This window comes from Pelobates fuscus, chromosome 11 (assembly GCF_036172605.1).
Source record: "Pelobates fuscus isolate aPelFus1 chromosome 11, aPelFus1.pri, whole genome shotgun sequence".
In the NCBI taxonomy this organism is placed as follows: domain Eukaryota; kingdom Metazoa; phylum Chordata; class Amphibia; order Anura; family Pelobatidae; genus Pelobates; species Pelobates fuscus.
The window spans coordinates 135,580,590-135,652,678 of record NC_086327.1 but is presented as its reverse complement, the minus strand read 5'-3'; the positions used below and the strand labels follow the sequence as shown (position 1 = coordinate 135,652,678).

Here is a 72,089-nt window from a genome sequence, read left to right as displayed (position 1 = left end):
GCTTTATATACAGACAGCAGCCATATTACAACAGCTATCATTTTACACACTGCCAGAATCACTTATCTCATACACCCCCAACATCGGACGCGGTGGGCTTCACTGCTGCCTCCCAAAGAGGATGGCCCTGGCCAGATAGGAGATGAGTCCTCCCAAAGAACTGACAGGTCAGCCGGCGTGAGTGCATGACAGACTACCTCCCAATCAAGCAGGTCAGCCCACCAAGGGTGGACCATTCAGAGAGCACAGTTTCTAGTGCCCTAGGCATAGCACGAGAGCATCTAATGACACATTAGCGCTATGTCTTCCTGGAGACAGCTCACTGGTGTCCCCAAAGTTTGGATGGTGGGAGAGGACCCTAAAATAGGAACTGTCCCAATACAGTCAGACAGTTTGGTGGCCTGGGAAATAGGCATCAATCGGCAGAACAACAGTCCACACATGTGCTCTCTGTCGCTTGGCTCTCTTACATGGGCCTGGGTTAGTCACACCAATGACCACACATTCACCCAAACCACCTAAATTAACGTTTCCATTTTTGGCCATTCAAAATATTGGCAGCGATGGATGATGATATCCGAGAATCCAATAATTCAGCTCATCTCTACCTTCTATAGCTCGAAAAATCATTTTCTCTCAACTATTGACAGAACGGCTGAGAGAAAAATGGCACACGACAGAATTAACCGGGAATATTATAATGCAATCAACAAAACTCGTGCCAACGGCTGTGATACGTTTGATTTAGGAAGTGAATCCGACTACTAAATAAATCCAAAAGAATATGTTTTCCACCAAGTTTTAAATTTTTATGTTCTTCCAAAAAAGGGTTAAGTCATATTACCACCTCACTAAAGTGTCCATTGTCAGGAGTTCAAAAGAAATTTCAAATGTTAAGCCAGAGTAACTGAACACAGGGAATAAATCAGCTATAATAACAAAACAAAAAGTCTATATACAACACATGTGCTCCCCAATAGGTAAAAAATATATAAAATAGATTTACCACATGTATGATTGTAAGAAGAACCTTCTAATCTTCTTGATACAAGTATAAAAAAATACAATCTACAAAACAAAATAAACACAGAAGAACATAGTGTAGTGAATTAAAACACCAGATGTGCGCTGAGTTAAATTGCACTCACAGAATAATAGTGCAGTATAGGCGTGTAACAATCTTGAAGACTTGACGGATATCAGTTATCTTCTTTTAAGACCTTATCAGAGAAGGAGAGACACACAGGACATAGTGCACCAGTATAATATAAAATAGTATTATTTATTTGATTGCACTTACAAGAAAATAGTTGAAATCCAGCATATCAATCACTTTTAGGAATCACAGTGTCGACTTCCTTCCTCCCAAAATGAATGTGGAAAAAATAGCCAGATAAAAACCATAAAAACAACAAAAATAAAACTAAATAAATATAACAATGAATAAAATGAATGTTCAATTCAGTATTGTCGTGGTACCTCCGCCCTACGCGTTTCGTCCGAAACCGGACTTCCTCAGGGGCAAAAATAAAGGTCTGTGGTTAAAATGTTCTCCGTCTGTCTTTTAAACAGGGTGTTGGATATCCCGCCTTCCGAATAGCCAATCCCGATGTATTATGCTGTCATATCGCCTGTGTTCCAATCTTGCGTTCCAAGCCTCTTTTTCATGTTAGTTATGCGCATCGGTACTTCCGGTATCTCGTGGAAAGCAAATATGCGTTCCACGATCGCATACCCGGAAGTATCCAAAACGCATACAGAGCAACAAGAGAAGGGGGAAAAAAAAGTAGCGATCAAATCTTATTCGAAAACCAAAATAAAAATATAATATAAATATAAGAAAAAACTATCAATTTGGAATTAATACAAAATAATAAATTAAAAATGAATAGAAATCCGTAAATTAATACTTCAAATTATTTTGGACTTTTAAATCATTAGAATTCACATAAAAAATGTGCTGGCTCTGCATGTGTACTGTATGCTGGCTCTGCTCGGGCACGGAATACGGAGTTGCAGTGGTGGACGCGTGTTAGTCTAACAACCTGAAGCTCGCCCAAGAAGAAAGTGGGAGCTAGAACCGCTGGAAAAACGTTTATTGGCGGGGCTACAGCCGATAGCTGGATGTTGATTTGAAAGTGAAATCTATGCAGTCTTTTTCGTGCAGGACACCGAGCAACCACAACGGTCAGTAACTTTATTCATATAAGTACTCTAATCTATATATGGTTCATGGTGATTAAAAGTAAAATAGGCAAAGAAAGTTACATAATACAAAAAAAGTAAAATAAATCTGAGGTGGACAAGTGAGCGGGAAGAGGAGAGAGGGAACACAGAGGAAGGAGGAAAGAAAGGGGTAAGAGGAAAACATGGCGTCAAAAAAAACGCAAGCAAACAAAATGATATTAAAATCGGATAAAAAAAGGACAAAAAAATGAAAAAAGACTATCTAACAGTCAAGAAAGCACAGATAACTCTGTTCTAGAGCTTTCTCTCTCAGCAGCCACGGTCCCAACTAAAATACCACCAGAAAAAGAGACTGTCTCCCTCTCAGAACTAAAGGCTTGCTTGGAAGAGGTTTCAAATGATATAAAAAAGGAGCTTAAGGAGAAATTCGCAGATATTAAGACAGACCTTGCTATGCTTGATAATAGAATTCAAAAAATGGAAAATATAGAAGAATCGAGAGAATTTCAAATGAAAGAGCTGAAAGACTCACACAATAAGATATCAATAAAACTCAAAGAAATGGAAGACAAGGTCTGTGTAATAGAAGACAGATCAAGAAGAGCTAACTTGAGAGTTAGAAATATCCCTGAAGAAATTGCGGACAATCAACTAAGGGATTTTTTAGGAGAGTTCCTAGAACATCTAGGAATACAGAAGGCACAACAAGATTCACAGATTATTAGAGCTTGCAGATTGTCCCAAAAGAAACAGGGTCAGAAATACCCCAGAGATGTCACTATTGCGTTCCAGTCATACGAACTAAGAACTCAGATACTTTTCACTGCAAAAAATACACCCATAGCGGAAGAAAAATTTAAATCTCTGAAAGTCCTAAACGATCTGTCAGCTACCACAAGGACAAGAAGACTAGCGTTTGGTCCTATTTTTCCTGCTTTGAAAAAACACAACTTGAAGTTTAGATGGAACCCACAATCAACTTTGTCTATTCTCTTTAAGGACACATGGACACCTTTTGGCACATTTGAACAAGCAGCAGAATGGTTAAACACTAACGATCTATCATAAAGATTTTTTTATTTTTTCTCTATATTTATATTTTTTTATTTTTTTTTTTTCCTTATGGAAAATAGGATTTTCACAAATTTAACTTCACTCATGTTTAAATTAGAGGTTAAAGTATACTATTGTAAAAGGTTAAAAAAGGTTCTCTGTGCGCAGGTATATTGTCACTAAGCTGGAACACGGGAAAATTTCTCGTTAAAATAAGGATTAGAAAATCACAACAGCTTGGAAAGAGGGGGAAAAGGAGATAACAATAGAAGTAATTTATAGGGAAAAATGTGATTCTTTATATTCTGTTTTTTTTTTTTTGCTTAACACTATATATTATTAGAGAGGAATGGTAGCAACTAGATAGCAATGGAGTGTAAATACTGGTCATGGGAGCAATTATGCTATAGTAAGTCACTAAAGGAACAAGGAGACACCACACATGGTTTAAGAATGTATAAGGTCACAAATTAAAGATGAGAAATAATTCAGAATTCCAATGGGGAAATGCACTATGTCACTAGATATGAGAGTCTGAAGATAATTTTTAACACTTAATATAGTGATATGAAATATGAAATAGAGGGAATTAAATGTAAAGGAAAGGGAAATGAGAAAAAGCTCAAACACACAAATGACACTCAAGTATACAAAGGGGCTATATATTAATTATTTGTTATATATATATACAAACAATGTGTGTATTTTTTTTTCCCTTACGAATAATAGGATTCTCACAAACTTAACTTTAAAAGAAGAGAGTCAGCTCACTTCTAAATCAGAGGATAAAATATATTAGAGCAAAAGGTTAAAATTTTTCTCTGCGCACAAGTATATTGTCACTAAGCTGGAACATGGGTAACTCCATGTTAAAAAAAAAAAGGATTAGAAAATCATAAAGTTGGGAAAGAGGGGAAAAAGAGATAATAATTGAAGTGAAATAGAGGAAAAGAAAATGTGATTCTCTACATTCTGTCTTCTGAATGTTTAAAAATGGTGTTTATAGAAAAGAGAGATGTAAAGGAAAATTTAATATATAAGAATGATCAAATACTAATAACACTTATGAAACAGTCAAGACTGGTGATATGGAAAGTTAAAAAACACAAAAAAGGGGCTATATTTATAAGTAATTAATATGTACATAATGTCTTTTTTTTTCCTCTCCCCCTCTCTCTCTTTCTCCACAAAGAGAGATTACGAAGAAACTAATTGAGGCGATTTGGAGCAGTCCCCACTAAGGGAAGCTGTGTTCCCCCCCTAGGGTCCCTGAAAGGTACCCAGACCTTGGATTACAAGAGGTCATCCAAGAATAGGTTTTAGTATGAAAGAGTATGTTGTGAGTGTATGTCTGAAGTTTGTACTACGGATAAGGGTTTTGCTCTCAGAATGGTTAACAAGAAGAAAGGGATATGGTTAGATTGATTTCTATTAACGCGCAAGGTTTAAACTCTCATGTGAAAAGAGGGTTTTTATATGATACTTTGATTAGTGAGAATATCAAGGTGGGATTCGTCCAAGATACTCACTGGCTACTCAATGACAAACAGCTATGGCACTACAAAAAGTTCCCGCTTCTATATGCGGCCTCCCTTTCGGGGAAGAAAAAATGTGGTGTAGCAATTATTTTTTCGAAAGAGGTGAACTTTGAGTGCCAATATCAGTTTTTAGACCCCGAGGGAAGATTTATTATTCTGGTCGGTCTGTTAAATGGGACAATATACACATTGGTAAATGTGTATTTGCCAAATGTACGTCCAACTAAGTTGCTGACAAAGATTTTAAGGCTAATAGAACAGGTGAAAAAAGGGAAACTGATAATAGCAGGAGATTTTAACTGCATACTGGATCCTATAATGGATAAGCAGCTGGGCCCCAACCAACCAATGGATAAAAAGTTAGTAAAACAGGCTGCAGAAATGAATAGAGTGCTCAAAAAATATGAGGTATATGATTGCTGGAGGCTAGTCCATTCAAATGACAAAGAGGTAACTCATCGATCTATTCCTCATAAATCAGCAGCAAGAATCGACATGATTATGGGAGATACTAACCTCTCTAAGGCCATACATTCAATAATAATTAAAAAAATACCTGGTCTGATCATGATTTAGTAATCGCTGATGTACTAGATGTGAATAATAAGTGTCCACCAATATGGAGACTGGATGATATGCTATTAGAAAAAAAGACGAATATAGAACATATAGCTAAACTTATGGACTTATTTTTTAGAGAAAACTCAATGGAAGAAATATCTAAAGAGTGCTTATGGTGCTCTTTTAAAACAGTCATAAGAGGCTATTGGATAAAGCTATCCAGACAGCAAAAAAGCAGCAATTCTAAATTATCAGACCTTTACATCGAGTTCTATAACCTATCTAGTTTAAACAAGAATAATATTTCTACGGAAAGAACAGAGAAAATTAAGATTTGTCAAAATAAAATAAATAACCATATTGAGGATAGAATACAACGGAATTTAAAGAAACTACAAATCAAACTTTACTATAAGAATAATAAAGTAGACACCATGTTAACAAATAGACTGAAAAAACAAAACATGGATAGGAAAATCTCTAAACTAATAGAGAACGGTAAAAATATTATAAATCCCGAAGTTATTGCGGAGACGTTTAAAAGTTTCTATGAAAAATTATATAACTTAAAATTAAACCCCTCATCAAATGCTCTGGAAAGATACTTTTCAAAGATAAAGCTGCCAAAAATTTCGCAGGAATAAAGAAATGAATTAAATAAGACCTTCACCACGATAGAAGTAGAACGGGTAATAAATAAGCTGGTAAATAAAAAAGCCCCAGGGCCGGATGGATATTCCAACCAGTTCTATAAAACTTTTAAAACACAGATTATCCCTGTTCTAACAGATACATTTAATGAAATTTCTATAAAAGGACATGCATCGATGGATTTCTTAAGAGCGCACATTAGCCCAATTTTAAAGCCAGATAAACCCACAACAGATATCGCTAACTATCGTCCAATATCGCTCATAAATGTAGACGTTAAACTATACTCGGCTATATTGGCGGATAGGCTACAAAGGGTGCTTCCATCTATTATTCATATAGATCAGATAGGCTTCGTGAAAGGGAGACACTCAAGTAACAATACCCGGAGAATATTAGAGATACTAGACTGGGCAAAGTCAACGGGCACGCCCCTGCTAACCCTGTCGGTTGATGCTGAGAAAGCCTTCGACAGGGTTGGCTGGGACTTTCTAAAGAGATCTTTGACGCACTTCGGTTTTGAAGGCTGGTTCATGGGAGCAATGGGAGCACTCTACTCGAATCCATCTGCTAGAATAGTGGGAAGAGACATTCGATCAGAATGGTTTAATATACAAAATGGAACCCGACAGGGCTGTCCGCTCTCCCCTTTATTATATGTTCTATCCATTGAACCTCTAGCATGCAAAATAAGACAAAACCCATTAATAAGAGGAGTATGTATTCCCAAGGACGATTTAAAAATATGTCTATATGCAGATGACATACTATTGACCATCACTGAACCCAAATTATCCTTACCCACACTAATGCTAGAGTTTGAACAGTATAGTGATGTCTCTAACTATAAATTAAACATAAGCAAAACAATGTCATTGTTCCATATTTATGCAGTTCCCCTTGCAAGGGGTTTCCTTACAGATGTTACAGGGGATTTCTCCCATCAGGCATTGTAATTATCCCAACAGGCATTGCTGCACGAGAGGGATACTCCCACTAAAATGGACGATTAAGTGGATTATCCCCTCGTGGAGCAAAACCGACAATTTACACAGAAATCCATATTTTATACATTTTTACTCGCTTTTAGACGAATGACCGTTCGGTAGATAGCTGGGGTCGGCAGGCACATTTAGTGAGAATACCGCTCCGATCCCAGCTAAACTAACCGAACGCCGCACAAAATACATTAAAACCTTGAGTTCGGTTTAAAGGTACCGAACATCTATGGGGAACATAATGTGCCGAACGCGGAACTCCCGAACGCTCTGGAAGCCCAGCGGTGTTCGGATCATTGGTAGCCGTTTTTGGTTCCAGGCTCTCGAGGACCGAACACCGCTGCAGAGACAAAGGATCCAAGATGGCCGACCGCCGCATGGTCGGTAGCCGAACGACGGCCACCTAGGAGAGCCCTTAATTACCGATTGCAACATTGTTGCAATCGGTTAATTGGTGCCACACGACTGGTGAGTGGGTGGTCTACCTGGGGAGCCCACATTCGTATGGCGAACGGCCTGGATAGCCGGGTTTCGTCAAACGAAAGGGATTTGTTTGCTGGCAGCGTGCGGCTGCCAGCATGCGAACGGCCATGATACGGTACATACACAGTTTAAAATATACAATATATATTCAGCCTACGGCCAACCTTTAATAATTACAGTCCAGAAGTGGCTAGGTTTGCCACAATGCTCCCCCAGAACCAAGCCGGCATACACAGTCTGATCCCAACGGATCGGCTTGGGGATGTCCGGGGAAGTACTCACAGATCACTTCTCGAGTTCAGTCTGTCTGGATAACCCGTCAGCGTTACCGTTTTGCTTTCCTGGGCGGTAATGGATGGTGAAGTCAAAGGGCTGCAGCGCCAAACTCCAGCGCAGCAGCCTGGCATTGTCCCCAGACACACGGTTCAGCCACACCAACGGGTTGTGATCTGTGAGTAATGAAAAAGGTTGTCCATACAAATATGGCTGTAACTTTTTAAGGGCCCACACCACGGCCAGGCATTCTTTCTCAATGGCGGCGTAGCTCACTTCACGGGGCAACAACTTGCGGCTTAAGTAGGCTACGGGATGCTCTCCGCCATCGGCTCCCACTTGGCTCAGCACTGCCCCCAATCCAAACATTGAAGCGTCTGTGTGGACAAGAAATCTTTTAGTTGGATCAGGAGCAGTTAACACAGGAGCATTAGTCAGAGCTGTCTTGAGTTGTTGGAATGCCTGCTCACACTCTGGGGCCCAGACAACCAGTCGGGGAAGGTTCTTTTTGGTCAGATCCGTCAGGGGTTTGGCCAGGGCGCTGTAGTCGGGGACAAATTTTCTATAATACCCGGCAGTCCCTAGGAAAGCTAGTACTTGAGTCTTAGTCCTTGGGGTAGGCCACTTAGCTACGGCCTCAATTTTGGCTGGCTCGGGTCTCTGCTGCCCACACCCTACTCGGTGGCCCAGATACTGCACCTCGGCCATACCTATGTGGCACTTACTAGGTTTTAAAGTTAACCCGGCTTCCCCAATACGGTCTAAGATCGCCCCTATATGGCGTAGGTGGTCTTCCCAGGTCTGGCTAAAGATGGCTATGTCATCTAAATAGGCACAGGCATACTCCTGGAAGCCGTCCAGTAGCCGATCTACCATCTGCTGAAAAGTAGCCGGAGCGTTTTTCATTCCGAAGGGCATGACCTTGAACTGGTACAGGCCAAACGGAGTGACAAACGCCGACTTGGGGATGGCTTCATCGGCTAGAGGAATTTGCCAGTATCCCTTACACAAGTCAATGGTAGTGAGATACTGACCCCGTGCCATCTTATCTAGCAGCTCGTCTATCCGAGGCATCGGGTAGGCATCAGACACTGTTTTGTCATTCAGCCTCCGGTAGTCAACGCAGAATCGGGTAGTGCCGTCCTTTTTAGGCACCAGGACTACCGGCGATGCCCAGGGGCTATCTGAGGGTTCGATAACCCCTAGCTGTAACATTTCATCCAACTCGGCCTTCATATGGGTCTGGACTGATTCCGGAACCCTATATGGAGCCTGTCGCATAGGTAGCTGTCCCGGGGTTTCGACTCGGTGGGTGGCTAGCGGAGTGTACCCAGGTAAATTGGAGAAGGTAGCCCCTTTAGCTACGATCAGCGCCTGTACCTGGGCACGCTCGTGAGGGCTTAGCCGCTCCCCCAGCTGAACTCCCCGGGAGGGCTCTATCGGTTCTTCCGGTTCTAGTAGGTCAGGTAGGGGCAAGTTAGGTACAGCTGAAAATGAAGGAAAGGGACCTCTGTTAAAAAAAAAAGGATAAATGAGTCATTTATTACACGTGAGTTTACAGAAGAAGAGGTTCTATTTCAACTGTCAAAATTAAAGACAAATAAGTCAATGGGACCTGATGGAATACACCCAAAGCTATTAAAAGAGCTTAGTGGTGTACTAGCAAAACCATTAACAGATTTATTTAACCAATCATTGTTAACAGGAGTAGTCCCAGAAGATTGGAAGTTAGCGAATGTTGTGCCCATTCACAAGAAAGGTCATAGGGAGGAGTCGGGCAACTATAGGCCAGTAAGCCTTACTTCAGTAGTGGGGAAAGTGATGGAAACCATGTTAAAGGATAGGATTGTTGAACATCTAAAAACACATGAATTTCAAGATCAGAGACAACATGGGTTTACTTCAGGGAGATCATGCCAAACTAATCTTATTGATTTTTTTGATTGGGTAACTAAAATTATAGATAAGGGTGGTGCAGTAGACATTGCTTACCTAGATTTCAGTAAGGCTTTTGACACTGTTGCACATAGAAGGCTTATCAATAAACTGCAATCTTTGAGTTTGGATTCCAATATTGTTGAATGGGTAAGGCAGTGGCTGAGTGACAGGCAACAGAGGGTTGTAGTCAATGGAGTATATTCGAAGCTTGGGCTTGTCACCAGTGGGGTACCTCAGGGATCTGTACTTGGACCCATTATCTTTAATATTTTTATTAGTGATATTGCAGAAGGTCTTGATGGTAAGGTGTGTCTTTTTGCGGATGATACTAAGATATGTAACAGGGTTGATGTTCCAGGAGGGATAAGCCAAATGGCAAATGATTTAGGTAAACTAGAAAAATGGTCAGACTTGTGGCAACTGACATTTAATGTGGATAAGTGCAAGATAATGCATCTTGGACGTAAAAACCCAAGGGCAGAGTACAGAATATTTGATAGAGTCCTAACCTCAACATCTGAGGAAAGGGATTTAGGGGTGATTATTTCTGAGGACTTAAAGGTAGGCAGACAATGTAATAGAGCAGCAGGAAATGCTAGCAGAATGCTTGGTTGTATAGGGAGAGGTATTAGCAGTAGAAAGAGGGAAGTGCTCATGCCATTGTACAGAACACTGGTGAGACCTCACTTGGAGTACTGTACACAGTACTGGAGACCATATCTTCAGAAGGATATTGATACCTTAGAGAGAGTTCAAAGAAGGGCTACTAAACTTGTTCATGGATTACAGGATAAAACTTACCAGGAAAGGTTAAAGGATCTTAACATGTATAGCTTGGAGGAAAGACGAGACAGGGGGGATATGATAGAAACATTTAAATACATAAAGGGAATCAACACAGTAAAGGAGGAGACTATATTTAAAAGAAGAAAAACTACCACAACCAGAGGACATAGTCTAAAATTAGAAGGACAAAGGTTTAAAAATAATATCAGGAAGTATTACTTTACTGAGAGGGTAGTTGATGCATGGAATAGCCTTCCAGCTGAAGTGGTAGAGGTTAACACAGTAAAGGAGATTAAGCATGCGTGGGATAGGCATAAGGCTATCCAGGGCCGGCGCTACCTGTAAGGCGGACTAGGCAGCCGCCTAGGGCACCCCTTGGGAAGGGGCGCCGCCAGGAGCGCCGGCCCCCCTAATGCTGCAGCCGCCCGAGCGCTCTGTAGAGAGCCTCAGGCAGCTGCAGCTTCGCCCGGGCTGGTGCGTCCATGAGGGCGCACCGCCCGGGCGCAGCATGAAGAGAGGAGCTGACAGGAGGGAAGCGCTCAGCGCTCCCTCCTGTCACTCCCTCACTGTAGCGTGACCGAGCGCAGTATAGTCCGCCGGTACAGGGAGCATCTGTCTCCTTTACTCGGACGGACTAACAGGAAGTGAACACTGGTGTTCACTTCCTGTTAGTCCGCCGGGTACAGGAAACAAAAGCTCCCTGTACCCGCGGACCATGATACAGAGCTCGGCCACGCTACTATAGAGGTAGGGGAGGGTGGGGGGAATAAATAGAGAGGGGGGGGAGGGAGATAAATAAATGGAGAGGGAGGGGAGGAGGAGAAATCAATGAAGAGGGAGGGGGGGGGAGAAATAAATGGAGAGGGAGCGGGGGAGAAATCAATGAAGAGGGGGGGGGGGAGAAATAAATGGACAGGGAGGGGGAGAAATAAATGGACAGGGAAGGGAGGAGGAGAAATCAATGAAGAGGGAGGGGGGGAGAAATAAATGGACAGGGAGGGGGGAGAAATAAATGGACAGGGAGGGGGGAGAAATAAATGGACAGGGAGGGGGAGAAATAAATGGACAGGGAGGGGGGGAAATAAATGGACAGGGAGGGGGGGAAATAAATGGACGGGGGGGATAAATGGACAGGGAGGGGGGAATAAATGGACAGGCAGGGTGGGGGTAATAAATGGACAGACAGGGAGGGGGGAATAAATGGACAGACAGGGAAGGGGGAATAAATGGACAGGGAGGGGGGGGGATAAATGGACAGGGGGGGAAATAAATGGACAGGGAGGGGGGGGGGAAATAAATGGACAGGGAGGGGGTAAATAAATGGACAGGGAGGGGGAGGGAATAAATGGACAGGAGGGGGAGGGAATAAATGGACAGGGAGGGGGGGGGATAAATTGACGGGGGGGATAAATGGACAGGGGGGGGAATGGACAGGCAGGGTGGGGGAATAAATGGACAGGCAGGGTGGGGGGAATAAATTGAAAGGGGGAGGATAAATTGACAGGGAGGGGAATTGACGGGATTAGGAGGGGGAATGAGAGTGGGGAGGGGAGAAGAGAGTGACAACGGGGGAGACGAGAGTGACAAGGGAGGGGGAGAAGAGAGGGACACGCAGGGGAGAAGAGAGTGACAAGGGAGGAGGGGGGAGAAGAGAGGGACAAGAGGGGGGATAAGAGAGGGACATGGGGGGAAGAAGAGAGGGACAAGGGGGGTTGAGAAGAGAGTGACGAGGGAGGGAGAGGGGGAGAAGAGAGTGACAAGGGAGGGGGGAGAGATTGACATCCATCACACACACACAATGCACCCCTTGCACACAGAAAAACACACAATGCATTACACACAGACACACACACAAGCAATTCAACCCTTACACACAATGCATCCCTTACACACACAGAAGCACACAATGCATTCCTTACACACACTCAATGCACCCCTTACAGACGCACACACTGCATCCCGTACATACACAGAAACACTCATTGCAGCCCTTACACATACAAACACAGATTCACACAATGCATTCCTTACACACATATCAGGACATCCCCTACTCCTGTGAACAAACTAATTGGTGGAACATGAAGGTGGACCCTGGGGCCCAGACCTTGAGCTGTGCAAAGGGCCTTAAAAAAATGGAGCCTTATTCCTGTTCTCCCAGAACACAAACAGCCTCCAGAGAGCCTGTTCTACACCAGACCAGTTGAGCCAGACTGCAGGTAGAGCCCATCACCATCCTCATCTGATTGTAAGTAGGCAATCTAGTATATTATTCGTGGCACTAATCTCTAATTTACGTCACATTAAAGGGACACTTTAGTCCCCAGAACCACTGCAGCTTAATGTAGTGGTTCTGGTGTCTATAGCCTGTCCCTGCAGGCCTTTTAATGTAAACACGGTGGCACTGCAGCACTTGCGTTAGTTAACATGGGGCATTGTGATGTCATATCGGGGGGGGGATGGGGGGCGGCAAACTTTACTTTTGCCTAGGGCGGCAAAAATCCTTGCACCGGCCCTGAGGCTATCCTAACTATAAGATAATGCCAGGGACTAATGAAAGTATTTAGAAAACTGGGCAGACTAGATGGGCCGAATGGTTCTTATCTGCCGTCACATTCTATGTTTCTATGTTTCTATCTTCTACGGCGGAGGCACAGATTGCCGTCACATCCTCTATCCTCTCATGGTAGGGTTTGAGCATGTTCACGTGGAGCATGCGTCTCTTCCCTACCCCTGAGCAGGGGCCAATCACATAGGTAGTGTCGCATCGCTGCTCTACTACCTGGTATGGGCCTTGCCAGATGGCCTGCAGCTTGTCTGTGCGGACGGGTTTTAAAATTAAAACCTTCTGTCCCACCTGAAAGCTGCGGTCTCTGGCTCCTCTATCGTACCAGCGTCGCTGGCGTTGCTGAGCCGCCTGGAGGTTGGTGTGCACAGCCTGAGTTAGCGCCTCCAGACGGTCTCTGAACTCCAGGACATATGATACGATAGGGGTTTCGTTAGTCGTACTCTCTCCCTCCCAGTGTTCTCTAATCAAGTTCAAGGGTCCCCGCACCCTTCTTCCAAACAATAGTTCAAATGGGGAGAATCCGGTCGACTCTTGGGGAACCTCTCTATACGCAAAGAGTAGGTGAGGCAGGAACCTCTCCCAGTCTTTGTGGGTTTCCCCGAACGTCCGAAGCATCTGCTTCAGCGTCCCATTGAATCTCTCACATAGTCCATTGGACTGGGGGTGGTAGGCGGAATTGACTATTGGCTTAATGCCACATACCTTCCACATATGTTGGGTGACCTCGGCAGTAAATTGGGTGCCCCGGTCCGATATTATTTCTTGGGGGAACCCTACCCTGGAAAACACTTTCATTAAGGCTTCAGCTACGGTTTCAGCATGAATGTTAGTGAGGGCCACAGCCTCGGGGTACCTGGTGGCGTAGTCCACTACGGTTAAAATGTACTTTTTGCCAGAGGGGCTGGGTTTTGGCAGGGGCCCTACTATGTCTACAGCTACCCTGCTGAAGGGCTCGGCAATAATGGGTAGGGGGCATAACTTGGCCTTGTGGTGATCCCCTCGTTTACCTACTCGCTGGCAAACGTCGCAGGAGGTGCAATACTGTCGCACATCCTGAGAGATTCCGGGCCAGAAAAATGCATGCGTCAGGCGGTATCGGGTGCGGGTCATCCCTAGGTGTCCTGACAAGGGGATATCATGAGCAATTCTAAGCAGCTCCTGCCTATATTTCTGCGGTACCACTAACTGTTTGTTAGTCAAGGTGACAGACCCCCCCACGTCCTTGGCCGTGACACGGTATAGCAACCCTTTCTCCCATGTGTATCGCTCCCCCTCTAGCCCTGTCTGGTCAGCTTGTGCCCGATCCCTATATACTTGTAAGGTGGGGTCGGTCTGTACTTCGGTCGCAAAGGTGGTCGGGGTATCCCAGGACATGGGAGTCGGGTGGGGGTCATGGTCTCTTACCTGAGCCTCAGAGTGTATCGGTGTAGCCGTGGTGCGAGCCTGTTGCCATGTAGTTACGGGATGGGCCTCCTGGTATGGAGCCTGGGGAATAAAAGCGGAAGTCATCTGGCCCAAGTCATTCCCTAATACAACATCTGCGGGTAAATTTTGCATAAGCCCCACTTCCACAGTCCCCTCTCCCACACCCCAGTCCAAATGTACCTTGGCAGTGGGTAGCCGGTATACTGCTCCCCCTGCCACCCGCACTGCCACTGATCCGCCAGTGTGGGTTGCGCCTGGTACCAAATGCGGTGCAACCAAAGTTAGGGTGGCTCCCGAATCCCGGAGCCCTTGTACCTCCTTCCCCTCTAGGGTCACTAGCTGCCGATGATGTTGTCGGTTGTCGGTGGCTCGGACGGACATTACTTTGTGGAGCACCCCTAGAGGCTCCTCGATTTGAGTGCTCAGCATTTCCTGGGTGGCTGGCGCTACCTGGTAGTGATGCGCAGCAGCCCTTGGTGTTAAATTTTGTCGCACCTGGTTCCAAGCTTGTCGGCTCCGGTTTTGCGTACACTCACGAGAAATATGTCCCCACTGCTTGCATTCAGACACTGAATGTTAGCCCGGCCATTGTATCGGGAAGGGGGTGGTGGAGTATTCAGTGCTGGCCTGGATAGGGGTACTGTGGGGCCGGTAGGAGAAAAAGTATTGTGTGGCCCGGTAATCCGAGGGAGAGTCTTACTTTGGAGTCCGTGATGCCTCCTGGCATCAAAATGCTGATCCGCCAATCTAGCGGCTTTGGGTAGGGTGAGTGGTTTTCGATCCCTCACCCATTCTTGTGCTTCTGGAGACAAACCATTAAAGAACTGCTCCAGCAGCATTAACTGCCGCAATTCTTCCATATTAGTAGCGTACTTTGGGTTTTACCTGTCCGTATGTGGAGGCAGTAACAGACTCTGCCCTAGGCGGTGTCTCTGGTGTGCGGGTTGCCATCAGATAATCCTGCACATCTGACATCAGCACGGTCAATATCTCCAAGGGTACTGGCTGTGGCAGAAACGCCAACCTGGTTCTTAGCTCTTTCTGGTATGGGGTCTCTTCCATGGCTGGTGGAGGTGTAGCGCTGCGAGCTCCGTCTCCCTCCATCAGTTCAGCGATCAGCACAGCTTTAGATTTGTTGCTGGCTATCTTACCCCTGGCTTCCAGTAGCTCTTTTAAAGTCTGTCGTTTCAGTATGGTATAATCAATCTCCATACGAATTGCTTTCTTTGTTCGGTAGTTCCAGTTTACACGAACACTGCTTTTCGGCTGTAAGGTTCGGATCCCTGTCGCTTGCCACCAATTGTAACGGAATGCAGTATATTAGTCCACGATATCCGTTGGTATATTCAGGTAATCCACAGTCAGAGCAGAAAGCACGGCAATATTCCCCAATCCTCCCAATAACCGGACGAAACACAGTTTGGGAGTCAACTAACTCGCTTTATTCACAGACTTCCATATTTATGCAGTTCCCCTTGCAAGGGGTTTCCTTACAGATGTTACAGGGGATTTCTCCCATCAGGCATTGTAATTATCCCAACAGGCATTGCTGCACGAGAGGGATACTCCCACTAAAATGGACGATTAAGTGGATTATCCCCTCGTGGAGCAAAACCGACAATTTACACAGAAATCCATATTTTATACATTTTTACTCGCTTTTAGACGAATGACCGTTCGGTAGATAGCTGGGGTCGGCGGGCACATTTAGTGAGAATACCGCTCCGATCCCAGCTAAACTAACCGAACGCCGCACAAAATACATTAAAACCTTGAGTTCGGTTTAAAGGTACCGAACATCTATGGGGAACATAATGTGCCGAACGCGGAACTCCCGAACGCTCTGGAAGCCCAGCGATGTTCGGATCATTGGTAGCCGTTTTTGGTTCCAGGCTCTCGAGGACCGAACACCGCTGCAGAGACAAAGGATCCAAGATGGCCGACCGCCGCATGGTCGGTAGCCGAACGACGGCCACCTAGGAGAGCCCTTAATTACCGATTGCAACATTGTTGCAATCGGTTATTGGTGCCACACGACTGGTGAGTGGGTGGTCTACCTGGGGAGCCCACATTCGTATGGCGAACGGCCTGGATAGCCGGGTTTCGTCAAACGAAAGGGATTTGTATGCTGGCAGCGTGCGGCTGCCAGCATGCGAACGGCCATGATACGGTACATACACAGTTTAAAATATACAATATATATTCAGCCTACGGACAACCTTTAATAATTACAGTCCAGAAGTGGCTAGGTTTGCCACAGTTTTCAACAAAAATTTGAAATTCAATCAAATTTTCTTTGAATTACCAAAACTTTGAATTACCAAAAAAATAAAACAGCCAGGTTTAGGTTAAAAAAATGTGAAACTAATCATGCTATTTGTGAGCGTATCTCATCGAATCACATCACAACATAGAAACATAGAATGTGACGGCAGATGAAAACCATTCGGCCCATCTAGTCTGCCCAGTTTTCTAAATATTTTCATTAGTCCCTGGCTTTATCTTATCGTTAGGATAGCCTTATGCCTATCCCACGCATGCTTAAACTCCCTCACTGTGTTAACCTCTACCACTTCAGCTGGAAGGCTATTCCATGCATCCACTACCCTCTCAGTAAAGTAATTCTTCATGATATTATTTTTAAACCTTTGTCCCTCTAATTTAAGACTATGTCCTCTTGTTGTGGTAGTTTTTCTTCTTTTAAATATAGTCTCCTCCTTTACTGTGTTGATTCCCTTTATGTATTTAAATGTTTCTATCATATCCCCCCTGTCTCGTCTTTCCTCCAAGCTATACATGTTAAGATCCTTTAACCTTTCCTGGTAAGTTTTATCCTGCAATCCTTTAGCTTTCTACTGCTAATACCTCTCCCTATACAACCAAGCATTCTGCTAGCATTTCCTGCTGCTCTATTACATTGTCTGCCTACCTTTAAGTCATCAGAAATAATCACCCCTAAATCCCTTTCCTCAGATGTTGAGGTTAGGACTCTTATCAAATATTCTGTACTCTGCCCTTGGGTTTTTACGCCTAAGATGCATGATCTTGCACTTATCCACATTAAATGCCAGTTGCCACAACTCTGACCATTTTTCTAGTTTACCTAAATCATTAGCCATTTGGCTTATCCCTCCTGGAACATCAACCCTGTTACATATCTTAGTATCATCAGCAAAAAGACATACCTTACCATCAAGACCTTCTGCAATATCACTAATAAAAATATTAAAGAGAATGGGTCCAAGTACAGATCCCTGAGGTACCCCACTGGTGACAAGCCCAAGCTTCGAATATACTCCATTGACTACAACCCTCTGTTGCCTGTCACTCAGCCACTGCCTTACCCATTCAACAATATTGGAATCCAAACTTAAAGATTGCAGTTTATTGATAAGCCTTCTATGTGGACATGTTTCCAGATTCCCTGTGTTTACCTAACTATACATTAACTGTACCACATACTCTTGGACGGTACACGAAGAGCTCTGACCTTCGATGTGTAAAATCCATATGCTGCAGAAAGGGAACGTATTCATTAAAAAGAGGAACACCTGAAGTAGATGCCTTAATTAGTCCACTGGTTCCTTTCCTGCAGTATGCGAAAGCTATAATATGGGGCAAAACCTTTCACGCCTTGCCCATCAGCAAGAGATGATTTGTGTCCTGAACAGCATGATGATTCTGCACATCCCTGTTGAACCCAAAGGTAAAACGCGTGGGTATAGCACTGTCTTTGCTGTTGTTTACCTCCTGTCTTGTTTCATGAACATTTGCAGATTTGTGCTGTCACATTGTAACAACATTCACATCTGTAACAACAAAGCTGTGTCTGTGTCACTTGCTCGGGCCCACGTTCTTCCTATGTGAGGTCTGAGAAGCTGTCAGCATAGTTCTAAGTGATCTACAAACCTCACTCCTGACAGAGCTGAGTAACCAAGCCAAAAACATGGAGGATTATTCACTAAACTGGAAATTGTATCGTACTGAAATCAGCATCGGATAGTTTTAGCCAAAATATCTAGGCTGGAAACATATCGTGCTAGGAGAATAATTTTTTCAGAGTTGGCTATTTTGTTATTTTGTTTAAAATGTGAAATGATTTTTGTCATAACCAGAAATACTTCATTTTTTTTGTTCATTTATTGCAACGTATTTAATATTCTTGAGTTTTATTAATTTACATATAACATTGGAAGATATGTAATCTTGACCGGTGAGTTGGAATTCTGGGGGGCTATATCAGGGGCTAATAGTTGGCATGCCCACCTACTGAAGGGGGAGTGTCAGTATGGCCGGCCCCCTACTTGCAGGACCAGGCAGAGAGTGCTGCTGAAACGCTCTCTGCACGGTCCTAGTGCAAACTGTCTAATGCTGCATTCGATGTGGTACACCAGGGAACTAAATGGCGACATTGGACGGGACACTGGAATCTAGACTGTTCTGTTGTAATCTGGGCTGTTGGGAGGCCTGAAACTATGACAATATCTGAATGTTTCCAGGAATTTTCTGGTGGCATACTGTCATACTTACCAATCGGCGAACTCCTTCGAAGACACTTCCGGGTTTTGCCGATCGACTCCACTCATGCATCTAACGTCAGACGCAGCCACGCTATAGGGAAGCAGTGGCAACTTGGATATCACTCAGTTAATTTGTTACTAAGCAAAACAAAGTTGCCTTCTGAGCTCCCTCCTGTGAAAGTAAGTGTACCGAACCTCTGCTATTCTTACCTGACTCTACTGGTTTCTCCAACCCCTGATTCGGACTAGACTTTGAAAACTTTGCAGCCTGCAATCTCACGGTAAGTTATTTGATTTCTACTCTACTCTGCTACACTTAAACAGCCTCAAAGACTTTAATTCTGCATTTTCCTGCTGGGTCAAAATTAACTAACCAGTTCAATTAATTGCTGTTTCCTGTCTTGCCTGCAAATGACTCATCCTGAAATTAATCAATTCACAGCATTAACTTCCTCCATCCATCTATTCTCTAAATCAAGCATGTCAAACTCAAAGGCTATCACGGGCCAAATAAACAAGGTTTAATTTTATGTGGTCCACAAAAAAAAAAAAAACTTAAATTTTCCTAGAAACGTAGGTTTATTTATGTTCTGTTTAAAAAAACTCCAAACCATTATTAGCCAACAAGCAGACTCCACTCACATTGCCGCTGACAGTATGTGGTATACCCCAATGGCGCCGTCTGCACCCTGTCATAAAGCAGATCTCCTGCTACTTCTTGAAACTATGTGAAGTACGTCGATGTCACGTCGAAATGTGACATGGCGTTGCGTGCCTCCATGCACTTCCAGGTCCTCCACTGTCCAGCCGCGGCCATCGCAACACTGACCAACACACACACACATACAGACAGACACACACACTCACTGACACAAACACACACACATACACTCACTGACAGACACACACACTCACTGACAGACACACACACTCACTGGCAGACACACACACACTCACCGACACACACACACATTTACAAATTCTTGCACACACTCACAAATAATTTTATTTATTGCTGACTGTTCCCTACCTTTGGGAGCTGGTGTGGGGCCTCTCCTTGGGGTCCAGTGGGGATATTCCCTTCCTGCTCCTCACTGCTCCCTCATGAGCGCAGTTTAGTGATGCCGTGCCAGAATGACGTCATATTCCGGCACCTGGCATCGTCACAGTGGGCGCGTGTGAGCAGGAAGGGGCAGAAAGAACAAACTGCACTCGCTGCCGCCAGCCTCCTGCTTCCTCTCCATCCGGACTGGTACATTTTAGCAGAGTAGGCACCTGCAATGTGGGGAGAGCAGTTACCTACTCTGCCTTAACAGTAAGCATGTCAAACTCGCGGCTCGCTGGACCGCAAAGATCTTCAGAGTGGGCCGCATGCAGCCCGCGGGGCCATGAGTTTGTAATGCTTGCTTTAAAAGCATTTTGCCTTAATTCTTCATACTGACTTTTACTACCAATTTCTGCTTAACTTACTCTAAAGAAAGAAAACTCTGCTCATAAATTACTACTCTAGTTTCTGGCTGATTAGGTGATCTATTCCTCTAACCTGGCTATTAACAAGTAAGCTTTCTTTTTATTTTATTTCTTAAAGTGATATTACAATAATTTTCCTGCAATTGTGTTCCAAGCCTACTAGTCTAACTTTGGTTATTACACATACTACCATTTTTTTCTAACTTTCTTTACTTTCTTTTTTATTTATTTTTTTGTAAATCAAAATAACTGCAGAGAAAATTGCTCGTGTTTTATGCATATTTCAGAAAAAACTGCATTATCACTATTCCTGTCTGAAAGGCACCTTCATCTCCATGATTGTACAACACATGAAAAACGACTCATTTATATGCAAGCTTCGAAACACGGACACGCTAAAACGTAGAGACGAGCTGCACTTGTTACATTGTTATTGGGCACATCACAGGTTATTACTCCTTGGGGTACAGCTGTGTGCTTGACAAATCTCAGCACGGCAATACTAAGAGGTGCAATCTCACAGTCAAACCGCTTCTTAGTGATTGATCCCGCTAACAGGAAAAAAAATATTTAAAGAAAGAGATGAATTCAGGTTTTTTTTATAATTTGAAACAGTTTCTACTCCCTCTTGTAAAAAGATGCTTTAAATATTTGACAAAAATCTTTTTGATCTTTATTATTTTCTTGTTTTTCTACTGGAATGTACTTGGTAAAATGACGACTGTTGTGGAAAGTCTTCTTCTAACCCAATGGACAATGGAAGCCTATAACATCTCATCACAAATGGAAAAGATGGGTGGCAGGACACCATGGGAAATAGGTATTACATTTATATTGTTTATATTCCCACCCGGGTGTCCTACCTTCCAGAATTGTCTCTGTCCCTCTCATCTTTTTACTGTTGTAGTGTGCCCAAGCTGTCCGTATTTCATGCTGAATTCAACCACCTTGCACAAAAGTGCTGTGATATAATCAAATGTCGAAACTCCATCTGGATTTCACTATGCTACCTCTATTTACACAGACTATTATCCCTGAGGTCCAGCAGTGAAAATGTGCATGGAAGGCCCATGCACAGCTCAGGGGCATTGTGATGTTCTACTGGATAGATCAAAATGATTTCCTGGGGTTGCTGTATCTCTCATGCAGAGAGCCAGCCTACATTTTGGATCTGTACTGTTCTTTTGGATTAGTCTGATATGAAATTGGCCTAGGTTCTCTCTGTAATGGCACAAGATGAGCTAATGGGCTAACACCAGCTTGGAATCTGAGCGGGAACCCACCGAAGGGCAAGCTACTTGAGCTGTTGTCTGTTCTCACTATTGTCTTGCATCCTGTTGTTTTTGCCAGGCAGAGTAACTGACAGTAACTACAACCACTGCATTGCAGTCACTGGGTGCTTGAAAGCCAGTGGTTAATGCTCTATCGGAAGGTGAGAACTGCTATAATGACGCCCTCATACTGTGTTATTTCTCAAAACCCCAGGACTGGGCTTTGGTGCTGTGTGCCAGGGTTGCCCTAACTGATGTCTCCTGTCTTCTTGCTTATAACTGCTTACGCATATAACTGCAGTCATTTGGATAAAGTTATGTTCCCACTATTCTCCCCCTTCTCTCCTCACCAACGACAGAGCCATGGCTGCACCCACAGGGGCACTGGGAACAGTCCGTTCACAAAACTGTAATCATGGCTGTCAGTTAATTCATATCAGCTGAAATATACCCGATATCACCACAATTACAATTACAAATTACAATTTAGACATGAGATGATGAGAAATGCATCTGGGGGATGAACAACACAACCCATAATTGTCTGCTGGATAAGATCAGATCCCATAGACCAGAACAAGAAGCTCCTGATTGGTATATCCACAGTCAGTCACCCCACAGTGAGCTCAAAATTCCGTTACTAATTAGCCATCGACTTTCTAGACTTGCAGTGGTGAGTATCTCTGTGGCCTGTCTAATATTGTAGGACTTGAAATGTAGCGTTCCGACCTTACCCTACATATAAGTAATAAAAAAACGGATATACCTAAAAACATAAAATGGAGAAAGAACTCGTAGAATAATAACGTAATTTACAAAAACCCCAGAGTTCAAGGTTACACTCACAGAGTCACAGCAAATTCGGGCTCAGCAATAGTATATAGGTTCCACCAGATTCAATGGTATTCAGGTTCCATAAGCTATTATATCAATAGAATGTCCTGATTTAAATAAAAAAACATCAAGATGTTGCTTAAATATCTGCACAGAATATGATAAACAGATTTTCCCACAGATAAAATATATAAGGTAAGTCAATGTTGTTTGGCGTGGAGACCTCAGTAGTGGTTATGGTGCATGAAATATTCCTTTAAATTATTAATATACTTTTTGAATATAATGTGCATAGCATTACATCAGGAAAATACACAAAAAAAATACAAATGGGAATTTTCTGGAGGACAAGACAAGCACTAACTCTTCAATTAAATAACCTCGGCTGATTTGTCCTTTCTAATATAAAGGATCTGTGTGAAAAATACAATTAAGAATTAAAAGTGAGGAAAAAACATCTGCTGTTGGAAACTTCTGACTGTGAGTGAATGAGTTAGATGTGACATTGCTGGATGCGATATGCGATCCCACCTGTCCTCGGTTCAAGGGGTAATTATCTAACACACGGCTTCAAAGCAAAGGAGACGTTTATGCAGAAAACGTGGTAGTTTGACAGATGTAGGAAGGGTACTGTTATATTACATTGTTCGCAGCTGTGGGCAGTTTTTAGAAAGAAAGGTTGTGAGGTTCACAAGCTAATTTAGTACAGAGAAATGTATCGTTCACTGATTTCGTTTAGCTGTCCCATTCTTTTCAAATGAGAAATAAAATCTTTCTTTCTAAATTCAGGTAACTGACATGTAGGAGTGAGAGAGAAAAAGAAAACGTTCGTTATATATCTAATGTCTTTACTAACTCCTCTGCCTTATTTCTTGAACGCAGTGTCTAAAAATATAAATGTCTGTCTATTTATCAATCAATTTACACAGTGTAGTGCTCCTATATAACAATCTATTCACACGTGCAATAATTGTGGGGTATAATAGATGTAGAAATAAATCTGTTATTTATTATTATATGCGACAGGCCACACTGTCACCCAGGAATGGTACATGTCACCCAACCACCACCTCCCTCTAAAAAGAGCTGTTTTCACCCAACCACGCCTCCAGTCAGTGCCTCCCAGCTTAGTGTTCTTCCCAGTGACCTCAGAAGGTTTGTAGACCCGCAGGAAGGCCACAGAGGCACCGTCCATCTGACCGAGAGTAACCACCATTCGCTCTGGAACTCTTAATCAGACTGCGCAATAGCCGCGGGCTGTTAAAAATTTGGGCAGAGTCAGATAAAGTGGTATGATCCCCACTGTAGAATATCGGTGCTGATGGTCTCTCTCTCTGATTATATAGATAAAAGAGAAAATAAAACCACAATAGTGTATACCGCAAAAAAAAAAATAAAAAAAATTAAGGTGTACACTATTGTGGTTTTATATATTTTTTTTATCTATGTAATCAGAGAGATACTATCAGTACTGATATCCTAGAGGGGGGATCATACCACTTCACACCATACCTGTGGAGCCACTTTCTAGACTCTACAACACGTGAGAGCATATCTTTTACAAGGTTTTATCTCCATACTGAGTCTGACACATTGCACTGTATACTTCTGATTACTTGTACATATTTGCAAGAGAAGCTATTACCACAATAATATTTTACAGAGCCTGTACTCCACCATATACTCAGGTTGAGATAGAGTGTGCACTCAGAAGAGAGCTTTCCGGTAACACCATTTGTTTGGAGATGTTGCCACGGGAACCCAGTTATTTTCTGTATAATGTTTATCCAGTGCCAAGGTGCCCGGATGCTAATTAATTTACCTGCTCAGGTACAGACACCAAGGGTATGTCGCAATGCCATTGTTCTCCTCGAGCCTCCTGTTGAGGCCCCAGGTACAAAAGTGTGTCCATCGTTCCAATAAACTAGTTCTACTTCACCCTATACTAAGCCTTAAGTGTGCTTGGGGTGAATCTGCTTAACAGATATAATCCGATACTAGGATCTCTCGGTATAATCACTGAGAGAAAGGGAGTCCTTGGTAGTGACACTCCAGTTCCCTGCGAGAAGGCCGCCACATTATAGATTTACAAAGTACAATTATAATAAGGACATCTAAAGTCACCACGACCACTTAATCTCTATGACGTGATCTGGGTGCAGTGGTTCTGTCATTTTAACTCTGCAATGTAAAACATTGCAGTTATTTAGAAACGGCATTACATTGCAGGGTTTAATCCACCTCAATACTGTTTGGTTGGAGGAGTGCAGCGATCGGCCGCGCATGCATATCTCCAATCCATTGCTTCTCTGTGAGACGCATTCGATTAAAGCAGATTTCGGAAAACAATCACCAGACTTGCTCAGAGCGGGCGATTGCAGCAGAGGAGTCCCAGTGTTGGAAACGATGTAAGCACATTTTCTTTAACTCCCCAACAAGCAAAGGTGAGGGGGAGGGAAAAACAGTTCCGAAAAAAACTATTGTTATACCTTCAAATATGTGGAAAACAAACACATGAGTGAATACAGCGTCCAGGATTACCTGAGTTTATTCAACTAGGTTTTTATAGAATGAGAATAATTTCCTGATACTATTATTATAACACAATTTAATTAAATTGTTCACACAATGCTATCTGGCCGGTGCATTAAGCCATTATTGTACCAAGAGCCCCTGACACAAGTAATAATTCAATAAACATACTAAATAAATAAATCCAATTAAAATGCAATAGAAGGCATTTCTACAATTATTTGTGTTGATGTTTTATTCTAAATAAAGTCAGTCTCTTTATATGTTTAAAGAAACTTTCTAATACATTGTTATATGGGGGGGATCACGGGGACGGGGGATCACGTGGGGGGATCACCGGGGGAGGGATCACGGGGAGGGGGGAGCATGGGGGTGTGGATCACGTGTGGGGGGGAATCACAGGGGGAATCATGGGGGGGGATCACAGGGGTGGATACGGGAGGGAGGGATCACAGGAGGGTCACAGGGGGGATACGGGAGGAAAGGAGGGATCACAGAGGGGATTCTGGGAGGCGGGGGTTAAGTAAATATTACGGTTCATTGTCATCAGTGCTATTAAAAAAAAAAAAAATTATTGCAAATTCAAAGTGAATTCCAAATGGAATTAGAGATTTAGCCCCCAAGAGCTGAATTAAAAAAATCTCCAAGTCAGCTAAATTTTTAGTCAGTTATTTGGTAGTAAAATACAACATTTATTAATTCATCAAGTTTTCTATTACACAGACACATTCATTAAAGTGTGATTTGCCTGGAATTCAACTTGAATTATTAGTGATTTTCAAGTTTAGACCAAAATAGTGGAAATGAAAATATCTGAAGAATTGTGCTAGATTTACTATTTTGGCCTAGACTTTGAAATTCATCACTAAACTGGCCATGGTCCTTGGGGTAACCCTTTAATTTATCATTAGGAATCTGTCTATACAGTGTGCCAGCAGTTTTGCTAACACACATATATAGATTGGGAGAAAACCTTATCTGAAAAGTAGGTATCTTTCCACCCCACCTGTCAGTCAAATCTTAATAATAGACTCTGTTTCGTTAAGCTTCCCCGACAGACAGGGCAAATCACAGAATATCAGAGGAGGAGCAGAGGCCGGACCTCGGTTGGTGTTACAGACGCTAGGGGTATTAAATACATCATACCTTCCTGCGAGAGATGTAAATTACAGGTTCACTTTACATTTCTCCCCATTTACACATTTCATGCAAATCAATGTTTATTGGAGGTTTCTGGTTTGAAAGGCACAATGCAACCACCAATACTACTACAGCGTAAAATAATGTAATTTATAACAAGAACAATGTATCTTATGGACACAGACTGATTTCTAAACATATTTATTGTAGTTTAAAGACACATTACTGGGAGTATTATTGCTGTGGAGCTCTGTTATACACTCAGACACATTACTGGGAGTATTATTGCTGTGGAGCTCTGTTATACACTCACACATTACTGGGATTATTAATACTGTGGAGCTCAGTTATACACTCAGACACATTACTGGGAGTATTATTACTGTGGAGCTCTGTTATGCACTCAGACACATTATGGGAGTATTATTACTGTGGAGCTCTGTTATACACTCAGACACATTACTGGGAGTATTATTGCCGTGGAACTCTGTGATACACTCAGACACATTACTGGGAGTATTATTGCTGTGGAGCTCTGTTACACACTTAGACACATTACTGGGAGTATTATTACTGTGGAGCTCTGTTACACACTCTGACACATTACTGGGAGTATTATTGCTGTGGAGCTCTGTTATACACTCAGACACATTACTGGGAGCATTATTGCTGTGGAGCTCTGTTATAGACTCAGACACATTACTGGGAGTATTATTACTGTGGAGCTCTGTTATACACTCAGACACATTACTGGGAGTATTATTGCTGTGGAGCTCTGTTATACACTCAGACACATTACTGGGAGCATTATCGCTGTGGAGCTCTGTTATACACTCAGACACATTACTGGGAGTATTATTGCTGTGGGGCTCTGTTATACACTCAGACACATTACTGGGAGTATTATTACTGTGGAGCTCTGTTATACACTCAGACACATTACTGGGAGTATTATTGCTGTGGAGCTCTGTTATACACTCAGACACATTACTGGGAGTATTATTACTGTGGAGCTCTGTTATACACAGAAACACATTACAGGGAGTATTATTACTGTGGAGCTCTGTTATACCCTCAGACACATTACTGGGAGTATTATTGCTGTGGAGCTCTGTTATACACTCAGACATTACAGGGAGTATTATTACTGTGGAGCTCTGTTATACACTCAGACACATTACTGGGAGTATTATTATCTTTTTTTTTTAATTTCCAATAATTCTCAGTTTAGTGAAAGGACCTACAACAATAGAATCATTTACATTAAAATAACTAATATAAACAAAAAAAAACAACCCATTTAGGATTACACAGTGTTATTTGTTTGTTTAAAGGGACACTATAGTCATGAGAACAACTACAGCTTATTAAATTTGTTCTGGTGAGTAGAATCATTACCTTCAGGCTTTTTTCTGTAAACACTGTCTTTTCAGAGAAAATGCAGTGTTTACATTACAGCCTAGTGATAACTTCACTGGCCACTCCTCCGATGGCTGTTAGAGATCCTTCCTGGGTCATGGCTGCCTAAAATGCATCCAAACATTCAGTATCTCCTCCCTCTGCATGCAGACACTGAACTTTCCTCATAGAGATGCATTGATTCAATTCATTTCTATGAGGAGATGCTGATTGGCCAGGGCTGTGTTTGAATAATGCTGGCTCTGCCCCTGATCCGCCTCCTTGTCAGTCACAGCCAATACTACGGGGAAGCATTGTGATTGGATCAGGTCACCACTTCTGATGATGTCAGCAGACTGCTTGTTTTTCTGAGTCTAACAGCATGCAGAACTACAGCTTCAGGCTTGAATACAGTAAGATTTTGCAATATTTATGGAGGCATGTGGGGCTAGATGGTGGTTTTAACACTATAGGGTCAGGAATAAATGTTTGTGTTCCTGACCCTATTGTGATTCTTTAATAAATAGTATTTTTTAATGTAGTGCATTGCTCTGTAGAGCTCTGACACATTGCAGGGTGTGCGGTCTCCAGCCAGCAGGTGGCAGTGTGAGGCTCTGTCCGCTCTGTGGTAGAGGTTCTCTCATCCAGGAAGCTCTGCCAATCACAACATGGCTGCCACCCGGCATGCACTGCGAACAGCAATACCCAGACAGTAATAGGATTATCCGGGTATATTGATACTGCAAGAAGTATACAGAGACACACACAGGGGATTACTGGGGCCACAGACAGGGGACAGCCAGCCTGAGAGTGCAGAGCATCCTGCCTGGGACTGCAGAGCATCCTGCCAGGGACTGCAGAGCATCAATCTGAGACTGCAGAGCATCAATCTGAGACTGCAGAGCTTCCTGCCTGAGAGTGCAGAGCATCCTGCCTGGGACTGCAGAGCTTCCTGCCTGGGACTGCAGAGCATCAATCTGAGACTGCAGAGATTCCTGCCTGGGACTGCAGAGCATCCTGCCTGGGACTGCAGAGCATCCTGCCTAGGACTGCAGAGCATCCTGCCTGGGACTGCAGAGCATCCTGCCTGGGACTGCAGAGCTTCCTGCCTGGGACTGCAGAGCATCAATCTGAGACTGCAGAGCTTCTTCCTGCCTGGGACTGCAGAGCATCAATCTGAGACTGCAGAGCATCCTGCCTGGGGCTGCAGAGCATCAATCTGAGACTGCAGAGCATCCTGCCTGAGACTGCAGAGGATCAATCTGAGAGTGCAGAGCATCCAACCTGGGACTGCAGAGCATCCAACCTGGGACTGCAGAGCATCCAGCCTGAGAGTGCAGAGCATCCAGCCTGAGAGTGCAGAGCCTCCTGCAGAGACATGTAACACTTAGAGACTGCTCTACATGTGACACTGGATCCCCCACCACCAGCTGGAGACTGTAATGATGTAACACTGGCTGAGACCACTATTCATTGGTAAATATTAATGGACCTCACTTAAGCAAACACTGAGATGGGATGTGACAGGTTTAGACAGGCTGGGATGGGATGAGACAGGTATAGACAGGCTGGGGTGGGATGTGACAGGTATAGACAGGCTGGGGTGGGATGTGACCGGTATAGACAGGCTGGGGTGGGATGTGACAGGTATAGACAGGCTGGGATGGGATGAGACAGGTATAGACAGGCTGGGATGGGATGAGACAGGTATAGACAAGCTGGGGTGGGATGTGACAGGTATAGACAGGCTGGGGTGGGATGTGACAGGTATAGACAGGCTGGGATGGGATGAGACAGGTATAGACAGGCTGGGGTGGGATGAGACATGTTTAGACAGGCTGGTATGAGATGTGACAGGAACAGACAGGCTGGGATGGGACGGGACAGGTATAGACAGGCTGGGATGGGATGAGACAGGTATAGACAGGCTGGGGTGGGATGAGACATGTTTAGACAGGCTGGTATGAGATGTGACAGGAACAGACAGGCTGGTATGAGATGTGACAGGAACAGACAGGCTGGGGTGCTAAGTGACAGGTTTAGACAGGCTGGGGTGCTAAGTGACAGGTTTAGACAGGCTGGGGTGCTAAGTGACAGGTTTAGACAGGCTGGGATTGAATCTGACAGGTTTAGACGGGGTGGGGTGTGACAGGAACAGGCAGGGATGGGATGTGACAGGTTTAGACAGGCTGTGGTGCTAAGTGGCAGGTTTAGACAGGCTGGGATTGAATCTGACAGGTTTAGACAGGCTGGGGTGGGATGTGACAGGTATAGACAGGGTGGGATGGGATATGACAGGTATGGACAGGCTGGCATGGGATGTGACAGGTTTAGAGAGGCTGGGATGAGATGTGACAGGTTTAGACAAGCTGGGGTGGGATGTGACAGGTTTTGACAGGCTGGGGTGGGATGTGACAGGTTTTGACAGGCTGGGGTGGGATGTGACAGGTTTTGACAGGCTGGGGTGGGATGTGACAGGTTTAGACAGGCTGGGGTGGGATGTGACAGGTTTAGACAGGCTGGGGCGGGATGTGACAGGTTTAGACAGACTGGGTGGGATGTGACAGGTTTAGACAGGCTGGGATGATGTGTGATGGGTTTAGACAGGCTGGGTGGGATGTGACAGGTTTAGACAGACTGGGATGCAAAATGACAGGTTTTGACAGGCTGGGGTGGGGTGTGACAGGTTTAGACAGGCTGGGATGATATGGGACAGGAACAGACAGGCTGGGATGGGATGTGACAGGAACAGACAGGCTGGGATGGGATGTGACAGGAACAGACAGGCTGGGATGGGATGTGACAGGAACAGACAGGCAGGGATGGGATGTGACAGGAACAGACAGGCAGGGATGGGATGTGACAGGTTAGACAGGCAGGGATGAGATGTGACAGGTTAGACAGGCAGGGATGGGATGTGACAGGTATAGACAGGCAGGGATGGGATGTGACAGGTATAGACAGGCAGGGATGGGATGTGACAGGTATAGACAGGCAGGGATGGGATGTGACAGGTATAGACAGGCAGGGATGGGATGTGACAGGTATAGACAGGCAGGGATGGGATGTTATAGACAGGCTGGAATGGGATGTGAAGGGTTTAGACAGGCTGGGATGGCATGTGACATGTTTAGACAGACTGGGATGGGATGTGACAGGTATAGACAGGCAGGGATGGGATGTGACAGGTTAGACAGGCAGGGATGAGATGTGACAGGTTAGACAGGCAGGGATGGGATGTGACAGGTATAGACAGGCAGGGATGGGATGTGACAGGTATAGACAGGCAGGGATGGGATGTGACAGGTATAGACAGGCAGGGATGGGATGTGACAGGTATAGACAGGCAGGGATGGGATGTGACAGGTATAGACAGGCAGGGATGGGATGTTATAGACAGGCTGGAATGGGATGTGAAGGGTTTAGACAGGCTGGGATGGCATGTGACATGTTTAGACAGACTGGGATGGGATGTGACAGGTTTAGACAGGCTGGGGTGGGGTGTGACAGGTTTAGACAGGCTGGGGTGGCATGTGACAGGTATAGACAGGCAGGGATGGGATGGGATGTGACAGGTTTAGACAGGCTGGGATGGGATGTGACAGGTATAGACAGGCAGGGATGGGATGTTATAGACAGGCTGGGATGGGATGTGACAGGTATAGACAGGCTGGGGTGGGATGTGACAGGTTTCGACAGGCTGGGATGGGATGTGACAGGTTTCGACAGGCTGGGATGGGATGTGACAGGTTTCGACAGGCTGGGATGGGATGTGACAGGTTTCGACAGGCTGGGATGGGATGTGACAGGTATAGACAGGCAGGGATGGGATGTGACAGGTATAGACAGGCAGGGATGGGATGTGACAGGTATAGACAGGCAGGGATGGGATGTGACAGGTATAGACAGGCAGGGATGGGATGTTATAGACAGGCTGGAATGGGATGTGAAGGGTTTAGACAGGCTGGGATGGCATGTGACATGTTTAGACAGACTGGGATGGGATGTGACAGGTTTAGACAGGCTGGGGTGGGGTGTGACAGGTTTAGACAGGCTGGGGTGGCATGTGACAGGTATAGACAGGCAGGGATGGGATGTGACAGGTTTAGACAGGCTGGGATGGGATGTGACAGGTATAGACAGGCAGGGATGGGATGTTATAGACAGGCTGGGATGGGATGTGACAGGTATAGACAGGCTGGGATGGGATGTGACAGGTTTCGACAGGCTGGGATGGGATGTGACAGGTTTCGACACGCTGGGATGGGATGTTATAGACAGGCTGGGATGGGATGTGACAGGTTTCGACAGGCTGGGATGGGATGTTATAGACAGGCTGGGATGGGATGTGACAGGTTTAGACAGGGTGGGATGGGATGTGACAGGTTTAGACAGGCTGGGATGGGATGTTATAGACAGGCTGGGATGGGATGTTATAGACAGGCTGGGATGGGATGTGACAGGTATACACAGGGTGGGATGGGATTTGACAGGTTTAGACAGGCTTGGATGGGTTGTGACAGGTATACACAGGGTGGGATGGGATGTGACAGGTTTAGACAGGCTTGGATGGGTTGTGACAGGTTTAGACAGGCTGGGATGGGATGTGACAAATTTAGACAGTGTGAGGTCGAGTCAGGACACCTGAGATGGGGCTTCTTTAATTTTTATTATCATTTCTCTTCCAGGCATTTAAAAACAAGTTAATTGTAACTAATTTACTAAACTTTCTAATAGGAAGTCAGTGTAGCTTGGGGGACATCTGTTTAACATCTGCCGATATTTAATGCCCATAGCAAGGCGCACATTGCAGACAGGATAAGTGCCATCGCAAGGTGTCTGCTGCCATCATCAAGTATCTTTAATCTTGGGAAATTGGGTCTCTCAACAATCTCAAACAAAAGAATGCTGCAACGGCTCTTGAGATTAAACTCTGGCATTTCACTGGTACGAGAGGGCTCTCTTACATAATAAAGAATGTAGTGTTTTACGGAGCTATATAATAAATTAATAACTTTTACAATTCCACAGGTTGCTGCTACATATTTCTTAGTATATACGCTGGATGCAATAGTACGAGCTATATACATAGTTGTGGAGGTTGAAAATCGACTAAAGTCCATCAAGTTCAACCGTGAAGCCCGTTAGGTATTTTATGCTTTTGATCCAAAAGAAGTTATATGTTTGAATATTCTGTTTAAGCAAACCTAATGTAGATATGGAAACAGAGATGGGTCTGTTAGCTAACAAAGACCAGGAAAAGGCTGAAATTTTAAATAACTATTCTACTTCAGTATATATTAATGAGGATCCTATGGCAAGAGATATGCAAATGATTGCTGCAAAAAAAAATGCAAATAACTTGTGATTGGATGACTCGAGACAAGGTGCTACAGCAGTTAAAGAAAATTAATGTAAATAAAGCTCCGGGGCCTCACGGTTTTCGCCCAAGAGTACTTAAGGAGCTAAGTGGGGAAATAAGTGAACCGCTGTATTTAATTTTTAAAGATTCTATATTTCAGGTATTGTACCAGAGGATTTGAAGGAGGGCAGATGTTGTTCCTATATTTAAAAAGGGTTCAAAATCCTTGCCTGGAAATTATAGACCTGTGAGTTTAACTTCTGTGACTGGGAAAAAAATTGAAGGGCTATCAAGGGATAAAATTCAGGAAATCATTGGGACGAACTTTATTATTAGCAATAATCAGCATGATTTTATGAAACATAGGTCATGTCAAACTAACCTAATTGCATTCTACGAAGAAATAAGTAGAAGTATAGATCAGGGTGTTGCAGTGGATGTGATCTACTTGGATTTTGCCAAGGCATTTGATACGGTTCCTCACAATAGGTTAGTCTTCAAACTAAAATAAATTGGTCTAGATGAATATTCTTTTTCTTGGGTAGAACATTGACTAAAGGATAGAGAACAACGAGTTGTCATTAATTGTACATTTTCAAGCTGGATAAAAGTGGTAAGTGGTGTTCCTCAGGGTTCTGTTGTGGGACCGCTTCTATTTAACATATTTGTAAAGGATCTTGAAATAGGCATTGAAAGCCATGTATCAGTGTTTGCAGATGACACAAAACTTTGTAAAGTAATAAAATGTGAGCAGGGTATTGCTTTGCTGCAGAGGGATTTGGATAGATTGGGGGGCTAGGCACTAAAATGGCAGATTAAATTTAACGTAGAGAAATGCAAAGTTATGCACTGCGGGGTCAAGAATGCACAAGCAACTTACACCCTAAATGGTAGTGAATGAGGGATAACCACACATGAGACGGAATTGATATAGACAACAAGTTAGGCAGCAATATGCAATGTCAATCTGCCGTTGCTAAGGCCAGTAAGGTTTTGTCATGTATAAATAGGGGCATAAATTCTCGGGATGAAAATATAATTTTGCCTCTTTATAAATCGCTGGTAAGACCACACCTTGAATATGCTTTGCAATTTTGGGCACCTGTTCTAAAGAAAGATATCATGGCACTAGAAAAAGTGCAGAGACGAGCTACAAAATTGATAAAAGGAATGGAGCATTTTAGTTATGAAGAAAGGTTAAAAAATGTAAATCTCTTTTGTTTGGAAAAACGGCGCCTGAGAGGGGATATGATAACATTATACAAATATATTCGAGGCCAGTACAAACCATTATCTGGAAATCTATTCATAAACAGGGCTATACATAGGACATGCGGTTACACATTTAGGCTGGAAGAAAAGAGATTTCATCTAAGGCAAAGAAAAGTTCTAAGGATATGGAATTCTCTGCCTGAAGAGGTGGTTTTATTAGAGTCCATACAGATGTTCAAACTGAAATTGGATAAATACTTGCAAAAACATAACATACAGGGATATAATTTCGAATTAGTGGGGTAATAGCTGCTTGATCCAAGGAGACATCTGACAGCTATTTTGGGGTCAAGAAGGATTTTTTTCCCCTAGTTTGTTGCAAAATTGGAAGCGCTTCAGACTGGGTTTTTTGCCTTCTTTTGGATCAACAGCAAAAACATGTGAGGAAGGCTGAACTTGATGGACCCAAGTCTCTTTTCAGCTATGTAACTATGTAACTATGTATCTAACAAATCTGATAACAGAGGCAGAGAATTCCAATCTTTATTGTTTGTAATGTAAAGATCCCTTTCCTCTGCTGTAAGTAAAAATGCTTTTCTTCCAGTCTCAATGGATGGCCTCTTGTCTGTTGCATATTCTTGCATATGAACAGGTTACCAAATTGCGGTTTGCACTGACCCAGTATAAAACAAAATGAATCCAGTTTTTCCAGGCTTTCCTGATAACTAGTGTTTTCCATCCTCCTTTACTAATTTTGTTGATCGCCTCTACACTTTTTCTAGTTCTGCAATATCCTTCTTTTAAACTGGTGCCCAGAATTACACTGCACAATTATATTTTTATCACATGAATCAATACCTCTTTTTATGTACAAAAGCTCCTTACTATTATTGCATACTTTTTTTTTAATTTAATGTTATACCCCATTTATTGTATGAGTGGCTTATGGGTTCCTTATTCCAAAATGCATGACTTAAAAGGACACTATAGTCACCAAAACAACTTTAGCTTGATGAAGCAGTTTTTGTGTATAGATCGTGACCCTGCAATTTTACTGCTCAATTCTCTGTCATTTAGGAGTTAAATCACTTTTGTTTCTGTCTTTGCAGCCCTAGCCACACCTGCCCTGACTGTGACTCACACAGCTGGCATGCAAAAACATTGTTTCATTTTCAATTACATGTAGCTTACTTTAAAAGTTTTCATCTCCTGCTCTGTATATTGAACTCTAATCACTAACAGGAGACTCCGGCAAGGTCTTGCAAGCTATTAACAGTGCCGGAGAATAGACATTTTAAATTAAACAGACTGTGCAATAAAGTATAAACATTGGATCTCTCTTTACAGGAAGTTTTTAGGAAGCTGTGCAAGTCACATGCAAGGAGGTGTGCCTAGGGCTGTATAAACAAAGTGATTTAACTCCTAAATGACAGAGACTTGAGTAGTGAGACAGCAGGGACATGATCTGCAAACCAAAATTGCTTTATTAAGCTAAAGTTGTTGTGGTGACTATAGCATTCCTTTAACATTTATCTGTATTAAATCGAATCTGCCATTTGCCAGTACCCCAATATATTCAAATCTATCTGTAGAGAAGCTATTTCATGTTCAGACTGTATTTTCTTACCAAGTTTTGGTGACTTGCAATGCCCACTTTAAGATAAAGAGATTAAAGAGAAGTAGATACAAAAACCTTACCACTTCTGCCCAATTTCAAAATGTCCCATTTCCAACTACTGTCTGCACTCTATCTTTAAGCAAGTGTTCTATCCAATGATTTCAGTTTTACTAGTAATTTACTAATAACGTTGTGGAAATGTATCAAATGTCTTGACATAATCCAAGTAGATCACATGTACTGGATCATCCTGAGCTTTATTTCTACTAACTTCTTCATAGAATGCATGCTTGATTTCTGCTAATGATATTTTTGTTTAAAATTAATTCTGGAATATTATCCCTTAAAATTCCATCAAATAATTTCCCTATCACAGGTGTTAAGTTCACGGTTCTTTAGGTTTCGCATTGAGTTTTTGAATATCTTTTCAGTATAGGCACCACATTTGGGTTTTTTCTCCAAACCTCTGGTACAAGTCCTGAAAGAAAATGATCCTGGACAATTAAATAATGGTATAGATATGTCTACACTAAACTTCCTAAGTACACCTGGGTGAATACCATCTGGCTCCTGGGGCTTTGTTTACATTACTTTATTTAATTTCTTTATCACTTTATCCTGTTTTAACAAATAACGTTTGCTGCAAGGCTTTTGTAACATGAATTTGCAAATCTACAACCATAGATTATTCTTCCCTATATACTAAAGAAAAATATATTTAGAATTTTAACCTTGTCCTGATCCTCTTTGATTAACTCACTCTTCTCACTTTCCAATGGACCAACACTTACATTCTTAACCTTTTTGGTATTAATATACTTTAAAAATCATGTAGGGGTTGATCCTGTCATTTTCAGGGTTAGCCCATCTAATCACCATGTTGCAAGCCCTAGTGGCATGTTTATATTTACAGGATGTAGTCGGCCCCTCTGATTTAAATGTTTTGAATGTCCTTATCTTATCTTTTATCACTTGACTGAGCATTATACTAAGCCACATTGGTTTTTGCTTCTTTTACATTTGTTTCCCAATGGTACGTATTGATAAATGTATTTTTGTAGAATTTCCGTTTATCCTATGTGCTTTTGCCATTGAATATTTCCTGCTAGTAAATTAGTATTAGAGATGCCCTTATCCTGTTAAATTTAGCCTTTTTCAAATTAAGTGTTTTTATACAGCCATATAAACAATTTTTTTGTTTTTCGTTAATCTCAAATGATATCATATTATGATCACTATTTCCCAAGTGCTCCATAGTTTGAACGTTTAGAAATAAGTTCATTTGATTAATTATGACAAGATCCAGACAAACATCTATTCTAGTTGGCGCTTCTACTAACTGAGACACAAAATTATAGTTTCAGGTTCAAAATCCTGTTTCTCTTAACCATATTATTAGTCCCTCTGGCCCGCTCAATGTCTGGATAATTAAAATCTCCCATAGGTATTTTAGCTAGGGCAATACTTGGGTAGGTTGCTGGAGAGAAACTCGCTCAAAGCACGTCTTTCCACCATGAAAGTCCGGCCCCGGTTTCATCACGTACAATTTCTTCAATACTTGACTTTAAATCAGTCTATAATAAAAGACATACACTGCCCCCTTTCAAATAATGTGCATCACTTTAAATGAATAGCCCAATCACGTGTTTCATCCCACCAGGTCTCATTGTCCAAATTATGTCATACTGCTCCTTGTATGTCTATATCTCAAGCTCCCCCATTTTCTTACAAAAGCTTATTGCATTAGTAAGCATTTAAATTACCATTTGTTTCTTGAACTTAATTATGTAGCTGAGTTACTCCAAATGTTGTAACCTGCCGTTCGAAAGGAGATTTTTCTGAACAGTGTAATGCATTTTTTCCCCCCAAAAGTTGCTGCTACGCATTATTTAAAAAGGGAAAAAAAAGTGTTTTTTTTTTTTTTAAGTAACCTGCAGCAATGAGCCATTACCTGGAGCAGTTCTGGTTAATGGTTTGGAAAACTTTCCAAATGGCCAAAAATCTGAAATATTATGTTGTTTTTTTTCTGCTGGTCCATGTAGTCCGCTTGTGTACAGGAAGCTGTGTGTTTTATTTTAGATAAAAAGAAATTCCCTGAATATTATTCACAGGCAAAAACTCTGTATTTGATTACAGCTAGAAGAAGCTATGAATTCTGAGTAAAGCAGTTAATAAGACCAGCCCGGAGAGATGAGAAAAATCAGCTGCCCCATTTTTAATTAATGCTGTATTCTGATTGGCTGTTTGGTACTTTGACACGTTTTTAAATTAATTGAAATCCTGGTCATTGACCATGAAATGCACTGTTGCCAATTTAGTAACATCCTACACTTAAGACGTTGATGTGTGTTTTGATGTCTTTAAATGTGTTACTTCAGTGTTTCCCCACCTTTTACGGAGAAGTACCCCTGCAGGTCTAAACAAATTTCAAGTACACCTGCTTCGAGAAAGTAATTTCTATTGATGTATGTAGTGGAGGCCTGATATTCCACAGGTTAACGCCACTATAGATCCCAGTGAGGCTCAGGAACAAGTAGTAAAAACACCATGAAGCAGTAATTCCAGCAAATAAAGTAATCCACGAATATCCCCATACAGATCCCAATGACTGGACGACACACCGCATCAGGAGCAGAACTGATGTTTAATGACAGGGACTCTGCTTTTATGCATTGCTCCCCTGCAAGGGAGACGCCCACAGGCAATTAGGCATTAACCAATCATATAACGGTTACATCCCACATATTCCCTTCCCTCTGCTTGGGAGATAATTGCATGATTTTGCAATTATCGCACACAGCCGAAAACCAGGGAAAAAACGTGCGCAAAATGGCGCTGAGGATTTCAAGGAAAGGAGAAACAGAAGGAATAAGAGGTAAACAGAGGCAAAAAGGCACCAAACATGACAGGGGAGGTCTGGACCCTGGACACAATAAGCAAATAGAAAGTATACAACAAAGGATTCTAATTAAGACAGAATAAGCAATAGATAATGGATATAAATATATATACCAGAAATTAATAAGAATAAAATAAAATAAAGAAAAATGAAGCTATATAGTACAATAGCAACTAGAATAATAATTATTAATAATAATAAACTCTATAAGGAATGATAGTATTAAACAAATGTCAATAGGAAATAATATGACAAAAGTGACATGCAAAGAAAGAGGGAAATGGAAGGGAAGTGCTGCCTATTATACTGGGACCTGAGCGGGGAGGGGCCTATGTTAATGTATGTTCATTATTTTTCATTCTGTTTGTATTCTTTTCTGCTATTGGTGGACAGTAAAGAAAGGGATATGCAATATGAGCCTCTGTGTCTTGTTATAAAATTTAGTTTCTTACTGTATCTCCTCAATTATCTCCAAGCTGAACTTATAATTGTTTATACAATGTTATAACTTTATGATTTTGTATCACACAGGAATAAAACTTATATTTTTATGAACCACACAACTTGGGGAAAAACATATTTAAAATGTGTACAAATCAGTTCAGTGGTTCCTGAGATATTGAAAAAGTCTCTTTGGACCAACCGCATGCCTGTTTGCATGCCCAAAACAGTTCCACAGATTCAGGCTGTGTGGTCAGTCTATTTCTGCCTTGAAAATTGAAAAGTCCCATCCGAAGGCGGCGTTCGAATAGTCGAACGCACTTCGACTTCTGTCGAAGTAGAACGGGGTTAAACTGCTGCGGTGTTCGTTAGTCGAGTGGCAGTCTATTTCCCATGGAAAAGATGACAAAGTCCCACTCGAACGGGTTTTCGAATCTTCGAACGGAACTTAGTCTCCAGCCGCGGTGTCGAAGGGTAGGGAAAGGTACAGGTGAGCGGTGTTCGTTCAGATGTGTGGCCGCTTTCCGTTCCAGGGATTTGATGGCACACACCGCTGACCACATTCGACTGCATTAAAATGGCCGCCGCCACGTGTTCGATTGTCTAATGGCGGCCACTTTGCCTGTATCCGAAGTGCCATATCAAACGTACCCATTCTTTGCACCACACAATTAAAGGGCCAGAAACAGTTTTTGTCTTTAAGTGCAAGGCAAGGTGGGTGATGGCAATAAAACAAAGGGTAGAGGTTCTCAGGTAACATGGTAAGTGGCTGATGCAGATCAAATGCCAAACAGGGGCATCTGTTACAGATGGGACTGCCAAAAAGGGGTTCCGCTACAATGTAAATTCCAAATGAAACTTGTATATTTGGATATATAAGTTAATACGGTATTGGCGGAAAAGCCTGATTAAATGTAGTAAAAAATATATATTTTTTTAATAAATTCCATAATGTGAATATTGCGTATGGAGCATATGAACTATTATTCTGAAATATAAAAGTCACAAAATGTAACTATAATACATAATAGTTACACACACACACACACACACACACACTGGACACTGGCACACACACACACTGGACACTGGCACACACACACATTTACATGTAGAGGACCCTGGCACACACAAACATTTACACACAGAGCATACTGGCACACACAGTGACACACAGATAATTCTGACACACACATTCAAGCTCTGAGGAGTCTGACACACACACACGCACGCACGCAGTTACACACTGACACACACAGTTACACACAGAGGACCCCGACATACACACATTTACACAGAGAGGACACAGACACACACTCACCGACAGTCACAGTCACACTGATTTGATACACTGACAGACACACTTACAGATGCACACATTCACTGACAGACATAGTCTCACAGATTTGACACACATGCTCACTGATTTTACACACACTCACTGACGAACACATGCAAATTCTAACAAATTATCACCTCTTGGCATACCCCTTGCCTTTAGTGCAAGTACCCCCTGGGGGTACTAGATGTTACATTACAAACCAAACTTTAGAGGCACTCAATGTACCATAACCAATACAGATTATTGTCTTTGAGTGACATTCCCTTCCCCCAGTTTGCTTGAACGGTTTTCAGCCAGAGCTGTACCAGAACCTAAAACCTGACCCTTCTGTTTTGGCTTTCTGTTTCAGAAGCGAACTTTCACATTAGCTCTTAAGTTTTAGATGGCAATGCTAGGCTGCATTAGCTGATTTCCAGCAGAGGGTCCAGGTTTCAGGCAATAAGGACTGTAATGGTTCTGGTACCTCAAGTGCGCTCTTAAAGGACCACTCTAGTGCCAGGAAAGCATACTCGTTTTCCTGGCACTAGAGTGCCCTGAGGGTGCCCCCACCCTCAGGGACCCCCTCCCGCCCGGCTGTGGAAAGGGGAAAAGGGTTAAAACTTACCTTTTTCCAGCGCTGGGCGGGGAGCTCTCCTCCTCCTCTCCGCCTCCGTTCCTCCCCGTCGGCTGAATGCGCACGCGCGGCAACAGCTGCGTGCGCATTCAGCCGGTCACATAGGAAAGCATTCATAATGCTTTCCTATGGACGCTTGCGTGCTCTCACTGTGATTTTCACAGTGAGAATCACGCAAGCGCCTCTAGTGGCTGTCAGTGAGACAGCCACTAGAGGATTAGGGGGAAGGCTTAACTAATTGATAAACATAGCAGTTTCTCTGAAACTGCTATGTTTATAAAACAATTAGTTAACCCTAGCTGGACCTGGCACCCAGACCACTTCATTAAGCTGAAGTGGTCTGGGTGCCTAGAGTGGTCCTTTAAGTTTAAGTGCTAGTGTCTATTTAAGGATTGTCACAATACTTTATACTTTATTGTTCCACTTGTCTTTTGATAATAGTACAAATAAAACATAATATTTTTTAGTTATGAAATATTTTTCTTTATATTTATTATATAGATATAAAAATAACAAGTGTTTGTTATCTCATTCCAGGGATAAACATGGAGAATGTAAAATCCGAGGGAGTATACCAAAAAGATCCATATACGAGATGGAAGCTTCTGGTCATCGGGATTCTGCTTGTGTGGCTAATGTTAGTCCACCTCCTGGTCAGTGTGTGGCTTCTTCTCCTTTTCTCTGCAGTAATGGCTGCTGCCGGAGCCTGGCTTGGACCACAATTTATACTCGGCAGTGCTACTCCAATTCACCTTGAAAGGTTTATTTCCTTGGAGAGAAATAGCCAGTCTCCAGATGCCGAGGAGCAACTAGACAAAGAAATTGGACTAACTATACAGAAAATCATAAAGGACTTTGTCTCATCCTGGTACCGGAGATTAAGCCACGAGACAGCATTTGAGGAAGAAGTTAGAACAGTTATGTGGGATCTGTCCATGGAGCTGAAGAGAAGATTGAGTCTTGCGGACCGGGAAGAACTAACACGAAAGTTGCTTATTCTCGGCGGTTGCCATCTGCAGTGTTATAAATGGGCCAAGGCACGGGTTGAAGGAATTGAAAATCCTTTAGAGAGGGAATCAAGATTATGGGATGCATACCAGGAACTCAGCCCTGTCCACCGAGCTCTCTCCAGTCCTGGAAAGGAGGTCCACCATGCTAGATGGCTGGTGGAACTCTTTCTTAAGCAACTTGTTCAAAGTAATCAGTTGTCGAGTCGTACTGGAAGGCACCTGGTTGTGGAACTTATTGCCTGTAATGTTGTAATGCCTCTTGTGGGAAAAATGTCAGAACCAGATTGGATCAATATGGTTGTGACCAATGTTTTCTCTAAAGCTCCACTGAAAGTGGATGAGGCGAAAAATGAGCCACCTGTCCAGTTAGTAGTGCCAAAATCTCTTCCCCTGGGAGTTAATCAGGAAATTACACCTCAACTTGTCTTGCCGTCGCCAATGCCATCAAACGTTTCCAGCTATGATGTTATAGATAGTGTGGATGTGGACCAGGAAAGTGAGGGAGGATCTAGAGACACATTGAATGGTATAGAGGAGTTGACATCATGTAAGACTAAATTAGACATTTTCTCTGTGAATTATTTGCAGCCCCCAAATTCATCCAGCCCTTTTTTCCTTTGTGATGAATCTGAGCTTGAATCTCCCCTCTCTGATTTGGGACGAGAATTGGACCCTCCCTTGTTGAATTCCTCTGATGACCTCCTTTCAGATTGTTGCATGGACTCATTGACCCCAGCAGAGAGTCCTTCGGTGCCTCTACATGAAGAGAGTGGAGGCATAGTGGAAGATGGAAGCTTGCTGCCTCATGGAGGAAATTCCAGCCATCCAGAAATTCTCCTGGAATCCGTAGGACTCACTCCAGAATGCACAATGGCACCAAACGACAAGGAAGGACTGAGTCCTTTAGACGCTTCTCCCATAATTACATCCTCCCCAAATGCTCCTCTGCATTCATTTAGTTTTGTCCCTATTAGCAGCCCTGATGGGCCTGTGCTTATCCAAAATCTGCGTATTACTGGAACAATCACTGCCCGGGAGCACAGTGGCACCGGCTCGCACCCATATACATTGTATACAATCAAGGTACACACGCCTTTATAAAACCATCTCCAATTTTCATACAGATGTACCATACACTGTTATACCTACGTGACATTGCTCACGTTGTTAAAAAGGAATTTGTTTTTAAGATTTTTCATCAATATATGTATATTTTGTTTATTTTTGGCAGAATACAGTGCAGTCTCGGTACAGAATTTTTGGCAGCATACAGTGCAGTCTCCAACAATAATTGTTGGGGTTTATCACCTGTAAATGCAGGCCACGTACGAAAAAAAATGGTTTCTAATAACTCTGCGATAGATACTTTACTTACTATACCGCTTGAGAATTGTTAATCTCGTCACTTATCTTATAAAAATACTTGTTGCATTTAAAGTGTTAAGGGATATTGGGATAACATGCAGTTTTCACTTATAATTGGTAAATGCTGCATACAGGATATTATGTATTATTATTATTCATTAGGTATAGTTTAAAGGACCACTATAGTGCCAGGAAAACAAACTTGTTTTCCTGGCACTATGGGATCTTTAGGTCCCCCCCACCCTAAGTGTCCCACTCCCGCGGGGGGTTTGGGTTAAACACTTGCCTTTCTCCAGCACAGGGCTACCTCGGTGCTGGGGAACTCTCCTCCCTCTGCCGACGTCAGTGCCTAATGCGCACACATTCAAACAGTCCATTGTTAAGCATTTCACATCCAGCGTCTTCTCACTGAAGCACCTCTAGCGGATGTCAGTGAGACAGCCACTAGAGGCTGGATTAACCCTAGTGTAAACCTGCTATGTTTTCAGCTGCAGGGTTAACACTAGATGGACCTGGCACTCAGACCACTTCATTGAGCTGAAGTGGTCTGGGTGCCTTTAAGTAATGGCCTTAATGTTTCTGTTTGTTGTTTAGCTTAGTATAAAAGTTCAGTTCTTGTATTAAAGGGATATTCACAGGTGGATTTAGTCCCCTTTTCTGCATTATGGAGATAATATAACCACTAAAAAACAATTGCCTTTGTTTTGATCCCCCTTCCATGATCACAGTGTGTGAGCCACTTAGAGGTTCATGTAGCTTTCCAAGGGAGAATGATGTCACACAAGGCCATGCTCAGTCATTTTTCTTCTCATGTGACTGAATAATTCTTGTTCATGCACAATAATGTCTCATCAATGTGATTGACACATACACATGCTCAGTCATCTGTCATTGGTATGATGGGCAAATTCGTGCTCCGTGATCTCTCATCCATGTGACTGTAATATTTGTGTACATGTTCATTAAGTTCTCTTTTAGTGTGATTCACACATTCTTGCATACACTCAGTAACCTGTCAGTGATGTGATTGAGATCTGGTTGCATTTGCTCAGTGACATGTGAGTGATGGGATTGAGATCTAGTTATACTCGCTTAGTAATATGGCAATGATGTGATTCAGATGTAGTTGTACTCGCTTAATAACCTTTCAATGATGTGATTGAAATCTAGTTGCATTTGCTCAGTAATATGTCAGTGATGTGATTGAGATCTGAGTGCACTCGCTCAGTAATAGGTCAGTGATGGGATTGAGATCTGGTTGCACTCACTCAGTAATATGTCAGTGATGTGATTGAGATCTGGTTTCACTCGCTCAGTAATATGTCAGGGATGGGATTGCGATCTGGTTGCACTCGCTAAGTAATATGTCAGTGATGTGATTGAGATCTGATTCCACTCGCTCAGTAATATGTCAGTGATGGGATTGAGATCTGGTTTCACTCGCTTAGTGATATGTCAGTGATGGGATTGAGATCTGGTTTCACTCGCTTAGTGATATGTCAGGGATGGGATTGAGATCTGGTTTCACTCGCTTAGTGATATGTCAGTGATGGGATTGAGATCTGATTGCACTCGTTCAGTAATATGTCAGTGATGGGATTGAGATCTGGTTTCACTCGCTTAGTGATATGTCAGTGATGGGATTGAGATCTGGTTTCACTCGCTTAGTGATATGTCAGTGATGGGATTGAGATCTGGTTGCACTCGCTCAGTAATATGTCAGTGATGGGATTGAGATCTGGTTGCACTCGTTCAGTAATATGTCAGGGATGGGATTGAGATCTGATTGCACTCGTTCAGTAATATGTCAGTGATGGGATTGCGATCTGGTTGCACTCGCTCAGTAATATGTCTGGGATATGATCGAAATCTAGTTGTACATGCTGAATAATCTGTCATCAATGGGATTGATATATTTTTTCATATAGTCGCTGATCTCTCTCACAATCCTGATAAAAACTGAGAATTACTTGTTTCATTAAGTCTTTTTTAAATCTCCAAGTAAGCCGCACATTGCTGTCCTACTATTCATTTTCACCTACTTTCTTTAATGAACAACCGTTATGCTAGGGATTATGGGGAAGGCAGACCATCATTATGGGGAGAAGATGCAGTCTTTTGTACAAATACATGAAGCCCACTTGTATACATAAAGTGCAGTTTTTAGCAGTGTTAATCCGGCTCTGTCACTTCGCAGGTTTTGCTTTTAAATTAATAAAAAATTTTGTCCCTCTATTTATCCTTCTTATAATTTTTTTATTTTTTTTATTCACCTTTAGTTTTTTTAGTTATAGGCAAAATAAAGTAGGGACTACTTTTTCTCGTGATCGTTGGCAATGGGCTGAGCTTAAGCAAAGTTCCATATACGTTGCTAAACTAATTTATCCTCAATCCATCCGTCAAAAGAATCCCCCAGAAGGCAAACTGCTGGCATCATGGACAGAGGACACAAGGAAGAAAATACGGCACAAGGAAGAAAATATGATAAATATAAAGAAAGGGAAATGGCAAAGAGGGTTGTGTAATCATTAGGATACAATGAGCATAGGGAAAAGAAAACTGAAAAAAAAATAGAAAAGCCATTACAGAGCCACTTTCAGATAATGAGTGATGGACCTGATTTTTTAATTGACTGGTATTTGCTTCTGTGCTTTAACAGTTTGTCTTGGAGAATAATTGATGCCAACTCCTTTACAGCACTGAAATAGTTCATCATTTCCTTTGAGCTTAGCGATATTAATGACATATCCCACCCAGGGAAAGAGATAGTATTATTAATTTAAATTGATTTATACAAATGAGGCAACGTAATTTAAACATGGAATGTTATAAAAAAAAAAAACTGTCATCAGAACAACTTCAAAGGTCCAGTAAATGGTACTGAGCATCAGACATGGGCTTGCCGGAAACCCACAGGGTATCAATCTTCAAAGGGAACGTAGCAGAGCTATCCTCACATTTAATTAAAATTTAAACAAAGTCTGCATATGAAACAAAGGCAAAGTGACACGGACTGGGACAGAGAAGTTAAGTGAATGTTAATTGTGTTTCAGATTAGAGCATGTCATTTTCCGTTATGAGATACAACAAAGCTTTTGTTTTTATAATCGTTTTTTTTTATTCTTGAGAGTTTATAATCAAAGACGTCAAGCCAACAGCATGTGGAGGGTACTGAATTTTATATTACGTAGTTAGTTTTATTCAATGTATGACCATTTCCTTTAGCTAAATCTTTCTGATGCCAAATATATCTACAATGTATTCAAATAAAGTATGGTATTAATAGTGCTTCTATTTTTGGAAGCAAGGCAACAAATTTATAAGTTGTAATAGTTTTTGTTTGTTTGTTTTTCTGTTTTTTTTTTTTTTTTTACTGTTTTTTACTTATTTTATTTTTTAAATTTATTTTATTTACTTTTAGTACGATACCGCACTGGATAATCAGGCCCTTGGAAGTCTGCAGCCTATGGCATACCACACGGTCAACAGACGCTACCGCGAATTCCTCAACTTACAAACTCGTTTAGAGGAGAAGGCTGAGCTGCGCAAGTTTGTGAAACGTGAGAGGCTGGGGGAACGGGTGATAAAACAGGGTTTATAGATTGCATATTGTTTTAATAAACTTTGCTCCTTGGAAAAATCAAGTCCACTGGATCTTTTTAACTAAACAATTAATTGAAGTAACATTAAATAATTGTAGCAATATTCAGACAAAAATGACAAGCAGTGGCTATTGGAACAATCTTCTTTTTTTGCCAAATATCACAATATATTTTTCTGTTCACTTCAATCCACTGTTTAGGGAAAAATGTTCTGTTTAGTATTTTTTTAGTAAATCCCACTTGTAACTTGTATTTAAAATACATAAAGCCTACTTCACCAGATATAAGATTTCCGCCGATCCATTCTTTGCCTGACTGGAAGATACTTTATTTTGTGTGTATTTTGGAAACCTGAGATTTCCTTTATATCCTCTTTACTGACTGTAAACATGTATTTGGAGACAGAGCATGGGGTGCTAGAGCAAGCCACATCTTCCATGAGCTGTCACTTGGAATGCAGGCTATTTATTGTCCATTGATGGTTGTTTGTAATAGTCTGTAGATGTAAATTCAGCCTTACATTGTCGTATACCTTTTTCTGCGCATGTTGCAAGTACTTTTTCTGAGATTGACAGATCTAGCATATGAGTGGCTGATATTCCTGGCACACTAAAAATGTCTTATTGTATCTGCGCTACATTTGGATTTCAGACATTAAAGGCCCTAAGAAGTTTCTTCCAGATTTGCCATTTGGAAACATGGATAGTGAGAAGGTCGAAGCGCGGAAGAGTCTGCTGGAGTCTTTTCTAAAGGTAAGAACTAAACAAAACACAGAGCACTCCTCCTACATGATGATAGGTCCCATACGTGTGACAATACATGCTCTGTGCAGATAAGGTAATAATTATACACGGTTGGTGTATATTAATAAAGGGACACTCCAGGCTCCCACACACGTTAGATGCACTGTGTAGGTTAGGTTACAGTTAGTTATACTGGGTGGGTTTATATTATTAAAGGGACACTCCAGGCTCCCACACACGTTAGGTGCACTGTATAGGTTAGGTTACAGTTAGTTATACTGGGTGGGTTTATATTATTAAAGGGACACTCCAGGCTCCCACACACGTTAGATGCACTGTGTAGGTTAGGTTACAGTTAGTTATACTGGGTGGGTTTATATTATTAAAGAAACACTCCAGGCTCCCACACACGTTAGATGCACTGTGTAGGTTAGGTTACTGTTATATTGGGTGGGTTTATATTATTAAAGGGACACTCCAGGCTCCCACATACGTTAGGTGCACTGTGTAGGTTAGGTTACAGTTAGTTATACTGGATGGGTTTATATTATTAAAGGGACACTACAGGCTCCCACACACGTTAGATGCACTGTGTAGGTTAGGTTACTGTTATATTGGGTGGGTTTATATTATTAAAGGGACACTCCAGGCTCCCACATACGTTAGGTGCACTGTGTAGGTTAGGTTACAGTTAGTTATACTGGGTGGGTTTATATTAATAAAGGGACACTCCAGGCTCTCACACACGTTAGATGCACTGTGTAGGTTAGGTTACAGTTAGTTATTCCGGGTGGGTTTATAATAATAAAGGGACACTCCAGGCTCCCGCACACGTTAGATGCACTGTGTAGGTTAGGTTACAGTTATACTGGGTGGGTTTATATTATTAAAGGGACACTCCAGGCTCCCACACACGTTAGGTGCACTGTGTAGGTTAGGATACAGTTAGTTATACTGGGTGGGTTTATATTAATAAAAGGACACTCCAGGCTCTCACACACGTTAGATGCACTGTGTAGGTTAGGTTACAGTTATACTGGGTGGGTTTATATTAATAAAGGGACACTCCAGGCTCCCACACACGTTAGGTGCACTGTGTAGGTTAGGATACAGTTAGTTATACTGGGTGGGTGTATATTAATAAAGGGACACTCCAGGCTCCCGCACACGTTAGATGCACTGTGTGGGTTAGGTTACAGTTATTTATACTGGGTGGGTTTATATTATTAAAGGGACACTCCAGGCTCCCACACACGTTAGGTGCACTGTATAGGTTAGGTTACAGTTAGTTATACTGGGTGGGTTTATATTATTAAAGATACACTCCAGGCTCCCACACACATTAGGTGCACTGTGTAGGTTAGGTTACAGTTAGTTATACTGGGTGGGTTTATATTATTAAAGGGACACTCCATGCTCCCACACATGTTAGATGCACTGTGTAGGTTAGGTTACAGTTCGTTATACTGGGTGGGTTATATTATTAAAGGGACACTCCAGGCTCCCACACACGTTAGATGCACTGTGTGGGTTAGGTTACAGTTATTTATACTTGGTGGGTTTATATTATTAAAGGGACACTCCAGGCTCCCACACACGTTAGGTGCACTGTATAGGTTAGGTTACAGTTAGTTTACTGGGTGGGTTTATATTATTAAAGATACACTCCAGGCTCCCACACACGTTAGATGCACTGTGTAGGTTAGGTTACAGTTAGTTATACTGGATGGGTTTATATTATTAAAGGGACCCTCCAGGCTTCCACACACGTTAGGTGCACTGTATAGGTTAGGTTACAGTTAGTTATACTGGGTGGGTTTATATTATTAAAGGGACACTCCAGGCTCCCACACACATTAGATGCACTGTGTAGGTTAGGTTACAGTTATTTATACTGGGTGGGTTTATATTATTAAAGGGACACTCCAGGCTCCCACACACGTTAGGTGCACTGTATAGGTTAGGTTACAGTTAGTTATACTGGGTGGGTTTATATTATTAAAGATACACTCCAGGCTCCCACACACGTTAGATGCAATGTGTAGGTTAGGTTACAGTTAGTTATACTGGGTGGGTTTATATTATTAAAGGAACACTCCAGGCTCCCACACACGTTAGGTGCACTGTGTAGGTTAGGTTACAGTTAGTTATACTGGGTGGGTTTATATTATTAAAGGGACACTCCAGGCTCCCACACACGTTAGATGCACTGTGTAGGTTAGGTTACAGTTAGTTATACTGGGTGGGTTTATATTATTAAAGGGACACTCCAGGCTCCCACACACGTTAGATGCACTGTGTAGGTTAGGTTACAGTTAGTTATACTGGGTGGGTTTATATTATTAAAGGGACACTCCAGGCTCCCACACACGTTAGGTGCACTGTGTAGATTAAGTTACAGTTAGTTATACTGGGTGGGTTTATATTATTAAAGGGACACTCCAGGCTCCCACACACGTTAGGTGCGCTGTGTAGGTTAGGTTACAGTTAGTTATACTGGGTGGGTTTATATTATTAAAGGGACACTCCAGGCTCCCACACACGTTAGGTGCGCTGTGTAGGTTAGGTTACAGTTAGTTATACTGGGTGGGTTTATATTATTAAAGGGACACTCCTGGCTCCCACACACGTTAGGTGCACTGTGTAGGTTAGGTTACAGTTAGTTATTCCGGGTGGGTTTATAATAAAAATACTTTCCAGGCTCTCGCACATGTAGATAAGGTATTATGTGAAGTCTGACTAGGTGTCCTGTTATTTGAAGTTCCACGTGGCTTACTGAAACACACTGGGCACTATAACCGCTATCATCTCACTGTTTTTGAAATGGTATTGGAATGAAATGGAAATGTTTTTTTACAGCAACTCTGCGCAGTGCCTGAGATTGCCAGTAGTGAGGAAGTGCAGGAGTTTCTGGCACTGAACACTGATGCCCGTATTGCTTTTGTTAAGAAGCCTTTTCTGGTGTCGAGAATAGACAAGGTACAAATTACTGCTGTGTTCTGTTTGAAAGTGTGATAATAAACCACCCATCATCCAAATCTAAAATAACAAAACAAAAAATGCCATCAGTTAATGATTTCACTGCACCCATCAGCATGCAGATGACATAAAGGTGACTTTACGTTTAATAGATGGATTAAGAGGACTAGATATATGTAGATGTGAGTATATATAGCTTAGCTTAGACATGTTAGTACAGATTATAAAAATGCCAAGTACTGGAGTATTGAATTATTTGTTTTGGGTCGGATGGCATTTAAAACCATAAGCTCAAAGTATTTGCTTCCTTACTCAAATATTAATAATTGATAACATACTCTAGACTAGAGAGCAGCCAAAAAGATAGTTTTTCCCAAAATGTTGCTAATCAATAAAAAAAATTATAACAAGACACTTGATACTCCACTATTTTGCATTTGAGTGTGTATGGCACATTAAATACCGTGAAATACAGTAATCTAACTGTGAAATTAATAAAGTCATTTGTGGTTAATTTCTCATCCTGTTTATTAAACCTGAAAGTAAAGTATATCTCTTCTTTCCGTAACCAAGATTGTGGTAAATGCCATAGTGGACACTCTGAAGACTGCGTTCCCTCGTTCTGAGCCACAGAGTCCCACCGATGATCTGAGCGAGAATGAGGTAGACGGGAAACCTCAGAATGACAACAAAAAGACAAAGTGAGTCTCTACAATCAATCAAGGGCTGTTCTGTTGATCCGAAAACCATTCCGTCTGATGTTTAAACTAGACTTTTAGTTAAATATTTAACTATGAGCTTTGCTCTGTGCCATGTGTGTTGTCAACTGGTATGTTTTCTGAAAGAAAATTGTTCAGATACTTTGTGCTTTAGATGGATAACTCCAAAGGAGGCATTGGATCACATCTATATGACGACCATTGCAATTTCATGGTTTTATCTAAAGTTCTCTTAAAAATGTTTTTATGTGCAGCATACATATCATTTGCAGATAGAATTTTGTGATGGAATTATATCTTTGTAGGTCCTTTATTGGTTTCATGCGTTAACTGTAGGAACAAAGTCTACTCATGTGCTTCATTAAGTGTCTTTTGTACCTCAAAAGCTTTGTTTAAGGATTTAGGCAGGTGAGATAGCTCAGTGGATACGCCTCCAGACATAGTATCTCTGAGTCACATACCCTTCACACAGATACAACCCTGCATTCACACATTAACACTCCTCAAAATACACCCCAGCATTCACACACGGACTCTCCACACAAATACACCCTAGCATTCACACACGGACTCTCCACACAAATACACCCTAGCATTCACACACTGACATTCCAGACAAATGGATCCTTGAATTTATACACTGATACCTCACTCAAATAAATCCTAGCATTCACACACTGACACTCCACACAAATACACCCCTGCATTCACACACTGATGCTCCAAACACACAAACCCTTCTGTTCACGTGAATTAAACACATTTCACATCTCGATTCCTGTATTTTCAGACATATTCACACTGCAATTAGACACTACTGTGTTCACACTGACACTCCATGCAGTGCGCATGTTATGTATTAACGTAAATGGTGTCATGACTTATTTGAGGTGGTGAGCTCATGACTTGAAAATTTTGAGCCCAAGTTATATGTTACTCGTTAAACTGATTTTGTTATTTCTGTTCCCTCAGATCGCGCCTTCGATTCCCGTCCAGTAAGATTGCTCCAGTTCTGAGCTCAGCTGACTTGCAGGAGAGAATTGCGTACTCTTTACGAGAGACCAGTACGGTGAGAACAAAAATGTTGATAGATGGGTAAATAGATATGGACAGTGTGAAGAAACTGGACTTTATTTCGACATTTTCTTCTATATTCGTGTGTTTTCTCCATTTTGCTGTATAAATATTGGTTATTAGTTCGGCAGTTTGAAACTACCGAACACCGACCACCCTCCTGGCTTGTTAAGTTCAAAAGTACCGTCGATTAAGTGTTCCTTGGGTGGCAGCTGTTCGTATAGCCGAACGCCACGTGGAAAATAAAACGGCGGCCATCTTGTTCGCACGAGGGGAGTGAGCGGGACTGGGTCGTCGAGTGTCTGGAACTAAAATCGGACACTCGACCTCACGAACCACCACTGAAAACTACCGAACACCAGCTTCTCCTACTTACCGAACAGCCAGAAGAGCAGCTTTCGGTAGTTATGTTCGTGCAGACAAAGGGAACAATCGCTGCTATGAGCGAGGAGGATCTATTCGGTATTTTGCTTGCTTTTCACCTTTTTCCCAATTGACCGACAGCACACGCTAAATTTAGGGAACTGTTTTGGGCAGGAGCCTCGTGTGTGGTCGGTAAAACATGACTTCCACACTTTTCAAGAACCCCTTAACCGATCTGGGTGAAATTTGGATATGTTTGTCCCCCAGATCGGGGCTATCAGGGGATATTTTGTGGGGATACCTTGTGGGGAAAGGGGTGTTCTAACTTTTGGGAAAATTGTGTGCCCTTTGCCTGAAGATAATTGATTTATTCCTTAACTTATCTCAATATCTCCCAGGCAGAGGGAAGGCGTGTATTAGTGAAATACTGTATAACGATTGGTTAATGTATTTGTTTGCTGTGGGAGGTCCTCTTGCAGGAGGATTTCTCATAAAAGCCAGCCTGTTTCAATAAAGATCAGTTCTGTTACACCCTTCATGAAGTCTGGGCTCATGTTTGGGGAATATTCTATTTGCTGGGAAGAATCATCTCTACTATTCCTCTACTCCCTGCTGTAGCTATAATCACTTAGGCTCAGCTGTTGGGAAAGGAATAGAAGACCGCAGTACCATAACCACTGCAGGTCTTAACAGACAGACTGTATAAAAAGGTACAGATGTATATCCAGGGTGACAGTATTAATAGAAAAGGAAAGGGAGATACAGATAGATACATATAGTGCATACATAGAAAGGAAGATAGACATACTGTTCTTTACCCAGTAAGGTTGTTTTCTCCCCAGTTTGAGGTTCTGCTTGTCCTATTGGCAGTTTATAGTTAGCATTTTACTCTCCACAGATTATTTATCTCCGTATTGACTAATCCCATGGTGGCTTTCAGGTGTCTGATGCCCTGTCAGTAAGAGGGATGGAATCATTTATTCAGAAGCAGGATATGCTGCTAAAAGAAAGTGCTTCAGCCTGCGAGAGAGCGTCCGTTCTTTATATGACAGAGGAGACAATTCCTTCTTCTCTGCAGCCTCGTAGAACAGGTAGGGGGAGGAACTGTTTAATGTCTAATGTAAAGTCTACAATATTCCTTTGCATTGAGGAGTGGGCATATGATCCAATTAATACTGAGTGAATAATGTCTCAATAGAAAATCTAGCTGAGTTTGTATTGTATAACACGCTAATATTACTCAGTACAGATTTTATTGGTGTATTTTCCGCTCCCAGAATTCATAAGCGGTTATGATTTTCTTTAATAACACTATGATTCAACATCACATTCAAGTGTTATTGGGAAAATATTAAACATTTAACAAGCTGGAAACCTCAGCTTTACTTTCAGCTGACATTTCATTTTCATTATGTTTTCAGTTATAGAGGTTTTAAAGCGCCCCCTAAATTGGTTTGCTGTTTGTTCTTTACCAGAAATTACCAACCTTTATATAATCATTTTATGTGACTTACTAATAAAAAAGTATGCAGTTAAAATGTAATTTAGAACAGGATCAATGTCTCCTATTTACACAGACTGATTTCTAAACACATGTATTGTAGTTTAAAGACGTATTAATATGGAGCCGTGTTATACACTCAGACACACCAACAATATGGAGCTCCTAGAAAAGAGGGGCAAAAGGATTGGGCCCCAAAATAGTAAATAGGGACACTTGGGAGTTATGCATTAAGACGGAACAGCTTTCATGTATAAGGTAAGAATATTGTTAAATCCAGCACGAGTTCCCATTAACTTTTTTAAATTGTGTTTTTATATATATGTAGTTAATTGTATTATATATATTTCTGTTTGATTTTAATATGACACCATAATTGCCTTCAGAAAAGGCACAGGCAATGAATGTCTTCCTTTATTGTTGGACTCCTGGTCTAAGCTTTTCTCTAAAGTCTAAATGGGCTCAGCGTCTGCAAATTTAACATGTTTACCGATAAACTTTTGTGGCACCTAAAGATCACAGAAAGTGGAGGTGACCATGCTCGCTATTAATTGTCCTTGCTGGCTCTCTGTGACAGGTTTGGGCGCTGGGCTATCGGCTGTGGCTCTTGAGGTGCTGTGGATGGTCATGCGGGAGCAGTGGAGCTGGCTGTGCACAGATAACATGCAGAAACTCACCAGCCTACTCTGTGGAAGCCTTATTGAAAGGTAAGAAATGTGGGTCTTACCAAGAATTCCCAGGGCCTACACTAACCACAGGTAAGGAATGTGGGGCTACCCAGAATTCCCAGGGCCTACACTCTAACCACAGATAAGGAATGTGGGGCTTACTTATCATTCCCAGGGCCTTGAGACAGATTCCCAGGTAAGGAATGAGGAGCTTACCCAGAATTCCCAGATTCTGCAGCCTGATTTAATTTTTTTATTTCTATTTTTATTTTTTTGTATTTGTATATTTTTCTAATTGTTTCTTTTTTTTTTTTTTTTTTTTTAACTGCTTGACCTACTCTGGTGTGGAATACCTATAGGACAATCTGCTATTAGGAATCTTCAGGATTATCCTGCAGGAATTATATTTGGACTAATAGGACTTCCGATTTCTTGTTGTGTTTTGTCTTATTTTGACGAATATATCCTAATCCTACAGGAATGTTGACAGACTATATTTAATTTTTATGTGATGCAGCACTTTATGTGCGATATATGCACTTGGTTTAAGGCACTTGACACTTTATAATAGGTTTTGCACCTTCACTTGTAGGATACTGAGTGTATGTATACCCTTGTCTTCTGTTTTATCTACTTGCAGACTTGACCAATAGTGGCAATGTTATGTGAATACTTCCATAAAACAATTTAACAGCTCATCACAGATGTGAACGATAACTATGCAAAACCTTTTATTGCCTGTTTTAAAGCAAGTTACAAACCTTTTAAAAAGCCAGTCAAGGTCATTAAACCATGTGCACGAGATATTAATAAAATAGCATTAATGGCACGTCACATAATGCTTCTGGTGATTTTATTTAGTTATAGACCCCTTTAAATAATAAGAAGTGCAATGTTCTTATGTCACATATGTTTGTATATGCCTTTGCCTAGCCTGCACCAGCCGATGTGGCAATGTGGACATACATGTCTATTATCTGCACTACAAAAAAAAATAAAGAATTTAATAAATAACACACCATAACTCTGGGTACATTTCTGCATGACTGAGGGTGTTAGAGGATTGAGGATTGGTTTGACCTGGTAGTGCCCAGGATACAAAATGCATTGTGTTAGGACAGTGAATCTAAAGCACGTGGGCCACCAGTAGCACTCAGAGGTTTTCTGTGTTGGCACTCATTACTCAAGGATTCATGGATTCCCTGGTGGCGACCATTGTGTGTATATTGACAGTATTATAAGGTTACCGATGGCTGGAACCTTGACATCAACCAATAGCAAACCCGCTTCCTGGGAATGGGATATATCTTATAAGGATATAGAAAAGAATGTAATCAGAGCCCTGTAAAATAATTATATACGAAGACAAGATTAAATGGGGGAGGAGAAGATCTATAGCTTTAGAAGAGGGCAGATATGGAGATGATTGTATGAGACTGATGTGAAGGAGGGAAACAAATGGGGTAATCAGAAATGATCTGAAACGATGCTGTGAGCTCGGATATAAGGAGAGAAAGGGCTGAAATAAAGGGCAGTGGAGGAGTAAGCTCCTATATAGTGGGAGAGATTATATGTCAAGGGGTATCAAGACGATAAATAATGTGAGCTTTTATGGAGGCGACTGAAAGTAAACATGGGAGGGTGGAGGGTACAAGGGGGAATGTTTAATGCCATAACGAGGAGAAAGGGACTAGGCAAAGGTTATTGAATCGTAATATTGACACACTTAAAGCTCTTCTAAACAGTGCAATAGGGAATAGAACAATAGCTGATTATTCTACTCATTATATAAAGTACTTTAACCAAAGCCTTCACTATGCGCGTAATGTTCCACTTACCTCCTCAATCGTGTTTTAAATACAAAATAGAAAGATAAACACATATAGAGCAGAATGTAGGTACAAGTTAAAACCCTGAATTGTTCTTCAGTTAAAAAGGAACATCAGAATATACTGCTCCAGAATTTCCTACGCCTGCCACTGTACACAAACACATAAATGCTGTCCTAACCTGCGCAGGAATTGCGCTGTTTGTACTTAAACAGTTTACCTGTTTTACTGCATGCAGCCACCAGATGGTGCTATGACTCATGTTTTCTGTTCCAGAGAAAATGTAACTAAAAAGTGTTTTATATTTGCTTTGTCACCCACAATGTGATTGACTGTACCTTTAAATGTGTGACCTCATTGTTTGGCTCCTCCCCCTACACAGGTGGCTGGATGTTCAGGTTGCAAATGTCACCTGCATGCAGCGCTGGGCTCTGTACCTCCGTTTGCTGCAGCAAGCCATCTGGCCCGGAGGATCTCTTCGAACACATCCCCGGCCAGTAAGGACTCCGGAGCAAAAAGACGCAGCTCACGCCCAGGCCTTGCAGAGCCTAATGGGCATTTTACCAGGTAAGTGCAGCTGATTTTCTTTGGTAAATGCGTGCTTTGTGTTTTTTCTCCTTACCAGAGATTTTACTTGTCCACAGATTTAGTTCAGGAGATGCTTGGAACGCAGAAATGTCGACAAGTTTGGCAGTCAGTGCTTGACTCTCTCCAACACCCTCAGATCAACAGGTATGCTGTGATCTCATTGTAATAGCATCGTCTTTCGCTATGGGTCTCGCAGAATCCATGGTTTGGTGGGATTCGCAGAATCCATGGTTTGGTGGGATTAGCAGAATCCATGGTTTGGTGGGATTAGCAGAATCCATGGTTTGGTGGGATTAGCAGAATCCATGGTTTGGTGGGATTCGCAGAATCCATGGTTTGGTGGAATTCGCAGAATCCATGGTTTGGTGGGATTCGCAGAATCCATGGTTTGGTGGGATTAGCAGAATCCATGGTTTGGTGGGATTAGCAGAATCCATGGTTTGGTGGGATTCGCAGAATCCATGGTTTGGTGGGATTAGCAGAATCCATGGTTTGGTGGGATTGGCAGAATCCATGGTTTGGTGGAATTTGCAGAATCCATGGTTTGGTGGAATTTGCAGAATCCATGGTTTGGTGGGATTTGCAGAATCCATGGTTTGGTGGGATTAGCAGAATCCATGGTTTGGTGGGATTCGCAGAATCCATGGTTTGGTGGGATTAGCAGAATCCATGGTTTGGTGGGATTTGCAGAATCCATGGTTTGGTGGGATTCGCAGAATCCATGGTTTGGTGGGATTAGCAGAATCCATGGTTTGGATGGATTAGCAGAATCCATGGTTTGGATGGATTAGCAGAATCCATGGTTTGGTGGGATTAGCAGAATCCATGGTTTGGTGGGATTAGCAGAATCCATGGTTTGGTGGGATTAGCAGAATCCATGGTTTGGTGGGATTAGCAGAATCCATGGTTTGGTGGGATTAGCAGAATCCATGGTTTGGTGGGATTAGCAGAATCCATGGTTTGGTGGGATTAGCAGAATCCATGGTTTGGTGGGATTAGCAGAATCCATGGTTTGGTGGGATTCGCAGAATCCATGGTTTGGTGGGATTCGCAGAATCCATGGTTTGGTGGGATTCGCAGAATCCATGGTTTGGTGGGATTCGCAGAATCCATGGTTTGGTGGGATTAGCAGAATCCATGGTTTGGTGGGATTAGCAGAACCCATGGTTTGGTGGGATTCGCAGAATCCATGGTTTGGTGGAATTATTGCTTATTTGCTTCACTTTTGGATTACTTTTGCTGTCACTTTCATTTTAAGGACATTTTGAGTCTGAGATGTTTTACACTATGTTCCCTATTGATTTCACTGCCAGCTGTGAGACATTTAAATGTTTTAACCCTTTCCAGTAAACATCAAAGTTGAATTTGTTTGTTGTGTGATGTCACATTAGATTCACGTTCCTGCATCATTTGCTAATCAATTCCTCTCTGTTTCTTCAGACATCTTCTTTACTGCATATGGGACATTCTACTGGAAAGCGTGTCTTTAGATTCTCCCTCAGAGACATGTGTCCATTCCACTCCTTCTCCTTATCTTGATCTTCGTAACAGAGAATCCTGGCAAAGCGGCTGTTAACGCAGTCCAGAGTGTGCTGTAGTCATAAGGGACTATAGCAGTAGGAAATGTTCATCAAATCCATCAGCCCGGGCCTGCTGCGTGGACCAAGCAAGTATTATCCCCATTCCTTTTGCCCAGATCGGGCGAGAGACCTTGTCTGCTTAAAGAGTGGGGCCTTGTTCAGTGTGAAACCTCAGCTACTAGATCACGCTGTACCTGACCGTTCTCAGATTGTGAATATTGAGACTTTAAATCGGGTTGACATAATGTCTTCATGTATTTTTAGTGCCCTTTATATCTGTTTCAGTCAGATATCTGACATGAACACTGCTTCGCTGGATGTGTGTATGTGAATAAGTTCCTTAAAGTCACACGGATACCCTCATAGTCCTGCAATTGCACAAATCTGCCCAGCAGAAAACCTGGCACCTGTTCTGTGTCCCCGTTCTGTCCCCACGCTCAGATTAAAGGTGGACAAATTACACACCTTGCACATCCTTTCTTATGCACTTACTCACTTGTAGATTTACTTTTCCCCGCACACTCTATCTTGCACTTCTAAGGTCCAAACCACTGTATCTTTAATGTGTCTAAACATGAATTAATGTAGCACTTCTTTTCTAGAGACTCTCCCACACACTAATGAAACCTCACATTCCACAAAAAGCTAATTGAGCACAAGTTATGGGATTCCCCCCAAGTGCTATTCAATAAACTGATAAACATAGCTCTCCAGCCCAGTACAGTAACTGATGGTTGTTATATTGCACAAACAACTCCATGAATTTTATACACCTTTCACTAGAACGCATGAATGAGGCGATTAGCATTCCCCTTCTTTTACCTTGTGCTAACAGCTTGATTCCTGGTTTCTCTGAATGGAAAGTATAGTGGGGCTGTACAGAGATTAGTCGAAAATTGGCATTTCGACTGCAATCCCCATTTTTCCTCTGCAGGGTCTTATAGGGTAAGCACATAGTCTAAAAGGGTTTTTCTCTGAACTCCAACTTTTTGAGAATTGAATCCGAATGGAAATGCTGGGACTGTAGCGGAATTGGAGTCATTTTCCTAATCCGATATTTTTGCCTCATTTTTTTTCAATTAGGATTTAATTAGCAAAAAAGGTTGGAGTTTAGTAAATAATCCTGAAAATCTTTTTGGGATTCTGAATATTCACCGCAGAAAACGCAGATTAAGGGATTTTAAATGGGAGTATTTTATAAATGTATTTATTTCCATTTTTATGCATTGTCCATATAATGAGTTTAAAAAGACGGGCCAACTCCATTCTGGACTGTTCATTTATACAAAATAAAACCACTGAGGGAAGAATTATTATTTTTGGCGTTTATATAGTGCTTTATAATACATTAAATCACAAATCATTTTAAACCAAACTTTTTAACTTTTTTTTAGACTTGTGTAAAAATGTGTTTAGGTTGGATTGTCCGAATCAAGATCCTTTTAATCCACACCATAAATAATGAATTCGGAATTTACCTGCAGGCCTTTATTCAGTGAATCAAATCGATTAGTTGGGGTGTGGATTAAAAGGAATATGATTCCGATCAATCCGCTGAAACAAATCTTTGCTCGAGTTTACCTTAAGTCGTCCTCTTATAATTCATGTATACATTAAGCAATTATGGATTAATTTTCTGGCCCTATTGTTCATTAACTGGTTTGTTTTTACGTCATGTAGTGTTCTCTCTTTTTGCCACCAAAGGGACCGCTTTTAATATTAATAACAATTCCACAGTGTTCCATTATTTTGTCACTGCGACGTGCCGTGTTACTTGTTTATTTGTCTAAAGCTTCTTGGACAATAAGTAAAAGTAAGGTTTATAGCCGAATGTCGCCCTTCTAGACATTGTCATTGTCTTTACTTCTACTTCTGGCCAGTATCTATGTGATATTTAAGCTCCTTAAATACATACAAAGGTTTGAAGTTTGGATCCGTTGATGATATCCTGGGATCCTCCTCGATTGCCTTCCGGATGCGCAGTGAGATGCCGTAGGCTCCCTTTGGACACTGCGCAATGTCCGTCCCTGTTAGCTGTTGAGCATGATGGCTGCTGGGAAATGGCAGGCAGGATAGCGCAGAGGGTGATTTTTATAGAAAGGTCCTAATGCACAATATGAACATGGAACACGAAACCCACGCATTGTACTATTTTAACACCAGTGGATAATATTTTATTTTACATTGTGTTGTCGTATTTATTTATAAAGTGTTTTATCGTGATAAATGAGTCAAAGTAGATTTTCAGTTCAGGCATGATACCAGTTACTCAGGGAGATCCAGGCTCTGCAGCTTTTAGTACACTACATTTCCCAGAATTCTGTGCCAGCTAATGATGGAGATCTCTGCCTGAAATTAACAGAACTATGATGCACCCCCACCCCCGCCACATACACACACCCCTGGCATATATGGCTATTTTCTGGAGAGAAATATAAAACACATATAAACAAAGTAAAGGTCTAACGCTAGCATACATTTTTAATAATATATTACAACCTATTATGAGATGTTATATGAATTCTCAGAATATGTAGGTATTTTAGGACTGGAAGGGGGGTTCAGTGCTATTTTGAAGGTTGGATTTGATTGGTCAGGCATGTACGCATATAAGAGCTTTAGCCGACCAAACCTATCCCTGGCAGTTACTGTATAGAAATATTTTAATTTAAATTATTATTTTTAATATATTTGTAATGTAAATGAAAAGCCCTAATATATTTTGTTGTAATTAGGTGTTAAACAAATAAAAAGCAAGGAAATCAGTTACTTCTGGTTAAAAAAAAAGAAAATGTATCAGGATTAAAGGACATTCTTACCGGTTTGTTAAATCTGTAACCCTTTGAGTGCCAAAAGATTATCAACTCTGCAATGTGTTGGCCACCCCACTGCCATGTTAAAGGTGAGAGTAGGTGTCCATTCAGTCTGCATTACGTCTTTATGGTTTTGCTAAATCAAACCCTTGTAATTCTGACTACTACGTTTTCTATGATCAGATCATGGTGTGTCCCACGCATTTTCCTTGGTGAAGCCTGTGAATTGCTATATTGTGTTCTGTGATGTTCTGATGTTGTGCTGATGGGCTGACTCACTGACGGGAACATATGTGACGTTTTACTTTTATCTATTTTGTAATGTTTTAAGATATCATGTTCTCCTTTTTGTTTCTGGTGCAGAAGAGCAGAGTGTAAGCTTGTTGGGCAGTGATATTTGTTTTACTCATGTAAGGAATCTAAATTATTGTATGGAAAATAAATTTATATTGCCACCCTGTCTCCCCATTTACTTGTCTCCTATTTCTGTTTAGTATCTGATTGCTGTCTTCTCGTTGAAAAAATAAGGTATCAGCTTAAAGGTTCACTGTGTAGCTCCACACATTTATAGAAACATTAAAGGGACACTAAAATCACTTCATCTCATTAAAGTGGTTGGGGTGCACTGTCTCTGTCCTTTTTAACCCTGTAATGTACAACATTGCCATTTTGCAGAAACTACATTGTTTACATGACAGAATCAGCGTGACGGCCACTAGAGGTGCTTCCTTTACAGCGGCAGAGTTAAAACCGGTCATGTGATGCGGAAGCCAATAGAAAAGAATTGACTACAACAGTTTTCTATGTGGAAGCTTGGATGTGTGCACAAGCGTATCAGAAACCAAATGCTCCTCTGAAATCATTGAATTGAACCATGGTGAAGTTACCATGACGTTGCAGGAGGCATAGATGTAGTCTAGGCACCCAAACCACTTCAGCTCATTGAAGTGGTCTGGGTGCATTGTCCTTATTGCACTTAGTTCTGCAATGTAAAATAATGCAGTTTTAGACAAACTAATAACAGCACTAAGTCTCCCCCGGAGGCGCTTCCAGGATGTTAACAGACTTTTGGTCTGCTGACGCTGGACATCCTCACGCTCTGCATGAAGACATCCAGCGTCAGCTATTTGATTCAGTGCTTTCCTACGGGGAGCGGCTAATGTGTGTGTGTGGAACTCGCGGAGCATGCTCATTAGCTCCCCCTCACCTAGACAGAGCCGCGACCCTGTCCTGAGAGACATTGGCGCTGGGATCAGGTAAGTAAATAAAGGGTTTTTAACCTTATTCACCATGTCAAAGGGAGCTAAAATGCGAAGAATACAGCTTTGTATTCCTGGCACCATAGTATCCATTTAAAGGACCACTATAGTGCCAGGAAAACACTCTTTTTCCTGGCACTATAGTGTTACTAGGTGCCCCCCCCCCCCCCCTCCTGCCAGGCTGAAGTGAGAGGAAGGCGTAAAACACTCACCTTTTTCCAGCACCGGGCTCCCTCGGCGCTGGGCACTCTCCTCCTCCTTTGGACGTCATCGGCTGAATGTGCATGCGTGGCAAGAGCCGCGCGCGCATTCAGCCAGTCCATAGGAAAGCATTCTCAATGCTTTCCTATTGACGCTGGCGTCTTCTCACTCAATGAGACAGCCACTAGAGGTTGGTTTAACCCTAGTGTAAACATAGCAGTTTCTCTGAAAGTGCTGTTTACAGCTGCAGGGTTAACCCTAGATGGACCTGGCACCCAGACCACTTCATTGTGCTGAAGTGTCTGGGTGCCTATAGTGGTCCTTTAAGTAAAACCTTTATTTTATTAAGGATTCTAGCACGTGGGGGGGGGGGGGACTGTATATAGCTAGGGACAGGGGCACTATAGTGTTGGGAATAAAGATTTGGGAAAATATATTGAATTAAGATTTGGACACATAGGGACTAGTGCACTGGATACTCCTATTTCTGCTGTATAATCCTGCCTTTATTATCTTCTTTACGTTTATTTTCTGTTTATAGAGGTTTATTATCTTTTTCTTGGCACCCGACCTTAGGTGGGTATCTGTGTCTCTAGGATAGTGTGTTGTCCTAGGGACAGTGAGGGGTTTAGTAAATACTCCCCTTCCTGTCTTTATCCACCTGTATCCCTGCTACTCATTTATTCTGCCTATTTTATTTATGGGTTGTCTACACCATAGATAGCTCTTTCTCCTTCCTTCTCCAATCCTATCTTTGACTGCCAGGAGTGAAACCTACCATGTGTTTCTGAATGCATTATTAAAAGAACATATATGATTGATCCAGGTGTAATAACGACCATTTGTATCTTATTTTGTTGCTGATACAGCCAATATATTAAACCCCCGTTTCATAGATCCTAAACCTCAGTGACCTACGGGCCTACGGTTTAATAAGGTGTTTTTCGTCTATTGACACTGTAAGGGTTACCCCCTGCCATGGAGCCTCTGGGTCAGACTTTACTTAACCCACAGGCTCCTTTTCACTATATACAATTACCATTAGTTTTGAAGCAGCGTAAATTACTTTTACTAGAACCTTAAAGCGGCACTGTCATGGCTGCTTCTATATTTATTTTTTAACCCAACTCCCTCCAGTTACCCCTAAATGGCTCTAGGTCCCCTATTTCAAAAATCTCCCTCCTGCCCCTACTTGCTGTGCCAGAAGTAACTGCTTTGGGTGTAGTAATTTCCTTAAACAGCACTCCTTATAAACTAAAAGTAACCCAGACCTGTCCATCGCTAAAACGGATCAGAATGCATTTATTTGTTAACATACAAGTTGTTGAGAATAAATTTTTTTTTTTTTTTAGGAATGGTGATGTAATGTTTGAGCCTGCAAGTGGCTCAAAGAAGTTAAAATATCATTTGGTAATTAGAAAGGCCACACAGATATCACATGCAATTGCTATTTGAATTGGCAATCAGTAGGTGTCAAATTATTTTGTTTTGTCTCTTCAGTCATGTTGCTTTCATCACCATATTCCTTTGGTGCAATATTTCAAAACTTGGTCCTTGATGGTGCTAGAACTTCAGCCTTCATTTGGGGCTTCTGCTCCCTCCTCCTCCTTGGACCAAAGAAAAATGCATGAAATGAACGTGGTGTTGCAGTGGACTAAATAGGGTAGATGACCCTTTTCTGATTGAATCATGTAATATCACAGGATGTTTTTCACATTGAATCTCTGAGAGTAAAGCTAACTAGAATCCGTTATTACCCAATTGCACATAAACACTTCAATGGCTTGCTGTTAGGAATTCAGGCACTTAATCAGAATCAAGTCACTTATCTCGAAGCCTTGTCTTTATTTTTTTATTTGTATTTTATTGAGTTTTCACACAAAAAAAAACCAACTGTATCATATTATGAGAGTAATATTGTGGTACAAACATTGGTATGTCTGTGATACATCAGCGACACATTTTAGTCAGAACATGCTTTACGACATATTTATGCACAATATAGGGGTATGCCTTAATGAGGGGACCTATATTGGGTAGCATTGTAGGCTAGTGTGGTCTGTGGTCCGAGGTATCATCCCTCTGTCTACCGGGTAACACTGATGGACAGGTTAGAGACATGTTAAATTAAACTGGTGCGTATAACTATTTACAAAGGTATCGTGAAACGTAACTTTCGTAATTTGTGCTAATGCAGGTTCTTTCTCACCCGCTCAGGAAACTGTGTGACGATCAACGGTCGGCTAGCTTTCTTGTGACCAAGGAGTGGACACGGGGTGGTCGGTGTCCCGACTTTGTGTGTGTGTGGTAGGGTGATTCCGAGGTGCATGCTGGTCTTGGGCTTATGGGCCCACCCTGGGTTTGCGTCTGTCATCTGTAGGTGTTGGAGAAATGTAGCCCGGTCACCGTTGGGGGGGAAGGTAAGTATTTCCTCTCCTCTCTGAACCATGAATGATCCCTCCACTCCCCACCTATACCTGATCTCTGCCTCCTGCAGCTGTCCAGTGACTGGGCCTAACTGCCGTTTTGCTGCTAGCACAGCGAACGGGAGATCCCCATAAATAGCTACTGTGCAGCCCTCGAAGCGAACACTTTTAAGCTCTCTCGAGCGGGACATGATGGCGGACCTAGCCGCAATGTCTTTAGTAACTGCAATTATGTCTCTGGGCGCCTCCGCTGGGGCAGAAGTAACTTTACAGATCCGGAATGCAGACATCACCATCTCCGGGGCAGCATCTCGTCTGGCTCTCATGTAGGTCAGCAAGCGGTGGAGGAATGGCAGGAGATCATCACCTGAGATCCATTCTGGTACCCCTCTGAGACGGATATTCTTCCTCCTGTGCCTTGACTCCAACACCGTCACAGTCTCGGTAAGCTTCTGGACTTGTTGGGCAAGGTCTTGGATCACCTCTTGAGCGGTCTGTAACCGTTTTTCCCTTTCTCTGTCCCTGGACTCCACCACTGTGAATCTTTTGCCCAGAGTCCCCAGCTCAGCTTGTGTTGCCTGCAGGTCCGCTTTCCACACCTACCTCATTTCTGTCAAGAGGCATTTGATGTCTCTTTTCGTTGCCGGCGACGAGTCTTCCTCGGAGTCGGACTCACTGTTGGTGCAGCTAGCCGGGGTGTTCCCTGTGGATTGCTCTGCATCTTGCGATGTCTCTAAAGCCTCATCCTCACTCTGCACTGCAGGCACCATCTTGGGAATGGCCCGTCCTAACGCAGGGTAGGCCAGTCCTAACGAGAGCCTGATATCAGGTAGTTTTCGGGGAATATTTTTTTCGCCCCATAATGTCGACTGGGACGGAGTAGGTATGTTGGAGCCTGTGGGAGCCGTTTAAGTAGGTTAATCTACTGATTTTTGGCCTCTGTCGCGAAGCTCCTCTCAAGCATGCCTTTCTTGTTCCCCCTGCCCCCCCCCCCCCCCCCCCCCACGAAGCCTTGTTTTGCAGTGTTCCCTTGAGGGAAGATTTGATTCCGTATTTTGTTTTCTCCAATTTTTGATATTCTGTTTTGCTGAGTTTCAAGCACTTTAGATCTATTTGAATTAATTGTCAAATTACAACATTATGGGGCAAATTGCTAATTTCTGAGTTTTTGCCATGGAAACCAATGCAGTGCATAGGTTAAGAGTGCCTTATCTTTGCTGTGCCTGCTATGTTGGCCAATGCCAAGAGATGTTGGCCAATACCTTTCTTGCTCTGCTTTGCATTGCGTTGCAGGGCCGCTGTTACAATTAACCTATGCAATATTTTGCTGTGATAAAATTTCTGTTATTGTGTTTGCCAAAGTACATATATTTTTATATGTCCCTTGTGCCGTGAAATGTTTGTTGCTAGCCGTGCCATAAAACAGTTACATAATCTATTTCTACTTGTCAGGGTCTGCAATATAGAGAAACATGTAATCCAGTTTTTCTGTACATCTGTGTATAGTTGTCAAGGTTGTGTTTTTTGTTTTTTAGTTTTTGTTAAAATATTCAAATAAATCTTTAAAACCCTCAAAAATAAAAAAATAGAAAAACTAAAAAGAACATTTTGTTAAGTAAGAAAATGTTTCCATATTGGGTGCTTTGGTTTAAACTTTGTAACTTCATTCTCTAGTCATCACAACTCATTGTTAGTGAATAAATCTCTCAAGTTAAAGTGTGTGTGTTATGCTATGATCTAACCATTGCTATCCGTAATTGTATCCTCTCAGTCTATACGTAGAGCTCTTTCTCAAAGAATGAGTCTCTGGGACTATAAATGGAGCTCTGATTATGCTCCTGCTCCTCTGGTGTGTAAGTGACTTGTCCATTGGAGCACCCTGGATTCCTGGATGAAGGGTTGAGTGCACTTCCACTATTTCTTTATATCTGTAAGTGAAGCTCTGACTGCCGGCATGCTCAGTGTAAGTGAGTTTTCCCTGAGAAGGCTGCTTCTCCAGGTCTTTAGTTGGAGGTGCCGTTGCAGTGACGCTCCCCTCGGTCTATAAAGAGCTGCCATTGACTAAGCCTTTATTTGCGTTTTAAAGCCTTTGCGCTGTATGAGCAAGGTTGTATATTAAGATGGAGGCTGGGATTTCCGAATCTGTCGATTTGCTTCAAAGTAACAGGAGTTGAAGTGCTGAAAGGCTCTGTTTGTGTTTGTTACCGGGGTGAATTATTTAACTCCACCCTTACCATATCATTGAGTATTTCAATAGCCGCCTTGTGGGCTTCATTAAATGACATTCATGGGGGGAGATCTTAATACAAACCCTCTGTTTCTTTAGCCAGGTTCTTCTGTGGCGTTTTTACTCACATCTTCATTTCCCGTCTATTCACACTTTGACAATTCACTTTTTAATCCTTAAACATTGGATTTATTCTCTTCTCAGAGTAAAAGGCTTATTGCCAGGGGTGAAGCTGGTTCTCATGCTTTGCTCTCCCCCTCCTGGTATTTTTCCTCCGTTTTTAATAAAAATCAGCCGATTTTATGTTTGTGTTATTTATAGTGATTAAAGAGGGAGTAACAATGAGCGAGAGGGAGTGAAAACAAAGTCATAAAAGATTCTGCTTATTGTTCCTCAATTTTAGTTTCAGAATGAGCCTCGAACATGACTTACGAGGCTCGTTTGCTTAATGCTGCATCTATTTGTCAATGTCCCTTTAATACATTATTACATTGTCTGAAATATATAATAAAACACAATTTATTCATCAGAGCCGCTGCCCATCTTTGCTCTTTACTTATTAAATGCAAATATTTAAGGCGAACTATCCCACCGTTCGGTCTTAGGCCAGATGTTTTTCCAAAAGATATTTTCTCGTATGACATCATTGCTTTAATGGGGTCCAAATCTACATCAGATGACTGAGATATACAGCCGACTCCGTGAAACCAGTTCTCAGCGTTATTATAAGGCTTTTCTCAAGTTACTGCAAATGTAAACTTTATTTCCTGACATTTTCACATCAGTGATTATATTGTAAAGATAAAATAAAAGACTCAATCATTTCAAGCAGGCCACGGCAGTAGTATTTGTAGAATGATTTATAAATTACTGTGAGCTCATAGCAGAAGAAAGTAAATTAAAACAAAGAAATATTCATCTTATCCCCTATTTTTTAAGGCACTGTAAGGTCTTGTTTTTTTGATCTTCCAATTAATTGATTTACAGTAAAGACAGACTTAGATAAACTCATAGAATTAGAATTAGGAGAAAATGTATTTATTAGCTGCAAGCAGTAAAAAGGGCAAATAAAGATGGGTTTGGGCAGGGCAGGATGCAGCAGTCTTATAATTAGGTGGAAATGTTTTGGGTGGACACGTACTAGGAGAATTAATATGCCTACATAGTCATGTGGCCTCCTGTGCCTCATGTCCCTTAGAATGTTTGAAGGAAGACAATAGTGTTAGAAATACCTACAATATCACTGTCCCTAGATCTATATAGATCCCCCCAGATTTGCAATAAAAATAAAAAATTGCCCACGTCTCCGCCTCTTGTCATGGAGGAGGCATGGCCCAATCCAATGATCTTCATAGAAATCTATTTTCCATGCGTGGTGAGCTTCTGCATAGGGGGCTTCTGCGACAGATGATTGAATTTTACATGGATGGTAAAGCCTACTAGTGGTGGACTTCACTGGCAAAACAGCAATGTTTTACATTGCCGCGTTAATACTAAAAGCTGCTAAAGAGATGGCAAAGCTGACACTTTTACATAGGTCCTCTATGCAGAGCAGAGCTGAATTATATTTGTAATGAAGTATAAAAACTTTAAAGGAACACAACATTCAACCAGACCATATTTGATCTCTGTAAACAGCCTTTTTTTGTAAAGTGGAACCTAGAGATTTCTAAATAACTGGAGTATCGGATGGTGGTACCAGGGACGTATTAGCCGCGAGGTAAACAAGGCATGTGCGTTGGGCAGCACTTTCCAGGGGGCGGCAAAAAAAGCCGCCCCCCAAATGCCCAGGGCAAATGTCTTGTTAGCCTTGCAGCTTACTGACAAGCCAGGTGGGCGGTCGGTTGGGCGGCGCTGTTGAGGGAGCACTTTCCCCTGAGCTGTCTGCTCAGCTCCCTCGCGCGCCGCAGAGTGATGCTGGGAGCTGGAATGTGACGTCATATTTCGGCTCCTGGCATCACTCTGCAGCGCACGAGGGAGCTGAGCAGACAGCTCAGGGGAAAGTGCTCCCTCAACAGCGCCGCCCAACCGACCGCCCAGCAGCCCCACTAGACCCCAGGGAGAGGGAGAACCCCCCCAGCATTCCCAAAGGTAAGGAGGCTGGGGGGGTTAAATAAAAAAAAAAGTGAGTGTGTTCATGTGAGTGTGTCTGTTAGTGAATGTGTGTGTGTGTGTGTGTTTGTTAGTGTGTGTTAGTGTGTCTGTGAGTGTGTGTGTCTGTTAGCTAGTGTATGCGTATCTGTCAGTGAATGTGTGTGTGTGTGTGTATTTAGATGGGGGGGCCTAGGGCAGCACAAAACCAGGATACACCACTGGGTGGTACATAGAAGGACTGGACATTTTTTATTTTATTCATTAAAAATATACACAGAAAACAAATTAAACACAATAAACATAACAAAATAATAACATTTCATGTTCCTGCCTGCATTTGCTGTAAATCCTCAGGCTTTGAAGCTTCTGCAGTGAACCACCAAACTGGAAAGTGGCTGCTTGGGCTTAAACAATGATGCTCTCATAACTTTACATGGAAGTGCTGAGGGCTTCATATAAATCACTGCACAGCCAGGCTCTCCGTTACCTGCAGAAAGCTGACTGATATACTACATGATAGTACAAGTACTTGTATGGGCAGTGAGAAGAATTCTTCCCCATGTGGCATCTCTGAGTAAGGGTTCCGCTTCTTGATCACCCTTCAGACGAATACCCAATGGATACAGGAGCCAAAACAGTGTAAAACAATGTAACACACTAGGTGGCATTTTCCTTCTGGAAGCCTTGTGGATATTATGACTGATATAATATTGGTACAGGTACCCTCTGTGATAGCATGTGTTGGCTAAAAGCAGATCTGAGTTCAGAATTCTTTGTTTTGCCAAATTTGCTTTGAATATCCTTTTAATGGATGGTAATTATGTGTTATTATTCCTCCTGTTCATTTATGGATGGGAAGGTTATTTTACAGAAAGCCAATTCCTTCCCATATTTAGGAGTTTGGAACGCTGCAATTTCAAGGAGATAAATTTTTGCGACTTGAAGAGAATGAGATTAATGGAAGAGTCCTACAGATCTCATAATATCTCATTATTAAACAACAGTTTTATATGAAGGGAAGCAGGCCTTATACGCACTTTACCTAAATATAGCGTGTGGCTCTTGGAATATTACTTCATCATGTTAAACTATAAAATGCAAGGACTAAGGTTACACGACAGCAATAAAATATCTGACGTTTATAAAATGGTAAATGTTTATTTCGAATGCTTCGTGAAGACAAATATACATAATATAATGCAATAGATCTTAACAAATAAGTGTGGCACATGCATATATATTCATTATAAATCACATAGTTATAGAGGTTGTAATTCACCGTCGCGTGTCTGTGTTATAATTGAGCAGTGTTGTCCTTTGCATACATTTTTCTCAACACAACAGCTAGCTAAAATTAGTTCTATTGCTGTGGAGCTCTGTGATAAACAAAAAACACATTGCACGTTACCGTGAGTTTTATTTCTGTGGAGCTCTGTGATACACTGATACATGCACGATGCCTAATCTTGTGTCTACATCAGTCAACATTGCATGAATTTCAGCTCCCCTTGTGTGAATGATAGTGTGAGTAATTTTAGCATCTAAATGTATCACAAGCTGGTTTATTAGTCAATACATCTACATTATCTGATCCTTAGTGTTCTCATTAAGCTAACGAAAGGCGGTAAATGTTTTTAATTTTAGATTTTGAATGTAATACAACACAGCTGTGACCGGAGTTTAAAGACCAGTGTGTCGTGCAGTGAAATTCAGTTTCTGCTGAATTATAATAAACTCTCCTTGTCCATACACATGCACGTCGATGGTGACCTTGGTGGCATCCTCACACAGAGAGAAGATATATATTTGTCCTTTATGTCCTCTTCATCCATGCAGTACATTAATGATGGCCTCTGCAGATTGTGACGGGCATGTATGGTGAGCTTGGAGGTGTTTAAAGTGTCTGCGTGGTGAGATGAGACATTATTCATGAC

The 72,089-nt window shown here is 42.0% G+C and overlaps 1 protein-coding gene across 1 annotated transcript; it reads left to right on the top strand.

Annotated features, from left to right (window-relative positions):
- Positions 1–28,502: 28,502 nt before the first annotated feature.
- On the top strand, positions 28,503–60,447 carry SNX19 (sorting nexin 19). The gene is made up of 12 exons (XM_063436629.1): positions 28,503–29,103; positions 41,652–43,207; positions 46,911–47,049; positions 47,743–47,843; positions 50,694–50,813; positions 51,387–51,514; positions 52,505–52,601; positions 53,910–54,060; positions 55,048–55,177; positions 57,350–57,534; positions 57,612–57,699; positions 58,996–60,447. The coding sequence occupies exons 2-12, from the start codon at positions 41,660–41,662 to the stop codon at positions 59,129–59,131; spliced, it is 2,823 nt and encodes a 940-aa protein (XP_063292699.1). The 5' UTR covers positions 28,503–29,103; positions 41,652–41,659; the 3' UTR covers positions 59,132–60,447.
- Positions 60,448–72,089: the final 11,642 nt, after the last annotated feature.

What these genes read in the sequence shown, in the direction of transcription:
- SNX19 (XM_063436629.1), top strand. Translation starts at nt 41,660, where the DNA reads ATGGAGAATGTAAAATCCGAGGGAGTATACCAAAAAGATCCATATACG. An exon ending in ATACATTGTATACAATCAAG is followed by an intron (nt 43,208 to 46,910) that starts GTACACACGCCT and finishes ATTTACTTTTAG; the next exon opens with TACGATACCGCACTGGATAA. An exon ending in TGCTGGAGTCTTTTCTAAAG is followed by an intron (nt 47,844 to 50,693) that starts GTAAGAACTAAA and finishes GTTTTTTTACAG; the next exon opens with CAACTCTGCGCAGTGCCTGA.